The following is a 72,089-nucleotide window of genomic DNA, read 5'->3' as shown; positions in this document are numbered from 1 at the left end:
GTTGTTCTATTCCAGTACCTTGTTAGTAATAATAATAATAATAATAATAATAATAATAATGGTAATAATAATAATAATAACAATGCATACAACTTTATTGAGGGATATTTTTCATTTAAATATGCACATAAATTTGAAACAACAGACAGTTTCCATTACAGGCATTCAACTTAGAAAGCACTACAGTTTTTCCATACTTCTATTCTTATTGTTGACAGTTTAGACGTAAGTATTGACATTTTCTAACAACAGACAGTTGTCATTACAGATATTCATCTTAGAGCACACTACAGTACAGAACACACTACAGTTTTTTTATTACATTCCAACATAGAAAGCACTACAACTTTAGAATCCTCTCTTCTTACTGATTGTAGTTTAGGCACAAGTATTCACATAAATTTGAAACAACAGAATTTTCAATACAATCATCTTATAAAATACTACAGTTCTTTTCTTACTGCTTGCACTGTGGACACAAGTAGGTTACATGTTTCTTGCAAATATGTTTACTACATTTTCCACACACCATGTTTGTTTTATTGTCATTACTTGATGGACAGAACTTACAGCGTGCACGTTTTGTAGATTTTCTTGTTGTTACCGATTCTGACACACCACCCACATCATTCGGGTTTTGGATGCTTGTGACCATTCTCAAAGAATCTTCTGTTCTTGGGAAATGCGTTCTTGATGCAATATGTTCTTTTATCAGTGACTTTCCAAGTTCCTCCAAGAATATTCTCCTTCTAGTCAATTTGCTTGCATTCCAATTAGGGTCAACCGAAATCCACAAAACGTATGCATTATAAGCAGAAACATCAAGAATATTGTAGAAAACTATCATTGGCCACCTATTACTTTTTCGTTTGCATGTATATGTACCTAATAACTGATCAAGCGTGTCTACAGCACCTTTGGTTGAATTATAGTCCAAAATCATTTTTGGCTTCTTATCAGCCCTGTCACTGATTTCCGCATCATGGTGGAGAGTGCTCATAAGTACAACATTCTTGTGTCTCTTAGGAATATAATTAACCACAGTAGTGTCATTTGTGAAGTAAAATGAAGAGCTGTGTACCTCCTTGTTGGTCATTTTGTGTGGAAGCTCCGGCTTATTTTTCCGTATAGTTCCCAACATAGTCAATTTCCTTTTCAGAAGCAGCTGCCCCAAATTGTACGACGTAAAAAAGTTGTCACACGTGATATTCTGACCACGTAACTCAGAAGTGAGATCAGATACCACCCTCATTCCCTGATTTCTTTCTGGTGCCGCTCCACTCACCTTTCCTGTATAAATTTGGGCTTTCAGTACGTATGAAGTTTTGCTGTCACACATGGTCCATATTTTGATCCCATATTTTGCCGGTTTACTTGGGATATACTGCTTGAATGGACAGCGACCTCTAAATGCTACTAACTGCTCGTCAACAGTAACATTTTCTCCTGGATTATACAGTTTAGGAAGGACCTCTACCCACTTCTCCCAAATACTACGAATTGCGGCAAGTTTGTCAGTACGTCGTCTTTCCTCTCTAGTAGATTTCTTGTCAAATCGCAGGACACGTGATATCTTACAGAATGTTTCATGAGACATGGTTGCTCGAAATATGTTTCGCCCAGTATCTTTATCCCACAAACTTTTTGTAGACTCCCCATGAGATCGATATACACCCGCTAGGAGTAAGAGTCCTAAGTATGCATGGAAAACAGAACCATCAATATCTGTCCACTGTTCACCATAAACTCGCTGCCCTTCAATATTTGTCATCTCTATTATTTCATTTTGAAGCGCTGTGTGAAATACTGCTTCAAATGAACATTTTACATCAGATATTCTGCTGACTGCATACCTGGTAACTCCTGGGGTACTCTTGATGATGTTCGAAGCTGGTAGGCGACCATGTTGTGCTGGTGGATGCAACTGCCATTCTATATTCCCATTTTTAGAAAGAAAAGTCTCTACACTATTTTGTATGGGCTGTGGACTGTCGTAACTGTCATCGGAACACTCGCTTTCAGATGCATTGCTGATGTGATCTTCAAACTCAGAAAGTGATCCTTCATCTGGTGAGGCATTTACTATTTCTTCCAACTCACGATCATTCAATGGTCTCATCGCCATGGTGTCACAAGTCAAACTGGGCAGAAACAAAGCATTCCAATTATTGAGAACTGCCAATTATTATTTCCTGGGGAAAGCAACAAACAAGCCCATTGTTGTGAACGCATGGAGCTTTAGGTGATTGTTGAGAGTAAGTTGGAATGATGCAGTCACTATTCCCACACAACACAACAAAAATAATTTTCGCCATTTCCAGATTTTAGAAATAAATACGAGTTACACTAAACATATTTGTGTCGGGTCATTATGACCCGAACATTACATATGCAACTATTACAGTTGAAGCCCAAACTTCTTAAACTTTTTTAAAACCTTTTAAAACACATGCTGCTCATCCATTTTCAGACAAAGTCACAAAGTTTCATAAATATATATTGGTATTTACATAATGTAAAATAACGTTCATATTCGTTTCGGGTCATATAGACCCGAACAGAACAGCAGGGTTAAATTATGATTCTTGCAGCGCCATCTATTGCTACATTTAGTAACTATTTTTCCTCTGCTACACGATTTCCCCCTTTCTAATATTCCGTTGCATTTTGTCGTCACATCGGTTTGAAAGTTTAACTTTAATTATAATCACCCTGTACATACGTGATTTGAAGAGCACCATGATGAGTTTAGCGTGTTCCCGTTTCCACTAAACTCCTCAGTTTCAAACTCACTTCTAGCATCTGAGGCACCACCACGAGCAGACTGTATGAGCCTCACATCCTCAACCGAGGAAGCTGCGCAGCTTACCATGGCACTTTAGTCGGCACGGTTTCACATTCGTGCCACTACTTTCCAGAGCCTCATCGTCACTCTTCCTGCACGTCCGTGATGCAAAGGCTGGTTATTCAGGCTTTCGACAGGTGGTCACAATAACGTGACTGGATCGTGTATTAACCATGTTATATGATAAAACACATGTTGGCTACTGAGGGAGCTACCGAAGCACAATACTTATTAACGTGTCGCATGCCAGTAGAACACTTCATCCCAGAACTGGGAAGCGCTAAGAACGTCTTAGTTGCTTCATTGGTTCACGGGCGAAGTGTCGGATAGTTTTGTGTAAGCTGCTCAATATTTCAATGAGTCAGCTGCCGTCATCTTCAGGCGCTTAGTTACGTGACGTTGCAGTGGCTAGCTAATATTCACAGTGAATCATTTAAAACTTGTACCACATATATTGCGGAATTGGAAAGTGTTTTTGATTTGCGGTTTTCCCAGAACGGATTGGTAGTCAGGGGCTCGCATTATTATCCAAAAAACAGGCTGCAATGGAATGTAGAAAGTGAACATTTTGTGGAGACATACACTTCTTTAATATGGAACAACGTCTACTGACATTAACAAATTAAACTTAGTGTAGATTATAATGTCAGTGGTGCTTGTTGTCGATTCTAGTGCGAGTCTTTTATGAGATATTGTGTTTTGGAGAGTTCTCACACTCATACTTGCTCAATATCTGTGGTAGCACTCACTGCAGAAGAACACAATTGCATTCACTAGTAATGTGGATTCTGACTACTAACCCGACAGTTGACCATCACAGGTTGTGTTCAAAATGAACATCGGTAACGGCAACACAAGCTTCCAGTCTGGTATGGAACGACTACTGCGCATTTCGGCGGATATGTGCGAGCAGCCATACCATGGGCTGTAGTTGGTACGTTCTTGTGGACAGTTTCTTTCAGCTTTCCCCATGGGAATAAGCCTACTGGCGTTATATCCGGGAAAAGGGCCGACGTGAAGATATGCTGTAGCTCTTCCTGCACTACGGGCTCGAGGGCCATCATGTGGTACCGCAGGGTTCAGTGTTCCGTCTATGAAAAGTGAGCCTATGACACCTGATGGTTCATTATCCTACACCACACGTTTACACTCCATAGACGCTCACGTTCCACCTGACGAAGGCAACGGAGTTTGCCAACAGACCAGTAATGCATGTTTCGGCGGTTTGCCTGGCCATGATACAAAATGGGGCTTCATCGCGAAACAAGGTACATCGTTTACCTAGAGTATACTGCCTGTTTTAATGCTCATAATCGTTTACATGCAGCTCTTGATGGAGAGAGCTGCAATAGGGATCTAACCTGTCCCGATGCAGAATTCGTAGGACACTGGCCCGAATCACGCCACTTGCTTGAGCGATTGTGCAGGAGCTAATGTACGGAGCAGCTGCAACAGCAGCAAGAATATTTATTTTCTCCGTCTTCTGCCGTATCTTGTATCCTTCTGTTACGTTGTCTAGGTGTTACACTACCACTTTCACGTAACTAGTTTAAGAGTTTGATAAATAAATGCGGAGATGGTTAACCTCTGGTGGTATGTCTTGCCCCACAAGAACAAGCTGCAGTCTTCCTACACTCGTCATACACCATGAGCATGTTGGCTTTCTCTGCATCGCTAAATCCTATCGTTCACTCACTGCGTACTGATTCGACTGTCACACAGTAACTGACTAGCAAGTCGCAATGTACTGAAGAAACACAGAAGCACACTGTAAGCAAACATAACAACATCTTACCAAGTAGCTTCGCAGGTTGAATGACACAAAACAAGAATCAATTTGGAAACTCTTCAAAATACGATATCTCGTAAACGGCTACCGTGCTACAAACACGACAGACTTTCTAATTTACTCCGAGTTTAGTTTGTTGATATCAACACGCATCTTTCCATTGAAAAAAGTGTAAATTTACACAAAAAATTTACTTTCCAAGTATTTGACAGTTTGTTTATTTCCAAACAATACGAGCCTCTGACTACCAATCGACTCTGTGAAAGCCGCACACCATTAGAACTTCCTGCTAACTCAATATCTGCGGTGCTAGTGTTATGTGATTCGCCCTGTGCAGACGACATAGTGCATAACTTTTAAGGTTTCATGAGCTTTTTCGCAGATGATGCTGATGTGTAAACCGAAGTCGCAGCGCTATAAAAACTTCATTTAGCAAAAAAAAAAAAAAAAAAAAAAAAAAAAAAAAAAAAAAAAGTTGCGAAATGCCGACAATTGTTGGCCTTAGCAGCAACACAGCTTGTGTATTGTTAGTGGCTTTTGTTGTCAAACCATAATGATAATTTAGCAGTGACAATCTTTATTAACTACACTACTGTTGGAAACCAGCACGAAACTATAAAGCAAAACTGTGCTAAAATAATTATTTTAGACGAACACAGTAATAAGATAGAAATATGAGTGGTTCAAAATCGCAACAGTTATTACCAAAACAATAATAATAAAATGTTCAGTGTCAGAAACGACATTACCAATACTCTACTGACAGTGGAATTAAATCACTCTGCACGATATGACAACCCACACAATTTGTAAGGACTTCTAACTGATTAATTCTCAGAACACTCAATAAGAGAACAATCAACAAAGTAAAACCTAAACCCTAACCTAAAAGGAATGTATTTACTAAGATGGTATCTGTTCTTTCGGACATGTCCGAAAGAACAGATACCATCTTAGTAAGTATATAGTTAAGGCTCACCGGCCACTTGACCATCTTCTTCTTCTGTGCGAATGCACAAACAGAGCCAGAACTCTTACGGGAATTGTCCGCAGCTCGTGGTCGTGCGGTAGCGTTCTCGCTTCCCGCTCACGGGTTCCCGGGTTCGATTCCCGGCGGGGTCAGGGATTTTCTCTGCCTCGTGATGATTGGGTGTTGTGTGATGTCCTTAGGTTAGTTAGGTTTAAGTAGTTCTAAGTTCTAGGGGACTGATGACCATAGATTTTAAGTCCCATAGTGCTCAGAGCCATTTATTACGGGAATCGGCAACGCGCCGCGAGTAATGAGTATATTGGGCAGGGGCACTACGAATGTAGTGCGGGACGATACGTTGAGAATGTGGGTTTCACGGGAGGCGTGCCAGAGATAAATCCCTGCAGTCGTGCTATCCTCTGTGTCCTCGGTGGCTGAGATGGATAGAGCGTCTGCCATGTAAGCAGGAGATCCCGGGTTCGAGTCCCGATCGGAGCACAAATTTTCATCTGTCCCCGTTGACGTATGTCAACGCCTGTAAGCAGCTAAGGGTGTCCAATTCATTGTAATTTAATTCTAAAAGGAATAAATGATATCGCAAGTAAATTACGGAGAATAAATATAATATAATCAAACAGGTAAATTGCAATAATGGATTGAGCCAAATTATTAACTGGAAACTTCCCTTGCGAACATACATGTCATTTGACATGTAAGTAGGCTGTTTATGTTTTCTTATTGGCAACGTTACGTAGCGCTCTGTATGAAAATCACTGGCTGTGCTGTGTGCAGTCTGTGGCTAGTTTGCATTGTTCTCTGCCATTGTAGTATTGGGCAGCTGGATGTGAACAGCGCGTATCGTTGCGCAGTTGGAGGTGAGCCGTCAGCAGTGGTGGATGTGGGGAGACAAATGGCGGAGTTTTGATATTTGTAAGAATGGATGTTATGAACTCTTACATATATTATGACTTTTGATGACTATTAAGGTAAATACATTGTTTGTTCTCTATCAAAATCTTTCATTTGCTAACTATGCCTATCAGTAGTTAGTGCCTTCAGTAGTTTGAATCTTTTATTTAGCTGACAGTAGTGGCGCTCGCTGTATTGCAGTAGTTCGAGTACCGAAGATTTTTGGTGAGGTAAGTGATCTGTGAAAGGTATAGGTTAATGTTAGTCAGGGCCATTCTTTTGTAGGGATTTTTGAAAGTCAGATTGCGTTGCGCTAAAAATATTGTGTGTCAGTTTAAGCACAGTCCTGTATAATTGTTCAAAGGGGACGTTTCATATGTCGACCCTTAGCCTAGGATACCTCACTGGAATCTTCTGATATTTTTCTTGTAGTTTGTGTAATTAGTGTAGCTATTGTTTATTGCTAGCGCGTAATTATAGAAAGAATTTCCTTTGTAGTTGCAGTCTTTCATTGTTGTACAGTAAAACAGGTGTGGCACGCATGTAGATTTGCACCAAGTATTTCGCAGCTGCAATTAACTAAATATTATTTTCAGTGCTATGTTAATGTGTTCTCTTATTTTTGCTCTTCAAATTGTGCTTTTCTGTGTTGTCGTGTGAAATATTGTGACAATAATGGCGTGTGAAAAACGTAATACTAGGCTCCAAAGTAAACTGAGAAATGACAGTGAAGACGAAAGCAGTGTGTTAGTGCCACCATGTAATGAATTCACTAATATTCAAAGTAGTAATTTGGTAACTGTGCATAGGGAAATGGAGCGGGCGTCAAATAATTGTGTAGACAGTGAAACAGGTAGTGAACAGGGAAGCATTATCGATCGATCGGTCGGCAACAGCTCGCCTCAGGAATCGGGAATGACAGAACACAATATTGCAAATACTGTAGACTCAGGCTTTGGGTTCTCACCGTTTTCTCAAATGAGTCAAGACACATTTTCCGCTTGTCAAAATGTGAATGTTGCCGGTGCAAATTCACTGCCGAAGAGCACTGAGGAACATGTTTCAGATACCAGTGCATTGTTATTACAATTAATGCAACAAATGGGACAAAAGCTTCAAAAGTTAGACACAATGGAACAACACCAGAGACAAACACAACAACAATTAGACACAATGGAACAAAATCTTCAAAAGTTAGACACAATGGAACAAGCACCAGAGACAAACACAGCAACAGTTAGACGCAATGGAACAAAATCTTCACACCACGCTTGAACAAACACGTGAAGATTTAACTACTGAGTTACATAAAATCGAATCGAAATGTCAAAAAGTCTGTAACGACGTAAAAACACAAATTTGTGAGCATTTTCAACCTCTTTTTTCGCGGCATGAAAATGCATTACAGAATCACGAAGCAGCCATAAAAGAACTGCAAATTATTGTTCATGAAAATCATGAGACCTTGAAAGCTAAAATTGACTCAGTTGCATCTACCGATTTGGTTACGCAACTTGCAAAAACTCAGGAAAACTTAAAGGACACAGTAGAAAGACACATGGAGGAAATTAGTTCATTATCAGAGAAAGTAGTTGAACTTTCGGATCAGCTAAATAATTTATCTACGAAGGTAGATGATAATCTGAATGACACAAAACCGGTAGTCTTTAATGACACAGAAGAGTGCGAACAAGTTAGGAAATTCAAACAAAATCAGAATCAAATTAATACGCAACACCAAAGAGAAATCCGGGAAGTACAACGTCAGCTGACACAGTTAATACAAGAACTACGTATTTCAGAGGACACTCGCGCTTCAACACGGGAAGAGGGACTTAGAAATACGGAACAGCCACAAAATAATAACACAGGACACTTCGGAAATTATGAAAGAAATTGGCAAGGCACACCGAATTTTGAGATGGAACCGCCGAAACGACGTAACAATGACCAATATGCTACTCGCCGACACGATGATTTTGACTATAAGCTGTACATTACTACACGTAAATTCAAAACGTTTAAGAATTCTGCCAACGACATTCATCCACAAGCGTGGCTCCATCAATTCTCTCATTGTTTTCCTCCCAACTGGTCATTGGAGCACAGGTTAGAATTTATGTGTATCTGCTTGGAGAATGAACCAGCTGTAAGAATGCGATCGGTCATTCACGATTGTCACAGTGAAGGAGATTTTTATCATGCCTTCCTCTCAGAATATTGGTCTCAAGCTACACAAGACCGAGTAAAACATAGCATCATAATGATGAAACATTTCGAACAATCTGAATTTTCCTGTCTTGTGAAATATTTTGAAGACATGTTGCACAAGAATCAGTACCTGTCAAACCCATACAGCCCCTCAGAACTCATCCGCATTTGCTTAATCAAACTGCCTGAACATTTACGATATATTATTTTAGCAGGACGTTGCAAAGACAACATTGAAACTTTTCAGGGACTGTTACAAGAACTGGAAATTGACACTGACAATCGCGGAACGCGAAAACAGGAGCACAACAATTACAGATCACATCCGTCACAATTCCGCGATGACAGAAATAATACACGACAAGGCTATTCTTTCAACGTAAATCGTGACCAAAACAGACACCACCCATATGACAACCACTGGCAGAGTAATAATAGTTACAGAGAAAGATCGCATTTCCGTAGTAATGAATATGACAGAGACAACCAGAGAAACAGACAATATAGGAACCAAAATAAATATTATCAAGGGAGACAGAATAACTTTAGACGCAACGGTCCAGCGCGCAGTTACGATTCAGGGAGAAATTCTCCACCACGTGACCGACAAGAAAGAAACTATGGAATCTACCGACATGACGACACACGATATGATAGTAACGACAGACCTGAATTGCATCAGAACTGGCGGGATTCAAACAGAGCAGGGCACTCTCGACAAGGTGAATTTGTAGAAGTTAGGTCTCCTAATCCCAATAACGACGCACGCCAACAAAGACAATGACCCGCACTGCAGGCAGCCACGTGCGCCGGCTGGCTCAGAGAAAAATAACATAGACGCTAACATTGAGAAAAATTCCAGTATTCTTTACCAACGTATACTGTATGATAATTGCGTTCAAGTTGAAACTCTGTGTACTAGGAAGAGTAAAAGGTTTACACCACATTTCACATGTAAAACCGTTTATTGAGAGATAATTTGTTTTTTAATTTAGTCTTTGCTATAAAATTTTTCACTTCACGTTACTAGTACTCTTTGTAAGACTTAGAATGTGTTAACATGCAACAATGATTGAAGTTAAATATCCAATCAAGAACCAAGAGAACTTATTTAAACAGAAATTACGAATGCATTGTTATTGTGAACAGGCGACACAGTGTTATTGTGTGTGTACATTCTTGCTTGTTAGTTGCACGATTACATAACGACTATAAGGCTTACATACTTAGAACATTTACCAGTACTGCTAATGAGATTTTAATGCAACATTTTGGTTTATTTGAAAATACATTCTGGATTTAAAGTACTTTCTGAGAAATATCAGATGACACAGTGGTTAGTTTATGTGACAGCTACACGATTTTATTACGACGCTACTAATGAGTGACAATTTACAATGTTGCTTTTACGGTGTTTCTGTTTTATATCTGCACAGTTTTTCTGAATTATTCTGGAAAGTAAAACATGTTTTAGTAGTAACTTTTGTGGTATAGCTACAATGAGACAGCCTTTTCTGTAGGACAACAATACGTTACAGCACAGTACTTTCCTCATCACGGCTATAAGCGTAATAACTAAGATATCTATACGCAAAGTGTTTCACTTTTGTGTATCATGAGGTAAGTACATTGACTTCTGCAGAACTTAGCTTTCGGAGGACGATACCTACGACACTTCCACAGAGATTATCTTACAACAAGACACACAGTTTAGCGCTACAGTACACGTATTCGAGTGATTAATTTTGTACTTAAAACATTTATTTTTAAAGATGTTTGAAGTACAATGATACAAAGGTTTTCCGTGATACATTTCATTCCATTGCTGTAATCTGTACCACCTAAGGGTATAATTACATTAATCCTCAGGGGGGTACACGCCTACTTTGTGTACTATGTGTTCTGCAAGCACAAGGAGCCCTAGCTAATATGGTATTTGCTTATACAACTTTACATATCGGTACCATATTTCTCTAAGACAGAATTACACAGCTATCTGATCATTTAACTGAGAGAGACAAACATTTATTTTTCTACATCAGTGACAGATGTTTACGCAATTACACAGCTGGATAACGTCACACTTATGAAATTGTATTTTGTCTGTAATGTGTGAACCCTTCATATGTTTCGGAACCATTGTGATACTATGAGAGATTTGAATGATGTATTTGGTATGGGATCATGATTTTTAAAGTACATTTGAGGTAGATGAAACTTTTGACATGAGCAGAGAATTTTTTTTAGGTTTTGTAATTATTGGCGGAAGCTACGACGATTTTGAGATTTGGATGAGGGTTTATGATGTTATGATGACGATGTGTATTACGATGTTGCGGTATGTTTATGATCAATAAGCTGATGCTATATGAGGAATTTGATTATGCTACATATTTATTATGATGAAATATTGAAGAAGTGTCTGCGAATATGTATACGTGTAATAAAGCAAGGAATAATGAGTAGTGGTTAGGGACTCTGATTTGTGGAAAAGGATGTTGGAAACCAAGAATCGTACTTTAAGAGTTATGAAATGTGTGTAAATGCGCAAATGTATCACAGTGCCGACGAAAACTTTTTGAACACTGTTATATTCATAGGATTTTGTTTATACACATTTGTAACGCAAATTCTCAGCCTGTGAATTTTTTTTTTATATGAGACTGCCACTGTAGCGGAAACTGCTGTCATAAATATTTCAGTAAGAAAGTTAAGTGAGCACCTGCACGTAATGCGTCGTGGGCACCCAACTGCACGACAGTTGCCTGGAAAAAAGCCATTAGTGTGTGCCTTTCAGAGGCACAGGTGGAAAAAAAAGGGCCATTATCCTCGCTATTGACATTTCTTTGCAGAAAGCATTGCAAATACGACACGCTCTTTACTTGGAAACATGATTACTCGTACTTTGTGCTACTTACTGAAATGCTTATGAATTGATGGGAAATATTCGTACATCTGCACACCTGATTATGACAAGTGTCTTTCTACAAGAATTTCTACTAACTTATGAAATGTCACATGACTATTGAATGATATTTTTATGCTTTGCTTTTCATAACTGCTTATTTCATTTGATATCTGTTTTCCAGCTGTGTTGCAGCATTGGTTTTATAAAATAAACTTAAATGCATCTGCTAATGTGAACACTTTCTGTCAACAGATCTATTAAATAATTATTTTCTGATCCACATTCTTCGAAAAAGGAGCTCTTGGAATGGAAAGAACAATAAGAAGGGACTAATAACAGTAACTGCATATATAATTTTCTTTTCAAGTACTTGGTAATTTTTTGTAGAATTAGTTTTGTGGTGCACCACTTTAATTACATAGACATTGAGATGTGAATATACATTTCCCTTGTCTGCATTGTTGTCTTTAATGTAATATTTTTTCTGCTTGAGCTTTGTCATGTTTAGATATAAGTTATTACATTTGCTGCTGCTGTTTGCCAGGCATAATGTTACTGAATTTGACTTGTATTACGCTGTTAAGCCAGTTTTTACTACGGATTTATTTTTCTTGTTTGCTGCACAGTGCCTTATATTAGTTGTAATATTGCAATTGCTTGGCCAATTTCCATTTTTTTGTCATTGCTGTTTGTGTTAACTGTCTTGTGCTGCTGCATTGCCTCGTCCCTTAGTTTAGCATCTGAGCTCAGTAGATTTAAGTTAGCTTAAGATGGGGTAGGCCATATAAGAGAACCAGTTGTGATGAATTGGAAGAAATATATTGAGAAGCTATAAGAAAATGGTTTTGCCAAAAAAGTATTTTGAAAGAGGATATGAACCAAAAAAGTAGGGTTTAGGGACAACTGCTTTAGGTAGGATTTTCTTGGAAATAAATGATGAAGTAAGATAATGGAAAATAAATAATGAGGTAAGAAATATGTGAACATATATATACAGAAAGCATGCTTGAATAGGATTTTTTTGGTGGAAACAAATGTGGAAATAAGACGAAAGATATATAGAATGAAGTTTTGGGTTGGACTGCAGTACCAAATGTTACACTGAAAACAAACCCTGTCCTTTCCATTTGTGTTATCCCACTATGTGTTTGTGTACCCTTGTGTATTTGTTTTCTTCGTGTCTCTGTGTAGTTTCATAGAATTTTTTCTTCTTCTAATACTAAGCTACATTCACTATGATGAGGAATACTGTTATCCTCAAATATAATTGGCATTAATAATATGTTATTTACCTTGCAAATATGCTTAGACATTATTTATTCTGTTTTGTTTTAATGCTTATGTGTAAAGTTGATGTTTCAAAAGTTATTCTGATCTTTTATGTATTTACTTATCTCATAATTCCTGTAACACTGATGTATATGTTTATTTCTATTATTTTGTAAAGCCTGTATTACTACAAATGTTATCTGTATTATTATGTTTTCAATGATGTATTTTGCACCTTTGTTATTGTATTCTTATGTTATAAAATTGTAATTGACAGCAGTTCATCAAATTAAGTAACTTGTAAGTTCCATTTCACTGCACAAGTTTCTGTTGGTCATACTATATGGACAATATGTGAGACATAGCGACTGTTAGTGTTTGCACGTGTGTTAATAATTCAGCAAGGGACTGGATAACAGCATTGCTGGTTCTAAGGACAATTCCAAAAACTTTGTGAGTGCACAAGTGGTGGTTTATGGACTTGCTATATTGTCCGCAAGACTCTTCGATGGTGATTGTGCACCTGCACAGTTGCAACAGATGGCTGCTGGCCGTCTCTACAAGGACTACAGTGGGTCTGCACGTTTGATGGCCCACCAGTAACGTAATCTTTACCAGGACTACAGTGGGTCTACTCTGTTATGACCTACCTACCAGTATTCTTCAAAACTTCGACTGACTCTGCGGTGGGTTTGCTCTGTTGTAGCCCATTACCTGTCTGCATGTCAAGAGTCAGCACTGTCCTTCCGTTGGAGGGACAACACTACTTCTTCATCAGTGCATGGAAATCCACTACTTCCGTGTGCATTTTCTTTAACTGTTCAGACTTTGAGAAAAACACTGCAATTTTACTGTCATGAATGAGCAGGACTGTCTTTATGGACTGTGAGAAAATTGTAGCATTTGACCAACATTGTATCAATAAGATTGTGCATCTGATATCTTTGTTATTGTAATTATGAAAAATGTTATCAAATCATTATTGGCCACTGCCCAAAACAATTTGTAAAATTTTTTGTGGGGAGCATGGGGGCTATGTAAGTAGGCTGTTTTTTTTTTTTTTCTTATTGGCAACGTTACGTAGCGCTCTGTATGAAAATCACTGGCTGTGCTGTGTGCAGTCTGTGGCTAGTTTGCATTGTTGTCTGCCATTGTAGTGTTGGGCAGCTGGATGTGAACAGCGCGTATCGTTGCGCAGTTGGAGGTGAGCCGCCAGCAGTGGTGGATGTGGGGAGACAAATGGCGGAGTTTTGATATTTGTAAGAATGGATGTTATGAACTCTTGCATATATTATGACTTTTGATGACTATTAAGGTAAATACATTGTTTGTTCTCTATCAAAATCTTTCATTTGCTAACTATGCCTATCAGTAGTTAGTGCCTTCAGTAGTTTGAATCTTTTATTTAGCTGGCAGTAGTGGCGCTCGCTGTATTGCAGTAGTTCGAGTAACGAAGATTTTTGGTGAGGTAAGTGATCTGTGAAAGGTATAGGTTAATGTTAGTCAGGGCCATTCTTTTGTAGGGATTTTTGAAAGTCAGATTGCGTTGCGCTAAAAATATCGTGTGTCAGTTTAAGCACAGTCCTGTATAATTGTTCAAAGGGGACGTTTCAGACATATGAATAAAATCAGATCGTAAGAGTATGACAAGCCGTTATCATAGCTAAACACGAGTCCTGCAAGGTATTGTGATACGAAACCGAAAACTTGAGACTTTAATATCGATGCTTTGTCTGTACAAGCATCAATCTGACCTAAGCCTCCTCCCCTTGCATTCACACACACATACACACAACCACACACGCAAGCGCAATGATTCGCGCGTCCATAAACGACGAATGTGACCGATGAAAGTTGGTAAGGTCGCTGTGGAAACGCTATTGCGTCTGCTGTCGCCTGTAGTAGATAGTGAGAGGTCAGCGCCACAGTTTCAAAATACAAGTAGCACACAGCTGTGCTAAGCAACCGAACCCATAAGTATCAAGACTGATAACTACGCGCTGCAATGCCTGAACGCGTTTTTGAGTAATCCTGTGTAGAGGCCAAACGGCCACGTCTGTGCTCGAGACACTGTCTCCCTGTAACCAGCAAAACAACGTCTTGCCTACTCTGCCGTTTTGGCGTCGTTCTTTCCATACCGACAGCCGCCAGACGCCACTTACCTCTGCAGGCGTTCATTTCCAGAGTAGGCTGCGCTGCTGCCGCTCAGCAGACTCCGGGCTCGAAGATAACAGTGACTCCTCCATTCTCCTTCGCTACCACAAGCATCCATCCTCTACGCGTCTCCCCATAAGCACACTCATTCTCGGTGGCTCCGCTGCGCCCCATCAACTCAGCAACCAACCACTCTGGAGCAGACACACTGGACAACTCCGGTGCCACACACGATGTGTTCGCAGTCCTTTGCTGCCCACGACTTCACCGTTGACACGGAGCTACCGTCCGTCCACTGTCACGTACAGGACTCCGTAATGCTGCCGCAGTCGCAGCCTCGTCGTCTCGCGGTGGCTCTGCGTTCAGCTGCTTTCACACCCTGGGCGCTGTGTCGCGTCGGGAAGAGACCACGAGTGTCGTCGCCATCTGCCGAGTGGGCTGGGAGAAGGACGCACAGGCACAAGTAGGATCGTCGCTTAATTCAAGAAATGCCATTCGACCATCAGTATAAAAAAATATTTCGCATAAATGTTCGGAAACACCCATTACTGAATTATTACTCGGTTGCAGAATAGTCACTGGCAGCAATTATATTCATAAAATATCCCCGAACAACGGTACGGATCAGTTTAAAGAAAACGATGACATAAAACTGTAGGCAGTTAATGGAGATGCTAGTATGTAATTCGCAGGCAGAATTCTCAGGAAATGTAGTCCACCCACAAAGGAGGTAGCTTGAAAAACGCTCATTCTAGCAATACTGAATACTGCTCATCAGTCTGGAATCTGTGCCGGACAGGACTGGTAGAGGAATCAGATAACATGCGACTAAGGCCAGTGCGTTTCATTACAGATTCACGCAGTAAGTGCAAAAGTGATACGAAGGCGCTCGGCCAACTCCAGACGCTGCAAGAGATGAATTCTGTATCAAGGCATTACTGCGGGATAAGAGCAGCCTACATTATGGTTCCATGTGTTTACAGGGAGGCCCAAAAGTCTTTTTCACTGAATAATGTTTGAAATGATACAGGGTCTTACCGAAGCCAAAATAAGTGCACAAATTAACCAACAAATAGCGCTTTATACGAAGCAGAAGCAGTAATTTGCATCAGAATTGATTTTCATCAAGCATACTGGCAGTCATTCGTCAACAGTACCGGCAGACGAGTGACTATGTTGTGAGCAGCACGGTAGAGCATATCTGTAGATATGGTGAGAAATTGCAGTCGGAGGTTGTCTTTTATCATCCCTAATGAGCTCTGACGATGACGGTAGACTTATGACTACAGGTAATCCCACAATCAATCATAGCGCGGATTCAGGTCTGGAGAAGTGGGAACCAAAACAGGACGATATGGTGATATAGCATTCGATCCTCACCAGACGATGTGCGCAAGGCATCTATCACACATGGAGCAACATAACGAGGATGAACCATGTGCAGTTCGCGTGGATGCCGTTCATAGCTTGGCAATAGCGATAGTGGCGTCTCGCTTTCTTAGTGTGTTCACTAACGCCACTACGTTTGCTCGCCTTATCTGTCCGGGAGTGGCAGCAGCAGCGCTTATCGATAGCGCGTACTGTGGTACCATCTTTGGAGCAGCCTCTAGTATTTTCGGGTCGTCCGGTTGAGTTGGGACGGAGCAGCAGTGAGGTCCGGGCAGCCAGGACTCTCCCGACCGCTGCTATTTGGAATTGTTTTCCTGTCTTCTAATTCAGGCTTTCAGCTGTTTGTTATTTGAAGTTGTGTGTGGCCTTCAGGCGAGCAATAATTTCACTTCTTTCACAGTAAGGCCTTCAGCCATGTTACAATAAGTTTCTTTTGAAAGCAAACTGGTTTTAAAAGCAAAGTATTTGTTGAAATGTGTGCCATTTGGAATTGTTTTCCTGACTTCTAATTCAGCCCTTCAGCCTTTTGTGTTTGAGGTTATTGTTGGTGGCCCCTGAGCCCCAAAATTGTGGAATTTTTTTCCTGTGATAAGCTCTTCAGCCGTCAAGAGGTCAATTGTGTTTCTTTTAAGAGACTGTTTTAAAATTTTCATTTCTTTAAATAAAGTTTACGTATTTGTTGCGCAACCGAGAGTAACTGATAACGGCCCCGTCCACAATCGTAACCTTATCCTGCCCCATCATGAGAAACCAGCTCTCAGAGGAGTGCAATTCTGCATATAATTCATAGCTTCTAGCAGGAGTTTATCAGTTACGCTAGGGACTATCGGACTGTCATGGACTGTGCGGCTGATCTCGGCGGAGGTTCGAGTCCTCCCTGGGGCAAGGGTGTGTGTGTTTGTCCTTAGGATAATTTAGATTAAGTATTGTGTAAGCTTAGGGACTGATGACCTTAGCAGTTAGGTCCCATAAGATTTCATACACATTTGAACATTTTTTGACTATCGGACTCCGTCTCTCACTACAGATGATTTTTCACGCGATTATAATGCGGTGTTACTGATGTCTGTCAAGTGTAATCTATTCGCCAACTGTTTGCATTCGTTTTTGGTTTCGTGAGGAGGAAGAGAAGATTAGTGTTTAACGTGCCGTCGACAACGAGGTCATTAGCGATGGGGCACAAGCTCGAATTGCTAAAGGATGGAGAAGGAAAGCGGCTATACCCTTTTGAAGGAACCATTCTGGAATTTGCTAAAAGCGATTTAGTGAAATCACGGGAAACCTAAGTCAGGATGGCCGAACGCAGGTTTGAACCATAGTCCACCCAAATGCGAGTTCAGTGTGTTAACCAATGCGCTACCTCACTACAGTGTTTTTGGTTTCCACGGAACCTCATGTCATTCTAGGCAAGTGTGTCAATTTTTACCTCTCTACCTCCATTAATCGTTGAATTAGTGAGTTTTCAAATGATAATTGACTTTTGAGCCAACCTATGTATCTGCTGAGAAAGCCATGAACGAAAAATCAGAAAGATTGGCGCACACACGAACGCCAATCAATAGTGGTACTTCCCGCGAAGCATTTGCCACTGGAACAGTAAATGGGAGAAGTCACAATGATACACATAGTAGGCCTACTTCCCGTCACACGTGCCAGATGACTTGTGGAGTATGTAAGAAAATACCGATGCAGGTATGTAGAGCTCATCTTCAGTATGTGGGTGGTTAATTTTCCCATTTTCAAAAAGTAATTTCAAAGGGAGAGTCATGCTCGAAGCATCAGAGGGCAGACGGCGTGATTATCACGAGCCCCGTTGTCGTCGAGTTGTTGGCAAGGACGGTCGCCGGGGACAATCAGCTGCAGCAAGTGGAACCAGCCGCATTTTCTGGAGGCCAGCCCCGCCACGATGGCGGAAGCAGTGCAAAAGTCTGGGGCTCATCGCCAGGGGCTGGACTAGTGCAGCGGCTGAGATATCCATTACGGTAGAGTGGACGTCAGGGTGCTGGCATCAGCTGCTATGTGAAGAGTAGAGAGAGATTTTGGCAGAGACGAGAGCAAGGGCCTGCAGAAACTGTTGTGCTGCGGTACTGTCGGCTAGACCACTACACTCTGCGTGGGGTGTGGCCGCTGTATGAACACATTAGCCTGCAGCAACGGCTAATGTCTTTTTCCAGCCGGAAGAACAGCGATCCCAGTGGAGGAAGAAAAATGGGTTTCTGCGTGTGAAAAGGACGACTACCTGAGTGCTTTCTCAGCTAACGATTTTACGCAGTTGATTTTATGGTGGATACAGTGCACTCTGTAGCATATGAGCGCTGCGTAGGGTGTGCCTTACGACTATGTGCAAGTCCAAAAAACACCGGGATACCCGCCTTACATGTAACTGCTGGTTTAGTAGGTTTACTTGCGTGGGCACACAGCATAGGTTCCAAACTTAACCCGATTAAAATGCAAGCAGTTTTAGTCACTCACGAAATCCTTACTACCACACAGTTTTGAGAATCTCTGGGAACCTTAATCGTAAATGGCACAAAGATAATCGTTTCCTCTTGTGTCAAGAAGTTGAGGTTAATTCCGAACCATCACTCAGACTGGACTGAAAACATAACTGCAATCCTCTGGCTGAGCTAGAGAAGCTCATAAAGTCGCTAATAGTACCCCTACGTGCCGATATGATCCCAAGATCTTACATATGAAACCTCATGTAGACTACAACTGGTGATGAATACTTATCTGTGATACGTTTGTAAAGTACGTTAGTTCCACCATAGCGCACCTGCCTACAAACAATTATCATGGATGCATGTCAATAAATTTAGAGACTATCATATTCTATGTCTGCTGTATCGTCTTCTCAGTCATTGCACTCCCTGTTATTTATTTTCAACTGTTACTCTACTATATAAACAGCGCAGAAGGAACACTCATTCTCAACAAAATGTGATCATCTGTTTGTCATTACATAACACAGAAATGTTCTCTAAATCATTTTCTGTACCAGGAACCCCATTTTTGGACCATCTTGCTAAAAAAAAGTCAGCGTAATTAAATTCCTTCCAAACTTATAAAGCAATTAACTGCCCACTTTCTATCCCAATAGCCATCTCTCCCATTTATAGTCTGCAGCTCACTGTTGTAGATCATCCCCTCCCTCAGAAGTTTTCCCTCTCTCATGTTGGCAGTGTACTTTACTTATATTCTGTTCTTTGCCAATAGTCACAGCAAAGTCATACCACTGTCGATATTTGTGCATCTATAATACTAAACATGCCCTTGAGGCGCTCACCATTGACTTGCTGAGTGCGGGCTTGTCGAACCATGAGATCCTCAGCTGCGGACTGGTAAGCGCCGCCAGTCCTCTGTCACTGTAAGCTCTGGGCATGCTTCAGCGACCACTGATCGGCGTTTGTCGCAGGGAATGGGGATCTTGGTCTGACTACCCAGATCGTGAGGATGTAAAAACCTCCATAAAAAGATCTTTAATCTCAGGGTGTGCTGTGCAGTGATGAGATGCATGGCTGTTGAGGTGGTACAGTCTTTGGCGGACAATCTCTGGAGACCCTGGCACGCCTCAGTTGTATACGGTTTACTCAGGTATGTGGGGCTCTGTGTGGGTTGACCCTTATCTCCCTAGATGCCCATGGGACACAAATGAGCCATCCCAAATTTTTCCTCGTCTCTGTGGGAAGGGTCTTACAAGAGGGTTTGTATAGCCAGTCCTCCTAATTCTGCGATTATAAACAGTTCTTCAAAATATTGTAACAGGACGCATGGTAGTGATGAGAAAGCGTTTGTGATTGTGAAACGAAAATGGGGCAGCTTTGAGATGGTCTCCTCTTTTTACATTTATATATGTTTTAAGGGCCTCTAAGGTACTCCAGAGGCATTTTACGTACTCTGAAATCTGCCACTGAATGAGTAGCGGAATACTGTTGGTTGAAACAGTTGGTTCTCAGCCAGTCACCACCCTCCTAAATGCTGTCCCTTGGAGAATATGCCATAGAAACGGAGCTCCATAACAGCTTGAGCTATAGCATAGGTGTTGTGCCCTGTAGAGGTCTTGTCGACATTCCCAAGGAGGAACTGAAGGAAGAATGGTCTGAGGACGAGGCCATTGATGTGCAAAAATGTGTGTTGTAAAGGGTGGATGGGGTCTCATAAACTGTGATTCCTTCAGCTTTATCTTCAACAGCATGAAATTCACAGAGCATGTCAAGGCAGGTTTTCTTCTTCTAAGTGTGTGGCCTTATGACCCTAACCGAAGAAGGTACTTGAAATGCCAGCGCTTTGGGCACATCACGTTAGGATGTAAGGCTGAAATCAACTGTGGCAAATGTGACTAAGTCACACATAATGACGTTGGCTGCTCCTCCCCTCCAAAGTGTGTAAATTGCTCTGGGGATCGCCTCATGTGGAGTATGGATTGCAAAATCTTCCTTGAAGAATGAGAGATAAAGGAGATTAGACATCCATATGCATCCAATACAGAGAGCCTAGCAAGGTCTATAAGGCCATGCAGTCCTCCACATTCCCTACACCTTTTGCTTCAGCGCTTAAAAAGGCTATTTCGTCAGCCAACGCTTCTACACAAATTGAGGTTGCTAGTGTCAGCACTAGTACCTGCATTTGTCAGTGCATATACCAATTTCCAGTTGTTTCAGAGCCCATAGTCCTCCTATGAACATCAAGGAAAGCGACAGTTCCCACTAGTGCTGACATTCCAGTACCTCCAAAGGCAGAGCCCAGTAAAACATCCTACACAGGTTCATTGTTGCTGTGGTAATTCCTCCAAATCCGTCCCAGTCTAAAAAAAGCAAACCGGAAGCTTCCAGCACAGGCGAAATCTGTCGGTAAATCATGAATACCGTCGATGTCATTCGACTTGAGGGCTCTGCTGCTTCTGCTTCAGAGCAAATGTACTGCAAAGTCTGCCTGGGGCAGCGATGTTGCCCCAAGGCTGAAAGTCCTCCCACCCCAACAGAGAAACAGGGTGAAAGTACAGCCCCTCTGATATATGTCTCCCATACTACAGTGGAACATGAATGGGTTGAGGATTCATATGGAGGATATGAAAATCCCGCCACAGGCATGACCCATGTTCTTGTGTTTACAGGGAACCTGTTTCAAAGCTACTTCTGACCCTGTAATATTGGGCTGTGTCTCCACCAAAAGAATGACCCGTCTGGAGACAAACCGGTGGGAGTCATTGCTGTGTTTGTCAATAACGCACACAACTCCTCTGCTCTACAGACCTGCAAGCAGCATCCATTTCTACCATGTGGACCTGAAGATCACTATCTCCTTCCTGTATTTACCTCTGCAGGATGCCATAGACTCTGAGGCTCTTGCAGGCCTTATTGAGCAATTCCCCCAACTGTTTCTCCAGCTGTGTGTTTCCAATGCCCATAGTGTACTACGGAACTCAGAGGTCGAGCCTTGGAGATCCTTGTAAAGTCTCAGAAGCTCTATGTCCTCAACATGAGCCGGCCGAAGTGGCCGTGCGGTTAAAGGCGCTGCAGTCTGGAACCGCAAGACCGCTACGGTCGCAGGTTCGAATGCTGCCTCGGGCATGGATGTTTGTGATGTCCTTAGGTTAGTTAGGTTTAACTAGTTCTAAGTTCTAGGGGACTAATGACCTCAGCAGTTGAGTCCCATAGTGCTCAGAGCCATTTTTTTTTGTCCTCAACATGAACAATTCCTGTCACTTCTCAGCTGCTACTGGTTCATCCTCAGCCATCGACCTCTCTTTCTGATCTCTGGACTCATCACAGTGGGTGGCAACTGACGACTTTCATTCCACTGACCACTTCCCACTATGAATCCACCTACTGGAGGAGGACTAGTTGAACAGAAGCCATTAAAATGGATGTTCAGCGAGGCAAACTGGATGCATTCCTGCCAGCTGGATGTGCTCGAACGCTGAAAAAGCTTCCACGAACGGATGGGCCACATCATGCGAGTAATCCATCATGTCACTGACCTAACCATCCCAAAGTCCTCCGGTCAACTTAGGAGACGACCAGTACCTTAATAGGCACATAACTTCCGTTCAGGAATCCTGGAAAGGCATGTAGCTGTTCGACATTTTAAATGCTTACCAACAGCAGATAATCTCGTTGCGAGTCACAAGGTCAAGGCTCAACACAGCATTAAGAAGAGCAATAAAAGATGATAGCAAAAATTCGGAGACACCACAAAACGTTCCAGTTTTTCTCCAACACTACGGGAAGCCATCTGAAGGATTTCCAGCGAACACAGTCGTTTACCCATAGCAGCAGTAATGAAAAAGGGGTGACTCCAAACAACACCTGGAGATATCGTTCAGACACTGGCTGAGAATTTTGCAAGCAATACTGCCAATGCAATTCGGGATTCAGCATTTCGTCGCTACTGTACGACTGTCAAGAGGAGCAAGCTGGACGTCAGATCAAGTAAGGGGTTAGTCATACAACTCCCCTTTCTCCATGGTGGAGCTGAAATCGGCCACGTCTGAGACTCGTAACAATGCACCCAGTCACGACCAAATGTGGTACTGCTTGCTTCAACAATTGCCAGCGGTATCCAAGAAAATCCTTCTTGAATGTTTTAATCTTATCTGGCAAACAGGCAACATCCCCAACTTGTAGAGGGAGGCAGTTTTAGTGCTTCTCTCCAACCAGGGAAGAACCACACGTGTTCCAGTAGTTACTGGAGAGGATCAAGATAATTTTAGATCTGTTGCAGTCCAGAAGAGATTGCAAGTGCTGTGTAGCAAATACCCTGGAAGGAATGGTTAACCTTCGTCTGAGCTGGTTGTTAGGTACCTGGCAACTCCTTATCCGCTCTCAGTGCTACTTTTGGTGACACCCATCCACTGTTGTCAACCTGACCCTGCTAGAGGCGGTTTTTCTGCAGGCTCTCCTATGTAAACATCACTGAATTGGCATATTCTTCCATATTAGTAAGTCTTATAATTAGTATTTGGAGACACAGTATTCTTGCACAGCTGCATCAATGGGGCTTTTGTGGCCACCTCTCCTTCTTGCTATGGTCTTTCCGGTCTCAGTGGCTTTTTAGGACCTGCGTTGGTGACGTGGTATCTCATCGTTTTGAGTAGGAGAATGGTGTCCCTCAGGGCAGTTTCTTAAGTGTTACCCACTTTGCCATAGCCATAAACAGTGTCATGCCTACAGCAAGGAGTTCCGTACAGTGCTCGTTAATTATGGAATGTTTTACTGTTTCTGTTCCTCCTCCAATGTTGTAGCAGCGAGCCGGCAGTTTGGACTTAAATTGCGGAGATTGGAGGAGTGGGCTGCAAAGACAAGTTGCCGTTTTCTGAGGATAAGTGTGAGTGTGTTCATTCTGATCATTCTCGTCATATTTTTGATTTACCTTACTTGTATATGAAGTCTACATTTTTTAGACTTTGTGAGCTTTCTGGGTATTATTTTTGACTTCAAATTGTCGTAGTTGCCTCATCTGAGAGACCTGAGAGCCAGAATCATCAAGGAGCTAAAGTACCTTATCCACAAGTCTTGGGGAGCACACAGGACACGTTTGCTCCAGTTTCATAGGGTCTTCGTGTGCTCCTGACTGGACTATGGTTGAATGGTACATCGATCAATGAGGCTTTCTTATTTGAAGATCATTGACGTTTCCCACATTGAGGGAATTAGGCTGGCCACAATTGCTTATAGGGCCAGTCTAATAACCAGTTTGCTATGGGACCAATCACCCACCATCCGACTGCAGCTCCTCCTGGTGCGTCATACTTGCATTTCCTCACAGTTCTGACCCCACTTGCATACCCTACTGTAGCTCGTCCGCCTCTGGAACGCCTTTTCTCCATCCCTCCATGGGCCACAAAGCCATTTGCGATCCGTGTGTGGTGTGTGCTGCAGTCACTGAGTGTAGAGCACATACCACCGCAGCTTCAGGGTTTTAACCGTCTGCCACACTGGTTACTGGGGAGGCACAGGATAATTTTAGATTTGGTGCAGCCCAGGAGAGGTTGTGCACCTGGTCCTTTTTTAAAGAGATATTTTCTGACATTTTATATGAGCACCACAACTATATAAATGTATTTACCGGTGGGTCTAAACAGGGGACCTCAGTTGGTTGCTTTGTCGTGTTCTCAGATGGTGTCCTCAAATTCCAGCTGCCTCAAGAATTTACTGACTTCGATGCAGAATTATGTGTGGACTTGTGGGCACTGGTGCAGATGAGACGCTCTAAATTTCTTGTCTTTTCCCATTCTCTGCGTGCCCTTCACTCTATCCAACGCTTTTACCCTTCTGCTGGGTACTAGGCCGTATGGGTGATATGGGCGGATCTAGCAGCCAAGGAGGCATGTAGTTATTCTCAGTTATTTCAATGTGCCATCCCCCTGTACGCTATCACTTCATGTCTGAGGTACAAAGTAATGCGTCGATGAGGAGAGGGGTGGCTGGAAGTCACAGAAAATAAGCTCCTTCTAGTAAAGCCCTAAACGCGGCGTTGGCGTACATCCTTCCAGCGACGTCAAATGGCTCTGAGCACAATGGGACCCAACATCTGAGGTCATCAGTCCCCTAGAACTTAGAACTACTTAAACCTAACTAACCTAAGGACAGCACACACCTCCATGCCCGAGGCAGGATTCGAACCTGCGACCGTAGCGGTCGCATGGTTCCAGACTGAAGCGCCTAGAACCGCTCGGCCACACCGGCCGGCTTTCCAGCGATGTCGACGGATCGAGGTCCTCCTTACTCGCCTTTGCATAGGCTATAACCCTGTGAGGCATGGCTGCTTGCTCTAGTAAGAGGATCCTCCTGTGTATGGTGCTTTTGGCGTATACATTACTGTGCGCCAAATTCTACTGTAGTTTGTTTTATTTTCAGACCATGGGGTGGATTTGCCCATCTGATCTGCCCCCTATTTTAAATGACATGGAGCCGAATGTGGTTCGAGTTTCAATGTTTTGTGAATTGTCCAACACTTTTCCCAGGAATTTAGGGAGATGGTTTCAATGTGTTAACACGATGACTGGCTCTCGCGAATTTCTTGTGAGTCACATTTCCCAGCGCTTTCCTTTTCACACTTCCGCGTATTGTCTTCTGTGTTTTAATTCCCTGTACGACTACTTTCCAGTTTCTAATTTGTTAAATCGCATGTGACATTGAGTTGCTGAGTGGTTATTTCGAGTGCATGAGTGTGCAACATTTAGTGATAAGCTGCACATTAATTCGTTTTAATGAGTTTAATGGTACTGATGACCTCGCCGTTGAGCGCCCATCAGATTGAAACACACACACACACATATACACAATGAATGATTTCATAATATCTATGTTACGTGTTGTTCCTGGTCAGATATAACAGAGGGCCGGAAGGCCTAAGCTGATGACGCTAAATAAGCAATAAATAGATACACATTTCCTAGTGACAATATTTTTACGATAGTCCAGGGATGCGTGTGACAATTTGTGCGTTAAGTATGTGATGATAGGAAGATTAATTGTATTAATCCCAGAGTGTGTTACTTGAAGTACGCTGCGATCATGACTGTTGAGAAATCATCTTCGTGTGTGAACAGTCAATTTTTAGAATTGCTGAATAAGATATTACTAAGATATACGTGAGCGAGCAGTTTGGTTGAGTATGGTACGCAGCTTGTTGTGTGTTGTTGTAGCTCTCTGGCAACGTTAACCATGTGTAGTTGTGTGCTATGATACCAGTTAAATCTAATAATTGTTTTCCCTTGTCTGTTTTACTCCTGAAGTTGTACTAGACGTTTTTATTGGCTATTGCCCAAGGCCAAACGTTGTAAATTTTTTATGCCTGGATGTGTGTTGAGCAGTTTTGGGATTTTAATCCTGTGATTCAATGGAACACATTTTGTGGTACTGATTCTGTGAAGGCCTGATTAAGGAAATTTTCGTTCTATAGTAACATTTTGTTTTATTGAAAGTATATTTCTGTTCTGTTATTAGATATATTTTGGTTTCAGATTTAACAATTGAGGCCCACGTCAGCGCAACCCCAAGCCTGAGGTCCACCGCAACTAAATTCTACGCTACTAGGTTACTATGAACAGGAACTAGGATCTTCCTTTCTGCCACCTCGACTCATAAATGTTGCCCTTTCGTGTAAACTATCAATATGAGTACGCTGTAGACGCTCCTCCAAGGTGATAACAGTAGTGTTCATATGGCCGAATGCAAGCCCCCCCTACATTGTCATACGCTCAAGCTCACTATACTACAAGAGGACTGATGAATCACCAGACCTTAATCCTACACACTATGTTGGGAGGAGCTTCTAAATTTCTTGGAATATTATAGCTCTGCTGGACTTAATAAGGAATGGATACCTTCATGTACACTACTGGCCATTAAAATTGCTACACCACGAAGATGACGTGCTACAGACGCGAAACTTAACCGAAATGAAGAAGATGCTTTGATATGCAAATGATTAGCTTTTCAGAGCATTCACACAAGGCTGACGCCGATGGCGACACCTACAACGTGCTGACACGAGGAGGAAAGTTTCCAACCGGTTTACCGTGTCGCGACATTGCTGCTCGCGTTGGTCGAGATCCAATGACTGTAAGCAGAATATGGAATCGGTGGGTTCAGAAGGGTAATACGGAACGCCGTGCTGGATCCCAACGGCCTCGTATTACTAGCAGTCGAGATGACAGGCATCTTATTCGCATGGCTGTAACGGATCATGCAGCCACGTCTCGATCCCTGAGTCATCAGATTGGGACGTCTGCAAGACAACAACCATCTGCACGAACAGTTCGTCCACGTTTGCAGCAGCATGGACTATCAGCTCGGAGAGCATGGCTGCGGTTACCCTTGACGCTGCAATACGGACAGGAGAACCTGCGATGATGTACTCAACGACGAACCTGGGTGCACGAATGGCAAAACGTCATTTTCTCGGGTGAATCCAGGTTGTGTTTACAGCATCATGATGGTCGCATTCGTGTTTGGCGACATCGCGGTGTGCGCACTTTGGAAGCATGTATTCGTCATCACCATACTGGTGTATCGCCCGGCGTGTTGGTATGGGGTGCCATTGATTACACGTCTCTGTCACCTCTTGTTCACATCGACGGCACATTGAACAGTCGACGGTACATTTCAGATGTGTTACGACCCGTGGCTCCACCCTTCATTCGATCCCTGCGAAAGCATACATTTCAGCAGGATAATGCACGTCCTGTACGGGCCATTCTGGATACAGAAAACGTTCGACTGCTGCCCTGGCCAGCACATTCTCCAGATCTCTCACCAATTGAAAACGTCTGGTCAATGGTGGCCGAGAAACTGGCTCGTCACAATACGCCAGTCACTACTCTTGATGAACTGTGGCATCGTGTTGAAGCTGCATGGGCAGCTGTACCTGACACGCCATCCAATCTCTGTTTGACTCAATGCCCAGGCATATCTAGGCCGTTATTACGGCCAGAGGTGGTTGTTCTGAGTACTGATTTCTCAGGATCTATGCACGCAAACTGCGTGAAAATGGAATCACATGTCAGTTCTAGTATAATATATTTGTCCAATGAATACCCGTTTATCATCTGCATTTCTTCTTGGTGTAGCAATTTTAATGGCCAGTATTGTTTGTAAGACATACCAGAAGAAATTTGAGGACCATCCTCTCCACGAAACTCAAGTAATTAACATGGCTATAGGCTATGCTACAAGGCAATCGCGCGAAGTCCTCCGGCTGTGATTAACTTTTGTGTTTCCGTGAGATTTCTAAGTAAAGAACAGAACTCTGATAGCCTTCATGTTGTTCAGGTGCCACATATTAGCTCGTTCTGCATATCGCTACTGTGTCGGTAGGAGCGACGAGAACAACGGATTTGCCGAGCGTTCAGAGGAGTTGGATGCGGCGGAAGCGGGATCGTTGCGGGTGTGAGCAGCGGCAATGGCGGCGCCAGGGCCAGCAGCGGGGAAACAGGAGGCGCGGCGGCGACCTGAGGCAATTCCGGGTGGTAATCAGCCGCGGCGCCCACGGCTTATTGCGCCGCGGTGTGGCGTGGCTCTCGCTCCGGCTGGCGCCGGTTACACCGGCTGCCAGTTACAGCGCGCTCGGCGGTTACCCAGTGTTGGGTAACGGCGGGATGAACAGTAGAGGCCACCAACAGAGTTACGAAAGCAGATGGTCACCCACTGTCGACTACTGTCGTGTAGGTGTCATGTGTGCGTATCCGGTAGTGGTGAACCGTATCCTGTTTTGATGTTACGTGATCGACGCCAGTAAGGGACCGGATACACTAATACTATTTTACTATTATTATGTTTAGTGTGGGATGCCATTGGTATCGGAGAAGCTTATTAAATCCTCACTGGTTTTACTGTTCCGAGCCGGCCGGAGTGGTCGTGCGGTTCTAGACGCTACAGTCTGGAACCGCGAGACCGTTACGGTCGCAGGTTCGAATCCTGCCTCGTGCATGGATGTGTGTGATGTCCTTAGGTTAGTTAGGTTTAAGTAGTTCTAAGTTCTAGGGGACTGATGACCTCAGAAGTTGAGTCCCATAGTGCTCATAGCCATTTGACCCATTTTTTCTTTACTGTTCCGACCAGCACTTTAAGTTCTCATTGGTTTGGATTTTGCTGTACAGGTTCAAATTTAGATGCTGAAAGCTGTTATCAGTGTACATAGGAAAGAGAAAATATATTTGATGAGGTGTGTATATTTATTTATTGTCCGCCCCCGGTAGCTGAATGGTCGCCGGCACGGTAGCTCAGCGTGTTCGGACAGAGAGCCGGTTGGCCTCTGTAATAAAAAAAACTGAGTGGAAGGATTAACCACCGAACTTGAACAGGATGTATTGAGACGTCCGCAACGACCAAACACAACGATCAATAACGAACAAAATGAAAAAAAAAGTGGTCATCATGACAGACTGTCAATCCTAAGAGCCCGAGTTCGATTCCCGATTGGGTCGGAGATTTTCTCCGCTCAGGGACTGGATGTTGTGTTGTCCTAATCATCATTATTTCATCCCCTTCGCCGCGCAGGTCGCCGAAGTGGCGTCAAATCGAAATACTTGCACCAGGCGAGCGGTCTACCCGACCGGAGGCCCTCGTCACACGACGTATTTTTATTTATTTATTTAGCGTATGGCTAGAGATGCAACATCAATCATGATTGAAATCTACACTTGTATATCTAGATTACGAATGTAGTCTATAGTTTGTGGAATCGCGAGAGCGAAGTCACTACCACTGTCATTATACTTTCTTGACCTACATTCGATGATGATGTGCTAGATCGTCTGTTGTGTAGCACCACAGTCACACTCAGGCGTTGAAGTTATGTTCCAATTGAAATGGGAGGCTGCACACTTTCCATAGATGGTTCGGATTATGTTTAATTGGACTACTGTCTGCCAGGGAGGTTGAAACCAGGTGGCGGCTTCTCCTTCACAGGAGGCATTGTTGGGCACCATTTGTCATTAAACCTCTTCTGCCACTTAATGGTTGTTTGGTAGATACTGTTCCTCAAATTCATGCCATATCTTGTTGGTGGTTTTCTCGAAGACGATTAGCATTAGCGTTGCTGACGTCAAACTGTATCAGCAGTTCTGGATTGTCCATTATTTTGTTGAATTCTCTTAAGAGTAAGTCTCTACGTCTGACATCTGGCGGGGAGATATGACTTACAAGGGAACCTCCCCATCGTGCCCCCCTCAGATTTAGTTATAAGTTGGCACAGTGGATAGGTCTTGAAAAACTGAACACAGATCAATCGAGAAAACAGGAAGAAGTTGTGTGGAACTATGAAAAAAATCAGCAAAATATACAAACTGAGTAGTCCATGCGCAATATAGGCAACATCAAGGATGATGTGAGCTCAGGAGCACCGGGTTCCCGTGGTTAGCGTGAGCAGCTGCGGAATGAGAGGTCCTTCGTTCTTGTCTTCCCTCGAGTGAAAAGTTTACTTTCTTTATTGTCGCAAAGCTATGATCGGTCCGTTCGTTCATTGGCGCCTCTGTTCACTGTAATAAGTTTAGTGTCTGTGTTTTGCAGCCGCACCGCAAAACCGTGCGATTAGTAGACGAAAGGACGTGCCTCTCCAATGGGAACCGAAAACATTTGATCGCAAAGTCATAGGTCAACCGATTCCTCCACAGGAAAACACGTCTGATATATTATATACGACACTGGTGACGGTATGTGCGTCACATGACAGGAATATGTTGTCGATCCATCTTGCTCATGGACTAAGTTTGTATATTTTGCTTACTTTTTTCATAGTTCCACACAACTTCTTCCTGTTTTCTCGATTGATCTGTGTTCAGTTCTTCAAGGCCTATCCACTGTGCCAGCTTATAACTAAATCTGAGGGGGTTGCGATGGGGAGGTTCCCTTGTTAGTACTGGTAGCCAGTGTGTGGGAGTAGATTTGATTGTGCCAGTGATAAGACCCATTGTGCTATTCAGTTGGGTATCTGTGATATTTCTATAGGCGTTTATTTATCCGACTTTACCTGCCAATATCTCTACGTTCCTGTCCTAGATTTAAAACTGTAACACTTCATGTTGCTTTGAAGTGGCATTACCATAAGAACTTTGCTACGTTGCAGGAGAATAGCGAGGGCGTCGAGCAACTGCTAAGAGGGCCGTTTCTAATTTTTTTTCTCTAATAGTTAAACACACGGGGTGTTGGTAACATAAAATTAGTTCGGAAGGTGATATTTGTATGAAGAACTCATTTATTCAGATTTGAAGTTACAGTTCGGAATATGGTTTTGTAGCGCCTCGATATACATAAAATACACCATTCTTGAGTGGCGACCAGAAAAGGAGAGGCGACTACCGCCTCTGAATCAGATAAAATGGCAGCAGCGATAAAACTCCTTACACTAATGGGTATGTATAGTGTCCGATCACTTTCATGTGTGATGCTCTTAGGTTAGTTAGGTTTATGTAGTTCTAAGTTCTAGGGGACTGATGACCATAGATGTTAAGTCCCATAGTGCTCAGAGCCATTTGAACCTTTTGAGCCACTTTCACGTGACAACTCCACAAAAGCCTAGTTCATTAGCTTTTGAAGAGTGAGACGAGATGGAAGAGAGTCAGTGATCTTCCGGATGGTACGGATAGGAATGTGGAGCCATGACTACTTCAGTGCAGCGGCTAGCTGTGATAGGTTTCTCGGTTGAGGATCGACGCTGCGAACAGGTGACCCCACAGATTCTCGTTAGGTTCGAAACCGGAAAGATTGGCGTGCAGGAGTCAACGGATAACTTATCCTGGTGCTCTCCGGACCACGCACGTACACAGCGAGCTGTGTGACATGTGGCAGTGTCCTATTGTTATACACCACCGTGCCCAGGAAAAGGAAACTGCATGTAGGGTTACAGATGGTCTCCAAGGATGAATGGATACTTGTACTGATCAATTGTGCCTTCCAAAATGACGAGATCTTCCATGGAATCCCTCGAAAACTTTCCGCAGACTATAACGCTCCTTCCTCCGGCCTGTAATCTTTAATTTCAGCCCTTTCACGCCTCACACGCCAATAGCCGTCTGTCCGACGGAGCATAAAACGTGATTCATCTGGAAAGGCCACCTGTCACCACTCATTGGACATCCAGTTTCGGAATGTTGTGTAAATTCCAGACTCTGCCTCTGATGAACAATAGATGGCAAACGTGTGTAAACTAGGGCCTGCTACAGAGGCCCATACACAGCAACGTTCGCTGAAAGGTCAATGTGGAGACACTGATGGTGATGGATCTTCTGTGCCGTCAGGTGCTCGACACCTGTGCAGCTCTTCGGCTGTACATATCTTCGCATCTGTCATTGACTCATTTCATTTACGGCTCATGTTGCACAACAGTTGCCTCTGCGCCGGTTTTGAACAGCCCTCTTTTGCCATGAACGATGTACAAAAACCACGGCGGTACTGTGAACAGCTTACAAACCAACCGTTTTGAAACTGCTTCCAACCTTGTTCCGAAAGTCAATGATCATAACCTTTTGTACGTTAGATAAATCGCTTCGATTCAGAATTACGACAACGACTGCATGGTTTTTCGCGGCCCGACCACCCGCTTTATACATATCAGCAAACATGCCCGTCTGTGAGTGATTGTTGCACGTTACCGTCGAACACAGTCGGTGGTCACATTAATGTGACGGGACCATGTATATCACAATCGTACGAATCCGTTGGCCATTCTGCTGAGAGTTTTTCGTTCTTCATTTATTTTGTTCTGTTTTGTTGGTTTATTTTGTAACAAGAAGGGCATTTCCTCCTACGAGCGGTAAATACACTGAAGCGTCAAAGAAACTAATGTAGCCACCTGTATTCAAATACAGAGATATTTAAACAGGCAGAATACAGTGGTGCCCTTAAGATGTGCATTTCTGCGACCATTTTACAACGCCTTTTTGCTTCGAACGGCCATTCTTGTCATATCCCAAAATACTGATCATAGCTACAGGGAAACTATGTATAAAATTAAAGTGCACTAGGAAGACTCAGAGTGATGATTAATAATGAAACGGAACAACTGTGGCACCATTTCACACTACAATACCTCATGATAATGCAGTGCTTTTACAACAAAATCATTTCAGGATATATATTGCATTACATTAGTGTCTTGGCATTCTCCACATATCACTCATCATGACGGTATGCTCACTTGGTTTTCCAGGCAGAGTAAGAGGAGGACATGAAAACGTACATGGGCCTTAGTTGCGTGTTTATGGGCCTCGAAGAAGTGTTAGATGCATACCAAAATTTTTTTAGCCCAGAAATTACCAGATTGTGTCAGAGCAAAACTATGTTTCCTATATTTAGTTATAAGCTTTAGACTCAGTGTACAGAGAATGAGGCAGTGCTCAGAAGAGTGTTCCTGGAGGCACTCTGTAGCAATTATGGATGTTAGGGATGTCGCACTGTTCTGCTGCAAATTCCCAAGTCCGTCGAAATATACAGGAATCCCATATCACCCCAACTGCACACGCCCCACATCATTACAGACCCTTAAATAGCTTGAACAGTCCCCTGGTGACGTGCAATGTCCACGGATTCATGAGATTGTATCCATACCCTACACGTCCATCCGCTCGATACAATTTGAAACGAGACTCATCGGACCTGGCAACATTTTTCCAGTCATCAACAGTCCAATGTCGGTGCTGACAGGCCCAAACGAGGCGTAAAGCTTTGTCTTGTGCAGTCATCAAGGATACATGAGTGGACCTTCGGATCCGAAAGCTTATTGTGTGTCGTTTGCCCAGCATTGAAATCTGCTGCAATTTGCGGAAGGGGTGCACTTCTGTCCCGTTGAACGTTTATCTTCAGTCGTCGATAGTCCCTTTCTTGTAGGATCTTCTTGCCGCAGCGATGTCGGAGATTTACTGTTTTACCCAATTCCTGATATATGTCGTCCGGGAAAATCCCCGCTTCCATCGCTATATTGGGGATGCTATGTCCCATCGTTCGTACAGCGACTGTAACACAACGTGCAAACTCATTTAAACCTTGATAACCCGTCCCTGTAGCAGCAGTAACTGATATAATAACTGCGACAGACACTCGCACGCTTCCCGTGAGACCCACATTCCCAACTTAATGTCCACAGACTACACTCGTAATGACCCTGCCCATTACACTCATTACTCGCGGCAGATAGTCTTATCGAGACCCGTAAGAGTTCGGGCAATGCGTGTGCATCCGGCAAAGAAGAAGAAGGTCAATGGCCGGTTAGCTTTAACTATATGAAGATGGTATTTGTTCTTTCGAAAGAATAGATACCATCTTCATATCCGTGTGCATCCAGCACAGAAGAAGAAGGTCAATGGCTGGTTAGCCTTAACTATATGAAAATGGTATCTGTTCTTTCGAAAGAACAGATCCCATCTTCATATAGTTAAGGCTAACCGGCCATTGACCTTCTTCTTTGCTGGATGCACACGCATTGCCCGAAATCTTACGGGACTCGATAAGACTATCTGCCGCGAGTAATGAGTGTAATGGGCAGAGGCATTACGAATATGGTGTGTGGACATTAAGTTAGAAATGTGGGTCTCACTGGGAGCGTGCAAGGGATAAATCCCTCTGTGCCCTCGGTAGCTCAGATGGATAGAGCGTCTTCCATGTAAACAGGAGATCCCAGGTTAGAGTCCCGGTCGGGGCACACATTTTCAACTGTAACCGTTGATGTATATAAACGCCTGTCGATAGCTTGGGGCCTTGATTTAACTATCATTTCATTCTAAGAGAGCCGCATGGTCACCGATGGTATCTGTTCTTTCGGACATCATTGGTCTGTTCGCTAAAGATGCCCACTATGCCAAGTCCGCTATAGCCACTGAACCGCTACTACTGCTCACTGAAAACAGAATTAGGGTTCTGAACCACGCGGATCTGCAGCACTGCATACGGAGATGACGAAACTGTAGTTTTGCCTTCCAAAGAAGACATGTCCGAAAGAACAGATAATATCTTCATACTTCCATACAAATGAGTCTTGGGAAGACTTTAGGAAGCCACATATAGTACCGACCACCACATGTGAAATAGGGGTCGCTATATGCTTGACGCATCAGCTATAAATGATTGAGAATTTGTGTTTTCAGACATTTTGATGAGTTTCTGTGTGAGAACATAGCTTTCAATAGAAAGGATGAAGAGAGTTTTATAAGCAGACTGTGAAACAATTGTTCTTCGTGGGATAATGCTGTCTCTCGAATTTTAATATATTTTATAGTGAGAGGACATTCAAAATATTTTAAAAAAGGGTGGATGGCGATAAAAATTCTCACTGAAAACATAATTAGTCACGGCACTACGTCAATAACTTTACGGAAAGCATCAGGTGGCAGTTTGTTACCAGTGCGTCGGAAATTTAACATTGTCTTAGACAAAGAAAAGCTGCCCAGGCGAACGACAATGTGAAACAAGCTGCCTGGTGGAATGGAAGCTAAATCGTATAAATAAACAAAATGAACAAAAATACTGTGGAGCTTTAACTCTAATTGGTTATTCGACGTAAACTGTGCACTTTCTTTTTTTTTATCTAAATCTATATTTCCTCTAATACATTCTAAATATGGCGGTCCTCTTTTTCCTGGAGTACTTTAAAATTTTCTGACCTGCATGTGAGGCTGTGTCCCTAGCATAAGATTGCTGTTAGTGCAAATCAGAGAGTATTTACGTTAAGGTTTTCCTGAAGTATTGTTCGAAGTTAGCTACCTCTTAGTCCTACATATTTCACAGTGCAACCATTGCAGTAACGCAGTATACATGAGCTTCATTATATTTATTGACCACTACCTTTTCCTCGTATCTGAATTTTCTACCCACATCCGAAAAAGTAAAATAAACGAATGAAATTGCAACTCTACAGCGGAGTGTGCGCTTTTATGAAACTTCCGGGCAGTTTAAAACTGTACGTCGGACCGAGACTCTAACTCGGGACCTTTGCCTTTCGCGGGCAAATGCTCTACCAACTGAGCTACCCAGCTACGACTCACGCCCCGTCCTCACAGCACTAATTCCTCCAGTACCTCGTCTCCTACCTCCCAAACTTCACAGATGCTCTCCTGGTAGAGCACTTGCCCGCGAAAGGCAAAGGTCCCGAGTTCGAGTCTCGGTCTGGCACACAGTTTTAATCTGCCAGGAAGTTTCAAACTGTAATAATGTTTTTAAGTCTCATAAATCATCACATTTTTTCGGATAGTGTACCCACAAATCTTTTCCTGCAAAAAAACAGAGCGTTCCTTTTTCTGATCGGTTGATCTTGACATAATAAAACCTGCCTCTGACCCACGGTGGGAAAGAAGATTCCTCTTTTTTAATACACTTCTGTTAGTTTCGTTAGGAAATTCCGGATGGTAACCATTTTGACACACTGTTTACTTTGTAATAAGCTGCACTTCATACTTACGCTTTAACATGGCTCGAAATGCCACGGATTTATATTTCATTGGGTGAGAAGATTGCCTACATATAACATGATCTCTTGTAATTGTCTTTTGGTAAATATCAATATTTTCAGTTTTTACGTTTACTTTGAGGTTCAAAAACGGTTAAGTGTTATTCTTAGTGCACTACCTTGTAAACTGTATCTCTTCGTTCAAGCTGGTTAAATCTCGAAGAACCAATTCGCTTTTATTATTATTACCATCATCTAATACGACATCAACCACCGAGCTGACCGTGCAAATACAATGGTGGTGAATATTCAGTGGGCATTCCTGCCGGTTTGTTCGCCGTGACGTCATGTTTAAGGTAACGGTCACGATAGCTAGCCTGCCGCCAACGTGCGGTGCCCTGGGGCTAACCAGTTATCACCGATACGCGACGCTTCCCATCAGACAAATGAGAAAAGAAATACAGTGGCAGGGCACACTCTATCTTCGCACTCTCTTACCCAACAAGAGACCAACGAGCGTAGCAGAAATAAGACACCTTGCGACGATTGCTCCTGTATACCAGCACATCCGGAAAAATTTTCTTTAATTTCGATATGTGTGTGCAAGTAAATCGAACATGTCGGAGCTTCTGAACAACTCAATTTACAATATAATGACAACGGCCTCATCTTGAAACTCCATTGAAGAAAAAGAACCACACATGAACTGGACAGTATTCTGGGGAAATATTCGTCAGACTTTCCACCCCTCACGGATCCGCTCAATATGGTATCTGATAGTCAATGACATAATCCCAACGAACGACAAACCGTACAGAGTCTACCTCAGTTCAACAGCCGCCTGCCTAAAATGCGGAAACATTGACTCGCTCGCGCAGAGATTTGCTTGTGAGCCAGCGAAAGACATCTGGAATTTTCCTAGCCACTGACAAGCCATCGTGGACAGCGCGAAAGCATAGTATCTGAACGTTCCATACGTAATGCGGCCTGAACGCACGCGATAACCAATTACGAAACAAAATGAAGGTCAAGCATAGTGCGACCTACATTACGCGGAAACGAGACACCATATTATTCAAATATTTTCCTCGTGTTGTAGACCAATGTTTTCAAAGTGCATGGTATAATAATGTTAGGAAATCATGAGCTGCAGAACATGTTTAATGAATCCCCATCACACCATCCCGAAGTAATCGTCACAGTGGGAAATAAAATTTTATAGTAATTACATAGTTTTGTGTGAGGAAACAGAAATAGGCAAACGAGGAAAAACAGAATTAGTTATTCCTTTCTAAGGCACCCGTGAGATTCCATGTTCTGATGATTTTATGTTCTGGTGTTACACACTAAAGATTAAACATTTTATCTAGTCAGAGCAACAGCTCTACTTCTAACTTATGACATTCATGGATACTTATCTTCAGCAAATTCCAAAAAAGTAAGATTCACTTATCCGCTTGGAAGATGACTCGTTTACAATTTCCTGATTACCAGCTGTATAATATTATTACAAAAAATTTTCACTATCTGATGAAAAGTACTCTGACACTCCTATGTATTGTGGAAGTGAGAACTAGACGTCACGAGATGTAAAAGGAGACGGATGCTAATGTGTTGCCAACAGAGAAGCAGTAACAACAGAAAGCTAGATCAGGAGAGCTGAGCGGACTAGTCACTTTACGTCACCTGAACAACATATGCATCATGGACGCTGTAACCCTTCTGAAGCTGCCCAAATCGACTGTTAGTGGAAAAGCGAAGGAAAAATCATAGCTAAACCAAGACGAAGCAGGTCTCACGTACTGACGGGCCGGATCCGTCGAGGATTGTGGAGGGTGCTTGTAAAAATTCCCGTGAAATCAAGCGAAGGAATCACTCACAGGAGAATGCCCAAATATTACCTGCATTTCAACTGGCAGCGAGGACAACGGTCAAGCAGTTCCTCGTAAGTCACGTTTCTGCAGTCAGTGCTACGCAGAGCCTGAGACGGTGAAAGGAGCTACTTCTGTCAACAGTGGGAAACCGTGATTTGGAGTGATGTGATCGCACTATACTCTGTGACAATCCCATGGAATTGTTTTGGGGTGGAGAATACCTGGAGTGCGTAACCAATCATCAAGTGTAATGCAAACAGTGCAAGGCGATGGTGTTAATGTACGAGGAATTTTTTTCGGGGTTATATGTGGTCCACACGTTGCGGTTAAGAAAACTCTAAATTCAAAAGAGTATATTGAAATTTTACAGGATTACGCACTTCGTACAGCACCGAAAAAGTTCAGAGAGGATGACTGTATCAGTATGATGTGACGTCGTGGCCATTTTTTACATTATATACAAAAAAATTACATATATATTTTATATATTTTTATTTTTAATTTATGAGCATGAATTTTTCTTTTGTTAGTCCATGATTCTTTCTCTCAGGGATATTGTCTTTCTTATCACTTTTACTTACGTGCATAAGTAAATATAAAACGGGTTCTTGAAGGGCCGCTGTTATTCATGTACCAACTTTGAACGTCATGACTAAAATATAGTTGCCGTTAACTGAATTGAATCTAATTTTGTTAATTTCTATTTATTGATTGCAAAGCAAGGCTCGAGGGAATTTCGATTGTTGCCTTGGAGCGGCCAAGATAAAACTTACTGAACTCATGGAATCTGTATAATTTAAAAATTAACTCTAACGTAAATAAATTATCTGTTGCAATTTAAAAAGGTTCTTAGAACGAAATTTCTCGCATTTATAGTTACTGTTAACACGGAAAAATAAATTACTACTTCGGCGCGTAATGGCCGACCACAGGCTGCATAGGAAGATGAGCTTCCCGCATCGCAAATTACTGAAAAAAAGGTTATTAAAAATAATTAGCCACTGCGAGCTTTTGAGGTGACAACTGCTACAAGGATTTTCATTTTTTGATAAGAATAATAAGTTTATTATTGAATAATACACAATAACTCACATAAAATGTGTGTAGGCGCTCAATGGTTGCCATCCGTATAGCAAAACAAAACAGTGTGTGTACCATAAAATTTTCCTTCCTCCTCGGCCGTACACTCGCGTCTCTTTCGATCCTTTTTTATTTTCATAGACATTAAATAAAGATGCTACTCTTAAATTATCGCTGCATATCAGTTGTTTCAAGAACATTAACTATATCTATTACACTAATTATATTCATAAAATACTTTAACTGCGGTTTACAACCGATAAAAATGTCAGTATTTATGTGACGTACCGTCACAATGACAATGCACAATATCATCAAGCAGCAATTGTGTGACCATTTTTGCGGACAGTAACATTTCTGAAATGGAATAGCCTGCCTAGACTGCTGACCGGAACTCAGAGAACACCCCTGAGACGACTCAGAACGTCTTCTTGCATCCAGACGAAAACAAGGTGTCCAGATACTTTTAATTGCATTCTGTATTTTCTTGTCCATTATCCAGAAAGCAGGTTTCATTTTCTTTTCAAGTGTGATGGAATTCATTTTGTTTTATCGTAAGTACTGTGTATATACTTTTATTTCATAATTTCCTACTAAGCAATTATTTAAAGACTCAGCAGATATCTGTATCTATTTAAGTATGTGGAAAAGCACACAAATATGCTATCTGAGCAGCTTAATCCTTCCGCTGGTGGCATATCTTCGTGAGAGCGAGGAAGGGTTCCTTAGAAGGAAGGATGACATTAATGAAACAAAAATAATTACTAAATAAATAAAATTCACTAGAGGTATGAATTAAAAAACACTTTCAGTCGCAATTTTTCGTGTTTTATTCAGTACACGATGAATGTCGGACCCAGTGGGTCTATCTTCAGATGTAATTCGTTTTAATACATGCTTTATTTGTTCTCTTGAATCAGATGAAATGCATATTCCTGTCACGAAAAGGTTTGATTTTAGGTTACGAATTTCGTAAGTCACACGCGGAAAATATGTGCGAAGTAGTGGAAAAGATGAATAGTGTAAACTTGTCAAATAATCCAAGAAATTCCTTTTTAACTACTGAAGATGGACCCACAGAGTCCGAAATGCATCGTGTGCTGAATAAAACACGAAAAATTGTGACTGAAGGCGTTTTTCAATTCATAGCTCGAGTGTATTGAGTACAATACCGTCGAAGCTGCAAAATATGGATAAAATTAAATTAAATTAAATTCTCTCGATTGTCCAGTCGCGTCAAGTCCATGTGCTTTCGGTCTTGGACTCATAGGTGGAGACTGTCTTTAGGTTGCTCCAACCGTCCGCATTAAATAAAATTCTCTCGATTGTCCAGTCGCGTCAAGTCCATGTGCTTTCGGTCTTGGACTCATAGGTGGAGACTGTCTTTAGGTTGCTCCAACCGTCCGCATTAAATAAAATTCTCTCGATTGTCCAGTCGCGTCAAGTCCATGTGCTTTCGGTCTTGGACTCATAGGTGGAGACTGTCTTTAGGTTGCTCCAACCGTCCGCATGTAGTCGTGCTGCCTTCTGTGACGGTACTGGTGTTCGATCCAACGTCATATAAGGCAATGTTTTCTTTGCGCGCCAGCCGCGCCCGCTTCAGCCTTCCAATGACGGGTCTCAAGCCGCGCTTAGCTGCAGGTCGGGTGTTATCATAAATTTTTGTCTAGGTAGCTTCCCAAAAAACTATTAGCTCATGTAATAACATATGTCTCGCTCAGCACAATATGATTTTCTTGTTCTAGAGCAGGCTCCGCTGTCGCCGAATTCTCAGGGTACCGAAGGCGAAAGCCAAGAACACCTCGAGGACTCTGTGCTGCAGTAAGCTGTCGCCAGTATACCGATCGGCAAAGAGGATGCAAGAAGAGCGATAACAGGTGCTCATTCAAGCGCCCCTGTCACGAGACAGGACAAAGACTCGCAAGCTTCGTACCGTCGACGCCCTCTTGATCGCCAGTATTCAGATCGCCGCCGCCAATCGTAGGGCCCGGTCAGTCACAGTCAGCCCAGTCGCAGACAATGTCGCAGCCTCAGTGAGCTGAGTTACTAGGTCAGTTACTGTTATAACTGGCGTTTGTCAGTAGATTGCGACCAGCTTGGTGGTAATAGCGGCACTTACACTTCACCTGCAGTGAGGCTAACGTGGACTATTACAGAAAATCTTGTACAACAAACACTTGCCTAAAGATAAGTGGCTTCTTGGTGTTATGAATAAGGAACCCTGTTAATGTATGACTGCAGTTGTTTTACAGAAAGAGGATTCCAACCGCCAGACAACATCTTCCCGTTGCTCCCCACGGTACGAGGCCCTACACTGGCAACGGCGACACAAAAGACTCTAAGAAGCTTGCGCTTTTATCGTTTTGTGGCTCAGTATTAGGAACGATTGGCCGGATCCCTAAGGAGGCATAAATTCGATTTGGTCTTCAGGGCTCCAGAAAAACATTTGGCAACTCATGATTTCTATGAAAGACAATGTAGACCTCACATCACCAGGAGTGTGGGAAATACTGTGTGGTTGTGGAGAGTTATAACATCGGGGAGACTGAGCGTACAATTGCACAGCGCTGTGTGGAACAGGAGAGATGCTTTCGTTTTCGTAGCAGAGTATGCTCTAGAAAACGGACATCCTTTTGTATTCGACGAGACTTTTGTTATTACAGGACTAAAAGGTTCTGGGAAGCGACCGAGATAAAAGTTTGTGACAACACACCGAGAAAGGATGGCGGCCTGTGGCCAAGCACAGATTGGGACCCGACCATCGAAGACTGAAGCGGGCGCGGCGGATGCGCAGCGAAGGCATTGCCTTATATGGCGCCGAAGCGAGAACCAGTGACGTCACAGAAGCCAGCGTGGCTATAAGTACGGTAGGAGGAACCATAAGATAGTCCTCGCTTGACAACGGCCGAGGGGTAATGGGCTGAGAGCTCGTGGATTTTAAACCCCCTGACGCGGTAAGAAGCTCGTGAGAGTTTTATCAGTACATGTCGCTGAGAAACCATGCATTGGTATATTAAATAAATAGAAAAAAGTTCGTAACACGGATTCTCCAGTTTGCCTTTTATCATAGCATTCAATTATGAATCACGCAGATATCCCCAGAAAAAATACGGTGTTCGAATTCCATGCTAAACTGTAATGTCAATTTCCCCAGTTTGATTACCGAGGTGGGTCGGAGACATGAAAGTCGATAAAGTGACGTCCAATTGGAAGACGTGTAGGAGGTCACTAAGTCATGCGAAACTGTTATTACCAGAGACTATAAATATCTTCTGCTTCTATTTACACCCATTATAAAGTCCTCTGCCGCGTTTTTCTGTCTGTATGTGAAGGCTAAGCTCAGAAGCAACTGTAGAGATTTTGATGCGGATGTCGCCAATAGAGAGACCGAATTACGAAGAATGTTTGTATATGCAATGTATTACCGCCATGCCAGACAAGTCGTTTTGCCTTCTACGCTCCATGCAACTTATGCAAAGGCGGGGTGAGTGGACGGTTACGTGTAATTTATATTGCGCATGTTTCATCTGTTAAACAACTTAACTGTCTCGTTTGGGTGACAGGAATGTGAGGAAAATGAAAAAAGGTTCACTTCTACCGTCCACGATTCGTCAGGAAGAATGTAATTTTGAATGTGTCTTCTCGACTAACTATTCTGTATTATAAAAACGTATTTCGATAATGCTGCCCCATTATTAGTTACACCGGTATAGCAGGCTTCTTTTACACTTGAATACACAATGAACCACAAACGAGGAAAAAATATAGTTTCAAAATTTCAACTGAAAACATGAAGTTTCCCATGACTTATGTCGATAAATAGCAATCCAACTCAATTTCATAAAATCGAGAAATATGAAGAGAACTATCGCTGCACCTGCGTAGGCCAGCGGGGGAGAGAGGAAAGGTAGAGCCACTTTCTCACCTTGTTAACATTGTTCATTTTTGAATAACTGATGTCTCTCTCCGTTCACACGTCCATCTTCATGTGATACGAGACTGAACACTGCCCTCCTCCGAGTTTTGGGGGTACAAGAGGTCCTAGATATTCCTGCCTGTTGTAAGAGCAACTAAAAGGAGTCTCCTACTTTTAGACCTTCAGTACTATGGTCCCCTTTAAGGGTTTGAACTCTACTTTTTCAAAATTTTTGTGAGCTGAGACTGTCTGCACCCAATATTTTCATGACTCAGAAACTCCATCTGGGCGGGGACACCGTACAGGGTGCGTAATATACACCCTTTGTCCACTGGCAACTTCTGCACCCATGATACTGCTGGATCTTTTCGCAACCGATATCCAGTGCGGCACCAGTGTGTCGTGGAGAGCTCGTCATCCACGTCAGACAACACAGCGATCGGACTGTGGGTTCCTGAGCTGAAAACTCCACACGTATGCTGAGAAGTACACTCATGCTCATAAATTAAGGATAATACTGATACATGGTGAAACAACGCTCTGGCGGGCAGTTTGAGGGTTTAAATCACCTCGGGATATGACCACGCGGTGCATCTGACCTGCAGCCGTCGCACGGTGGCACTGCCAGCAGTCCACATACGCAGAGGTGCGTTGGTGCATGTCAGAGTACGGTGCAGCGAGTAAGTGTGCAGACGTTTTTAGACGTGCTAACGGTGACTGTGTGTTGAAAATGGCTCAAAGAACACATATTGATGACGCTTTGAGGGGTAGAATACTAGGGCGACTGGAGGCTGGTGAAACACAGAAAGTCGTAGCATGGGCCTTTCGTGTGCCACAAAGTGTGATCTCAAGATTATAGCAACGATTCCAGCAGACAGGAAACGTGTCCAGGCGCCACAGTACGGGACGTCCACAGTGTACAACACCACAAGAAGACCGATATCTCATCACCATCAGTGCCTGCAGACAGCCACGGAGTACTACAGGTAGCCTTCCTCGGGACCTTACTGCAGCCACTGCAACAGTTTTCTCCTGACACACAGTCTACAGACGACTGAACAGACATAGTTAATTCGCTCGGAGACCTGCAAGGTGCATTCCACTGATCCCTGGTCACAGGAGAGCCCGTAAGGCCTGGTGTCAAGAACACAGCACATGGTCATTGGAACAGTGGTCCCACGTTACGTTCACAGATGAGTCCAGGTATAGCCTGAACAGATTCTCGCCGGGTTTTCATCCGGTGTGAACCAGGAACCAGATACCAACCCATTAATGTCCTTGAAAGGGACCTGCATGGAAGTCGTGGTTAGATGGTGTGGGGTGGGATTATGATTGGTGCACGTACACTCCTGAATGTCTTTGACAGAGGAACTGTAACAGGTCAGGCGTATCAGGATGTCTTTTTTAACCAGTATGGCCACCTTTTCAGGGATGCAGTGGGTCCCACCTTCCTCCTGATGGATGATAACACACAGCCCCACCGAGCTGCCATCGTGGAGGAGTCCCTTGAAACAGAAGGTATCAGGCGAATGGAGAGGACTGCCTGTTCTCCAGACCTAAACCCCATCGAGCGCATCTGGGAAGCTCTCGGTCGACGTATCGCTGCACGTCTTCAAACCCATAGAACACTTCAGGAGCTCCGACATGCACTGGTGCTGGAATGGGAGGCTATACCCCAGCAGCTGCTCGACCACCTGATCCAGAGTATGCCAAAACATTGTGCGTCCTGTGTACGTGTACATGGTGATCATATTCCATATCGATGTCGGGGTGCATGCGAGGAAACAGTGGAGTTTTGTAGCACATGTGTTTCGGGACGGTTTTCTCAACTTATGACCAATACCGTGGTCTTACAGATCTGTGTCGCGTGTGTTCCCTATGTGCCTATACTATAAACGCCAGTTTTGCGTAGTGACACGTTGTGTGGCACCACATTCTGCAATTCTCCTTAATTTATGAGCATAAGTGTAGATACCCGTGTTCCTGGTTCATCAGGACTCCCAACAAGGCCTACCACGCCAGATGGCTTTCGCTGTCACTTCGTGGCGCCCATGGGGAGAGCCCTTGGCCGAAGCAGGTGTCATCAGGCTGGACGACCCTCAATGAAGTGGACCATGTCGCCTTTTGCTGGTTGCCGAATGGTCCCAGCAGTCTCTAAGATAGGAAGACAGGAAGATTCATTCCACGAAGTGTGACTCCACATTGTTCACCTCCATGGCTACACGATGGGAGGAACGTTGAGCTACAGAAAGCAGACAGACATATCCACCTCAATATTTATTTTGCAGCAGAACATATAGCGAATACTTTGTAGCTATAAAGCCTCTATTTTTTTGTTCAAAAAATGGAAGATAATTTTGGGGAACTGGTGGCACAATGGGTCATTCCTGATTAAGGGAGCATCTCCAACCAAGTCATAGGTATTGCCCGCCTACGGCAAACTGGCTGATATTTCCATTTCGGTCAGTCCCCATAAAAGAATAAACTTGGTGCACGAGATTTTTATCATCAAGACATCCTACTGAAGTCCAACGACGACCAACTCGCAAATTTAGAGGGTTGAGGTTTCACTTTCTCCAGTTTGACTATAGAAGAACAAAAGGCAATAGGGTTGCTGCCAGAACCTTCACCTTCGCCATTAAGGGTGGTTCGTTAACTGAAAAGATCACTGTGATGGTATGCCGATGTGACGCAAAACCATATGTACCTCCCCCCCTATACAGCGTCTTAAGTTCTTGAAATTAAGGCACATGTGTTTTTGGTGCAGTACCAGCGTCACACAGAGACTGCACACGCACACTGCATTGAAATACTTCATGTGCCACTCCTCCTATCTGTGTCACCTGTGGAGATCATTCCTCCTGCTCGGCTGACTGTAAGATTCTTCAAAAGACAAGGAAAATTAGGAAGTGCAAGACCCTGGAAAGACTGATTTACCAAAATGCTAAAAAGAAATATGTGGGGTTGAAACCCATTCAACTGACATTCCCATGTGCTGGAGCTAGATCGACGACGCCCTTGCTAGCGACAGTAGTCTACTTGTCTCTGCTTTGTATGGTGAGGCGTCAGGACTACCTGACTACATTACTCTCTTTGGTGGTTGGGGGCAATTCTTCTTCCGTTACTCAGAAAGCCCTACTTTGAAAGCAATACCCCACAAACCCTGGGGACATCAGCCCCCCTCCCCCACACCCCATTAATAAAAGCAAGAGCCACCTCCAGCTCCTTTCATATGGAAGCGGTTCCACACAACTCTACCTTCCACAGTATCCTCCTGTGCAAATGGGGACACCCATCAGTGGCTGAAGGAGCCACAAGCTGCTGGTCGAAGTGATTAACAATCTCCATCTGCACCTGCTCTAGAGAAACACTCCCATCATGCCCATAGAGAGAAGCGAGAGGACCAACAGATGAAGAAAATTATTATCAAGAAACATGAAAGTCTTTCATCCTCCACACCACCACTCCCTACCAGTTCTGTGTTTGAGGACGAAGTGGATAATTTAGTGTCTCCTGAGGCTCTAGATCTCACCAACGCCTCAGCAGTGATGGTCACAGATACGAGCAGTCAACTGGTGGCAGCAGATGACCCTGCGGCATAAACTGTCTCCATGATCCCTTCATGGCATCCCAGAGTACAAAAGTCGTCCTCCTCCAGAGGAATTACGGTGCTATTTTCCTTCACCCACCTGAGCTATAACAATTCTGAAATATTGCACCTCGTTTTCAAAAAAAAAATGGCTCTGAGCACTGTGGGACTTAACATCTATGGTCATCAGTCCCCTAGAACTTAGAACTACTTAAACCTAACTAACCTAAAGACATCGCACACATCCATGCCCGAGGCAGGATTCGAACCTGAGACCGTAGCAGTCACGCGGCTCCGGACTGAGCGCCTAGAACCGCTAGACCACCGCGGCCGGCGCACCTCGTTTTCCCGCTGCCCTTCAGGAAACGTGGTTTCCAAAAAGAGAATCCCTGCCCTTCGTGATTATTGGGATATTACATAAACTGTAAAGAATGTAACAGAATCTCAGGTGGAATATATATATATATATATATATATATATATATATATATATATATATATATATATATATATATATATCCTTTCCTCTGTCTGTAGCGAAACTGTGCCCCTTCAGATACCCTTAGAAGCTGTGGCTGTCAGTGTGAGAATGAGACAGTAAGTTACCATATGCAACATCTACCTTCCACCTTCCTCCAGATGGTGAAGTACCCCAAAATTTGTTGGCTACCCTAATTTCTCAACTCATCCCACCTTTCCTATTGTTAGGTACTATCTAGACTTATAACCCTTTGTGGGATGGAACCAAGATTACTGGCCGTCGTAAAGATGTCGAGAATCGACCAACTCCACCTCTGCCACGTAAATACACGTGCCCCCACACATTTCAGTGTGGCACATGGCACATACTCGGCCATTTACCTCTCAGTTTGCGGTCCTGGCTGCTTACCATCCATTCATGACATGTGTTGTAGTGACCATTTTTCGCTCTTCCTGTCCCTCCCCCAGCGTCTCCCACTTGCACACTTGCCCAGAAGGGTCTCACTATGGCTAACAAGGACGGTCTCACCTCTGCTACCATCGTTGGATCTCCACTGCCCGGCAACATCAATGCGGTGATCCAGAGTGTTACTACAACCATTGTTTCTGCAGCTGAATCAACAATCCCTAGTTCCTTAGGTTGCCCCCACAGAAGACTGTGCCTTGGTTGTCGCCTGGATATTGCTGCGGACGTTGGAGGTGGTAGGTGCTCAATACAACATCATTAGAGGCACCCATCAATGGAGCACCTCGTTGCCTTCAAATGGCTCCCTGATGGGGTCCGTCACCTAAGTAAAAGACGAAAGCAAGTGTGCTGAAAATGGTATGTCTCCACCATTGGCACTCGAACATCTCCTCGTCAGGTTTACATATATCAGACACCTGCAGGTATACTTGGGATTTCCACATATGGAGATGTATACACCAACCCAGAAGCAATCGCAGACAGTTTTGCTAAGCATTATGCTTGAACCTCTATGTCTGAGAATTACCATTGCAATTTTCGTTCCTGAAAACGTCTGGTGGAATGACGACACCCATCTCTTACTACATGCCACAGTGAGCCACACAATGCTCCATTCAGTGACAGGTACTTTCTCAGTGCTATTGAACATTTCCTCACACAACCCCACGGCCATATCATATCCATCACATAATGATTAAACATCTATCAGTGGATTAGCAGCCTCACCTTACCGTCTTCTACCGCATCTGAAGCGACACCGAATCCCCGTCGCAGTGGCGAGAAAGCATCGTCGTTCTAGTTTTAAAACCTGGTAAAAACCCGCTCAATATGGGTGGCTGGCGTCCTGCCAGCCTCACCAACATTTGGTGCAAGCTGCTGGAACGTATGTTAAGCCGGCGATGGTGTTGACTACGTGAGCCTCGTTGCCTTATGGCTCCATCCCACGGTGATTTACGCAAAGGTCGCTCCACCACTAACTACTTAATATTCTTGTAGTCAGCCATCTGAATGGCCTTTTCCCGCCATCATCACTTATTTGCCACATTTTTTGACCTGACGAATACCTGTAACACCACTTGGCCACTCCAGATCCTCGATACATTACACGAGTGTGGCCTCCGGGCCCCACTCCTTGTTTTTATAGAGAACATTTTGTAGCTACGTACCTTCAGTGTTCGAGTCGATGCTTCACACTGTTCCTCCCATATCCAAAGAATAGGGTCTTGCAGGGCTATGTAGTGGGCGTACCACTCTTTTTAGTGGTCGTTAATGGTCTCGCAGCAATTGTGGGGTCCTCAGGGTCATCCCTATTATATGCTGACGGCTTTTGCATTTTCTTTTGCTTATCTACAAGCCTTGTGAAACACACAGTCATTTGCCCTCACCCATGGCTTTCAGTTTTCAGCTGCCAAGACTTGCATCATACAATTCTGTCATCCCACACCCGCAAATTTTTCTTGATGACCGTTTCCTCAATGCAGTGGACTCTTGTCCCTTTTCAAGACTGGTTTTCGACACCCACTTATGTTGCTTTCCCTATTTTCGTCAGCTTAAACATTCTTCAATACCTGAGCCACACTGACAGGGGTGAAGATGGCCTCACACTGCTGCAGCTGTGCATAGCCGTTGTATTGTCACATCTTGACTATGGGAGCCTGCCATATGGTTAAGCTTCGCCCTGAGGATTGCAGATGCTGGGCTCTATACGCAATTGGGAAGCTCAATTTTCGACAGGAGCTTTATAAACGAACCCTGTGAACAGCTTCCTCGTGGACGCTGGGGTTCCCCCATTACCGATCAGGCTACAACAACTGCTTGCAGTTGTGCAATGCACATTCACGGCTTGACCAAACTTCATAATTACTGCTCCCTTTCCATAACAAGGCGATCCACGTCCCTCAATGGCGGACGAAATCGGGGATTACAATATATTTCCGTTACCACTCCCTTTTCACTGAGCTCGAGTCTTTCCCTCTACCACCTTTCATTTAGGCCCACTCAAGTACACCTCCGTAACGTCTACCTCGACCACAGATTCATCAAGTCCTCTTTCTCTCCATTCTTGGGGTTCAGAGGTAATTTCCAAGACGGCTTGATTGCATATAGTCACGATGGGTTCGCTTGTACTTATGCAGGACATACTGAACAGCGCTTCTTGGCAGATGGCTGCAGTGTTTTCGCTCCAGTGGTGGTAACCATCTCTCGCGATGTTGAGCCTAACCATTCCTGCACTGCGGAGTCCTTGCTCATTTGTTGCAACTCCTTGAGCGCTTTACAAGCTCTCGACCAGTGCTATCCTCGTCATCCTTTGGTGGTGGCCATCCATGAATCCGCTTATGTTCTGAAACAACGTGGACAGTAAGTAGTCTCCGTATGGACTCAGGGACACGCCGGAATACTGGGAAATGAACTTGACGAGAGGCTAGCTAAATAGAGTATACACCGCAAGGTTTTTCGACTCTGGAATACAGAATGGTGCTTCCTGACTTTGACAAGTAAATTATGTACGGTAAACGAGACGAAGAATGTGTGGAGGTCCTCCATGAGAGCCGGCCGGTGTGGCCGTGCGGTTCTAGGCGCTTCAGTCTGGAACCGCGTGACCGCTACGGTCGCAGGTTCGAATCCTGCCTGGGGCATGGATGTGTGTGATGTCCTTAGGTTAGTTAGGTTTAAGTAGTTCTAAGTTCTAGGTGACTGATGACCTCAGATGTTAAGTCCCATAGTGCTCAGAGCCATTTGAACTTCCATGAGAGCGTCTCTCTAGGTCTCTACTGTTCTTTGCCGGCTCCGCATCGGCCACACTTGGTTGACTCGCGGTAACTTTACACGTCGCGAGGACCTTCCTCAGTGTCGCTGTGGATCACGCCTGACATAGATCCACATCTTGTTGGACTGTCCAAATTCAGCCAACCTGAGGCAGTATTTTAATCACCCTGACACGTCCTCTTCGAACATAGGTGACAATCCCTCAATGGCTAACATAGTTTTAGGTTTCATCCATCAATGTTTCTTTTATCATTCTGTTTCAGAGTGGATGCATTAGCTTCATCTTTCAGGCCCTCTATCTACCTGCATTTGAGCTCTTCCTCGTTCCCTCTGTCCTACCTGTTCGTCTTGGGGTTCGTCTTTTCACGATCTGTATTTCTCAGGCCTTGTGGTTTTAGGTTGATGATTATAGTGTGTTGGAGTGTGCCTTGTTCATACTGTTTTATTACTGCGATCAGCCAGCCAAGGCTATATTGGCTTAACTCCTTTTGCTGTTATTTTACTGTTGGTTATTTTTTTTTTCAATTTTGGCTTCATGTTTTCGTTTTCTACTTCGCTGTGGTTACACACATAGTTTTACGCAGTTTGTTCCTTTCCTGGATTTCAGGCGATTGTTTCATTTTGATATATGGTTTTAATCCGAAACCTGTGTGAATAAAGAAAAAGGGACTCATAACCTTGCAGTTTAGTCCCCAAACTAAGCAACCAACCAACTGAACACTGTTAACGGTTTCCAAGACGTTAAAAATGTGCTCGTACTTCACGATGATATCAGCGTTTTTCCCTATCCTCTCAACTCTTAACAGAGATTGGGGCCTTCGTGGCCACGTTTATATGGCGGGGAACAACACTCCTTAAACTTGAGTATCTTTAACGTCACCTTTAATGGATAACTTCCTTATTATGTAAACTGTAATTTAAAGAGGAAAAATAATAACTGTTCATGTCTTATTGGACACAGCAGAATGTAGACCTTGGAGTATTTTTCGTCATCTGTAATTCACCCAATGTGTGTTATAATTTAACCACTATAATTGCGTGCAGTAATGATTATTTGAAACAGATATGCTTCTTTTACTGCATACATGCAGACTATTAATATATTTAGTTCACTGTATCTTCCGTGGAGAAGTACACTTCTAAAAGTTAAATTCGTTGAATGTAATTATTTAAGCTCCTTATCTGTATTAGGTATTACGGTTTGTCGCTTTTCCGTCGAATTGATATTAAATATTGTATATAACCTTCAAACAAAACTGGGATTAGAGTCAATAGTTTTATAGAAAATTCCAGTGACATCTGAGAACTGTAACAACAAATATTGTGCAAGGCCCTTTAGGATTCCGTGCTTCAATCAATAAACGAAAACCTTATAGGATCGCTTTGTGTTACATTCGTCTGTCCGTCTGCCTGTCCTACAATTAAGAACCATTTTTCTCAGAAGGGGTAGACGTCTCAAGTTCAAATGTACGCCACATATCGAGGACTATGGCCGTTGTATGTGTAAAAATTTTAAGCTTGTGAGCCACATCAGTCGAAAGATAGGGCCATTTATGTCTCATATTTCCATAATCACAAAATCTTTCATCGGGTTGTAAAATCATGAACTTTGGCAAGAAGCAAGGTTTCAAAAAACAAGTAAAGCACAAAATCCGAAAAATGTTACTTTTTAATTGTATCACACGAAAAATATGGTCCTACCCCCACGTAAGACCCCTTTTTCTCTGAAACATGTTGGCGTACGACGTTCAAATTGTTTTTACGTACTAAAGACAATAGTCACTTGACAGGGTAGATCACTGAAGCTTCTAACTTAACGCAAACCAAAGATAAGGTCATTTATGTCATATAATTTCATAACTCACTCACAAAACCTATAGTGTACTTCCCGTTAACCTGGAATCATGAAATTCGACAAAAAGCAAGGTTTCACAGTACAAGTAAAGTAAGACATCTGAAACTTTTTATATTGTAATTATATCACAATTTTTTTGGCATTTCAACATACATTGCATTCATCAACCGTCCGAAGTAGACCAGTAGACGAACATTACTGCAGACAAACGTAAAGTGTAAGATGTAGTCTTCTTTTGATAAGTAAATATTTCATTAATCATTCTCTCTCTCTCTACATATTTTAAACTGAAATCTTCTCTTCGCTTCTTTCTATACGTCCGGGCTTGTCTGAGGAACTACTGTAGAGTTTTTGATATGGTCCTGGAATACCTGGGGCAATGTCTTACCAGTATCGATAACAGACAGACATCGTTGAGGTTCTCTATTCCCAGGGTGAATGAACTGTATACGCTGAAGCGCCAAAGAAAATGGTATAGGCATGAGTATTCAAATACAGAGATATGTAAATATGGTCTGATGACAAGTATAAATTAACTGCGTTCCTTCCATATACCGGGAACGTGTCTTCTAAAACAGGCAAATTGCTTAGGAAGAATAATATTTATGTCGTCCTCCGTCCACCAGCAAAGAGCAGGGCCTTAGTTGGATCCGTTAAAACGGTGTACAATTGAGGAAGGCGGGTGTTTATAACATTCCCTGTGAGTGTGGCTCTGCATATATAGGTCAGACGACACGAACGGTCCAGTAACGTTGTGTAGAACACGAAAGACACACCAGTCTGCGGCAACCTTTAAAACCAGCAGTGGCAGAACATTGAATTCCTATGGGACATTCAGTGGAATACAATAATACCAAAATTTTAGCACCAGTGTCCAGCTTCTGGGACTCTGTAATTAAAGAATCCGTGGAAACACGTCTTGCTGATAATTTAATGAATTGTGACAATGGCTTTCAGCCTGATAAAAGTCGGAATCCTATTATTAAAATGATACGGTGACAACGGAATCGACATGCTCAGTCGATACTCAGGGATTAGTTTGTTCATACTACACCACTAAGGGCTGCACAAACAGCTTGGCTGCCTCGTGCATGTCATCACCTAACGTATGCGACGTAAACAGTCAGTACGATTAGCATTCGCGGAATTCGCTATAAATACCATGACTGCATCAGGTCTCTTCAGGACTTCGTCTACTTACCGGAGGATGACCGGACGTCTCTGGGCTGAAATATTGTGGCGGAATGTTGATGGGACCCGGCTGCAAACCAGAAAATTACCGGAAACAGAATAGTGTTTGGCTTAATCTACGTCTTAGAGTATGTACTAATGAAACGCATTCGTGTTGTGCTAAAATTACAAATTAACACTTTGATCACACTCCCAGACAGGGCAAAGGAGAGTCGTTCCTAGCAAGCACTCGACAATTTCCTTTAAACTTGTTACACCACAGTCATTTGCCTTCCATACATACAGGAGTCGCTTGCAGTCGAAACGCCTTCTTCATTGTCATGTCGCGTTCGCTACATGCCATCTGCGGAAGAAGGATTTCCATTATCAGAAGAGAGCAGATGCAAAGAAGCTAAAGGGAAAAAATGTCAATGTAAATGTGGAGCCCAAACAGGGCTTGATGCAAGGTACTCTGCGTGTTGCTCGTTTCGGTGGGAAGGAAAACAATGCGAGCCCGGTACGGCGTTCAGCTTTTTATATTCTCTGTGCGATAAACGGGGCGGCTGTTTTCAAACGAGCGCACTGCGTTCGGTCGTTCTGTAGGGCTCCGGCACAGTGAGAGGGGGATGGAACAGGAGGGCGGCTTCGGCTTTCATTTCAACGGTCCGCAACTGAAGTGCTAGGGTAGCTGCAGCCATAGTGGAAACGAAAAAAGAAGGAAGAAAAAAGTACTGGGTTAGGCTGTGAGGCGAGGACACAGCTTGTCCTGCAGTCCGCCTTAGGTACGCGGCTATCGGATAACCATTTCAAACATTGCAGCCAGCTACCGTTAGTGTGTGTTGTTCGCTATACACGTGCGCCAAACCCGTAACATTCGCAGGAATGTCACGTCCCTTTTGCAGCAGGGTTCGGTCTTTCTCATTGGGCCGTAGGCTGATTTGAGTGCTATCTACTGGCACGCATCAAACAAAAGAGCGGACGGCAGATTATATGTTTCTGTGAACGCTCAGGTGAACTTTTTCTCTTTGCTGGCGTACCCTCCAGTGATAGTCGGCCTACTGCTTGTTTTGACACCACAAAACAAATATTAGTTTGGCATGAGCTATTTGTGGTTACGCGAGACAGGTCGCACTAATGAGTTGCAAGTCTGTATGCACCAGCAGGTAACCTCTTTTCAGCGTATCAACTGACGTTCATAAAATATGTCAATTTTACATTCAGTAAAGGTTAATTTCACTAATTTGAATATTAACATAAATTGCAAATTTCTGACCGTGGTCTTATCAACACTATAAACATTATTCAAAACATTCAAGCTACCTTCTATAACGCATTTTTATTAGCTACATTCACACTGCAAGGGGAAACTGCTACTTAGATCGGCAAGCATATAAGTACCACATCTTTTAATGCGTTTTTATTAGGTTGATTTCTTGACTGCACTACAAATATTGCAATTGATTTTAAACTAACTTCTCGATAACCCAGAGACTTGAAATTTTGAACATAGCTCATAACTGGATGACAATGCAATATTTATTCACTTACATCTCTGATGTATGGCAGAGCACGCTTTGTATACTACTATCATTTTCCGATTAGCTACAGCATTGAAACATTGAACATAACTCAGATTAATGCTTTAATTCTTCTTTTAAAATCATTTCAATCACATCCACCGCAGTATCAAATTTTCGATGAAAGTTGAAAGAAATGAAAACTTCCTTTTCCTGATGCTTTGGTTCACATAAATGACAAAGTTACTTCGGACATAGTGTAACTCGTAAATCTGTGCATGCTGGCCGGCCGGTGTGGCCGAGCGGTTCTAGGCGCTTCAGTCTGGAACTGCGCGACCGCTACGGTCGCAGGTTCGAATCCTGCCTCGGGCATGGATGTGTGTGATGTCCTTAGGTTAGTTAGGTTTAAGTAGTTATAAGTTCTAGGGGACTGATGACCTCAGATGTTTAGTCCCATAGTGCTCAGAGCCATTTTGTGCATGCTGATCCTTGTTTTCATGCGACTAGCTGTCATTCTCCTCACAGATGAAATGGGTCTTGCGGATTTCGGTAAAGATAGCTTACGCTATCTCCCATTCAGAATATTTTAAACAGGATTTGGACCATCTTAAAGATATTTTTAAGTGTGATTGTTGTAATGACAAACAAATGTGCCGTGCTCTTCAGTTTGGACCTCCAGGGAAACCATCAAGACTAAGAAGGTCTGGTGTTTTGTTTACCCACTTGCTGAAGCTATCAACGTGCTGAGCAGCTTCGTGTTGTCAAAGCGGCGACTGTTGGTTTATTCTTTGGTCAACAGTCTTCGGACTGGTTTGATGCGGCTCGACATGAATTCCTCATTCCTCTCCTGTGCTTACCTCTTCATCTCAGAGTAGCACCTGCAACCTACTTCCTAAGTTATTTGCTGGATGTATTCTAGTTTTCGCCCTCTACAGCTCCCTCCTGTACCATAGAAGTCATTCCCTCATGTCTTGACAGGTGTGCTATCATCCAGTCTCTTCTCCTTATTAGTGGTTCCACATATTCCTTCCTTTCTGCGCAGCACCACCTCATACCTTACCTTATCAGTCCACTTAATTTTCAACATTCGTCTGTAGCACCACATCTCAAATGCTCCGATTCTCTTCTGCTCCGGTTTTCCCACAGGCCATGTTTTGCTACCATACAGTGCTGTACACCAGACGTACATTCTCAGAAATTTCTTCCTCAAATTAACTCCCATATTTGATACTAGTAGACTTCTGTTGTCCAGGAATGCCTTTTTTGCCAGTTCTGGTCTGCTTTTGACGTCCTCCTTGCTCCGTCCGTCATGGGCTGCTTTACTGCGTCGGTAGCAGAATTCCTTAACTTCATCTACTTCGAGCCCATCAATCCTGATGTTAAGTTTCTCTATTTTATCATTTCCACTACATATCATCACTTCCGTCTTTCTTTGAATTACTCTGAGCCCATACTGTGTACTCATTAGACTGTTCATTCCGTTCAGCAGACCATTTAATTCTTCTTCACTTTCACTCAGGATAGCAATGTCATCAGCGAATCGTATCATTGATATCCTTTCAACTTGAATTTTTATTCCACTCCTGAACCTTTTTTTTATTTCCATCATTGCTTCCTCGATTTACAGATTGAACAGTAGGGGCGAAATGCTACAGACCTGTCTTATACCCTTTTTAATACCAGCATTTCTTTCTAGGTCGTCCACTCTTAATATCCCTCTTGGATGATGTACATACTGTATATGAACCGTCTCTCCCTATAGCTTACTCCTATTTTTCTCAAAACTTCGAACGTATTGCACCATTTTACACTGTCGACCGCTTTTTCCGGGTCGACAAATCCTACGAACGTGTCCTGATTTTTCTTAAGTCTTGCTTCCTTTATTAACCGCAACTTCAGAATTGCCTCTCTCGTGCCTTTACTTTTCCTAAAGCCAAACTGATCGTCATCTACCGCATCCCCTATTTTCTTCTTCTAGTAAGCAACTTGGATGCATGAGCTGTGAAGCTGACTCTGCGATAATCCTCGCACTTGTCAGCTCTTTCCGTCTACGGAATTGTGTGGATGATAATTTTCCGAAAGTCAGATGGTATGTCGCCATACTCATACATTCTACACACACACGTGGATAGTCGTTTTGTTGCCACTTCCCCCAATGATTTTAGAAATTATGATGGAATGTTATCTATCCCTTCTGCCTTATTTGATCTTAAGTCCTCCAAAGCTGTTTTAAATTCTGATTCTAATATTGGCTCCCATATCTCTTCTAAATCGACTCCTGTTTCTTCTTCTATCGCATCAAACATATCATCCCCCTCATAGAGGCTTTCAATGTATTCTGTCCATCTATCCGTTCTCTCCTCTGCATTTAACAGTCGAATTCCCGTTGTACTCTTAATGCTGTCGCCCTTGCTTTTAATGTCACCGAAGGTTGTTGTTGTTGTTTTGACTTTCCTGTATGCTTTGTCTGTCCTTCCTACAGTCATTTCTTTTTCGATGTCTTCACATTTTTCCTGCAGCCATTTCGTTTTAGGTTCCCTGCGCTTCCTATTTGTTTCTTTCATCAGCAACGTTGCCCACGTCACTGTATGGAGAGTGCTACGGGAGAACCAGTTGTTTCCGTACCATGTACAGCGTGTGCAGGCACTATCAGCAGCTGATTGGCCTCCACGGGTACACTTCTGCGAATGGTTCATCCAACAATGTGTCAATCCTCATTTCAGTGCAAATGTTCTCTTTACGGACGAGGCTTCATTCCAACGTGATCAAATTGTAAAATTTCACAATCAACATGTATGGGCTGCCGAGAATCCGCACGCAATTGTGCAATCAGTTCATCAACACAGATTTTCTGTGAACGTTTGGGCAGGCATTGTTGGTGATGTCTTGATTGGCCCCCATGTTCTTCCACCTATGCTCAATGGTGCACGTTATCATGATTTCATACGGGATACTCTACCTGTGATGCTAGAACATGCGCCTTTACAAGTACGACACAACATGTGGTTCATGCACGATGGAGCTCCTGCACATTTCAGTCGAAATGTTCGTACGCTTCTCAACAACAGATTCGTGACCGATGGATTGGTAGAGGCGGACCAATTCCATGGCCTCCACGCTCTCCTGACCTCAACCCTCTTGACTTTCATTTATGGGGGCATTTGAAAGCTCTTGTCTACGCAACCCCGGTACCAAATGTAGAGACTCTTCGTGCTCATATTGTGGACGGCTGTGATACAATACGCCATTCTTCAGGGCTGCATCAGCGCATCAGGCATTCCATGCGACGGAGGGTGGATGCATGTATCCTCGCTAACGGAGGACATTTTGAACATTTCCATTTGAAGTCACGCTGATACGTTCTGTTGCTGTGTGCTTCCATTCCATGATTAATGTGATCTGAAGAGAAGTGATAAAATGAGCTCTAACATGGAAAGTAAGCGTTTCCGGACACATGTCCACATAACATATTTTCTTTCTTTGTGTGTGAGGAATGTTTGCTGAAAGTTTGGCGGTACCTTTATGTAACACCCTGTACAAATGCTGCTGTTTAAATGAATAGTGCATGTCATTAACATAACTGCTCAACTTTCAATAAACTTTAAATACAAGTCTACCAAAAGGAAAGGTTGTGCGAACCTTGAACGCCAGTTGCTGGTGCTTGTTGGTACTTTTAGGCGGCGCCATTTCCATGTACTGTCAGTCGTAAAATATATGTAGCAACGTTTTTAAAGTTAATTCTCATGCAACATATAAAGATTATTCCGTGATAATCTAATTTTTGAATTAAAATTATTTAAGAACTATTTTTCCGGTGAATAAAAGTTTCATACTCATCAAGTATGTTCAAGAATAATCCCTTTGTGTCGTGTATAATATTTCAAACCACTTGGAAATGTCACCTTGTATATGTTCCTTATTTATAAAGTGGTATCCAAAAATCGATTTAATTCGTGAAACTGAAGTATGTTCCTTAAAATGCCCTTTAACATTAAGTGCAGTGTACATTTATTGGCAGTTACCACAGGTCAGCTTGCATACACCTGAGCGAGAAACGTGTTCATAGGCATTTCCAACAAGCGTCTTAATTAATTTTAAAGGGTGTTTGCTAGTAATAAGGGAATTGCGAGGTTGGTATATTTCCATATACTAAGTCCGTTCAAAAAAAAATCCGGAACTTACGTAATTTCACGCCAATGGTATGTTGGAGCGAAATGAAATTGGCATACCTGCACAATCTTAAGTTTGATATGTAAGTGCCAGAAGTTTCATTGTTGTATGCCTGTTAGTTGTTGTTCAGTGTTGTATTGAATAGAATGTTGTGTCGCACAGTTTGCGAATTTAGAGGTGGTAGAGCTAGAGGAGTAACTCCTCCCTATTAAATTTTCATGAAACTCCACAAAACATTTACAGTGACATGCTGAATGAAGGAGAAAGCCTACGGTGATGCGTGCTTAAGCGGTACTCAGTGTTTTGCGTGTTTCACGACGTTTTAAAATGGCCGGACGGAAGTTAAATATGACCGTCGTTCAGGACGCTCTTCAACGTCTACCGAAGACACCATTGGCAAAAACGTCAACGAAATTCGGCGTCCCAATCGGAGACTCACCATTCGAGAGGTTGCAGAAGAATGTAATGTTTCAGTTGGTTCATATTACGAAATTCAGACACAGCAGGTTGGAATACTTCGTGTAATCCCCAAGTTCGGCCTACGGCTCATGAGTCAAGACCAGAAAGACCCTCGCCTCGCAATCTGCGTTGAGATTTTGGATCGTGCAAGTTAGGACGAGATGCGCCTTAAGAGAATTGTGACCAGTGATTACACATGAGTCTACGGTTATGATGTTGAGACCAAGGCTCAATCTTCACAGTTGGTCGGGAAAGGTTCTCGATGACTAAAATAAGCTCGTCAGGTCAGGTCAAACCTCAAAGTCATGCTGACAGTTTTCTTTGAATCTGAAGGATTAGTTTATCATGAATTTGTGCCAAGGGGACAAAGGGTTAATCGATGAATATCGGGACGTGTTGCGACACTCGCGAGAAAATGTGAGAAGCAAACTGACTGAAATGTGGCAATTTCACGATAACGCACCAGCACATTCATCTGTGTTGCTGCGTGACTATTGCACAAAAAACGAAATCACAATGCTGCCTCATTCTCCATACTATCTAGACCTGGACCCTGCAGACTTTTTTATTTACAAAGTAGAAAACTGCGTTGAAAGGTCAAAGATTCGCAACGATACACGAGACAAAGGAAAATACGCAGATGGCGCTTCATGCGATCCAGCAAGAGGCGAACGAAGACTGCTTCCGTAAGTGGAAATGGCGTTGGGATATTGTATTTCGAAATTTAGTGGACAAAGTTCCGGAATATTTTGAGCACACCTTATACGCCATTTTAGAGTATGTTTATTTTTATGGTAATTTACGGTTTTTTTTATTTTACTTTCTATGAGAGACGCAATCATTTATGCAAAATGTGGCTACCCGCTGATATAAAAAACGTTTTTTTTCTCTCTGTGCGTCACAGGATGCTAAAATTATTAATTAAACTTGACCAGCAACATAAAGAAGGTGTAATTTTGAAGCAAGTTGTTTATGCGAATAACTATTACCCCAAAATCATAGATTCCCTACACAAGAAAAATCAAAAACTCACAAACTACCATCAAAACAAATATTGAAAAATGGTGTATATGGCAAAAGTTTCCAGAAGATCTACCACACCTTTCAAGAATGCCAAACTCTCAACTGTCTTCTTACCCGAAAGCATCAATTTAAATAGATTAAGAAACAGTATAGAAAACGCCAATAAACATTTATCTCTCTCAGGTGTATCTAAACTGACCTGTAGTAATTGCCAAAAAATGGACGTTGGACAGACTGGACGTAATTTTAAAACGCATTTTAGGGAATAGACCTCAGGTGTCTTACGAAATAAATTGAAGTTTGGACAGCACCTGATGAATGAGGAACATACAGAAGATGACCTCGCTACCTTTCTTGAAAGATTACACAAAATCCCAAAGGAATTACTCTTAAACACTCTTGAGGGGCCTGAATATTTTTTCTGCGAAAAAATAATTCTTATGTTGTTTCAAATGATTGATTCGATTTACTCGGAACTACCTTCTGTGAACTTTTTAAAGGAATAATGTGATAAAGGATTTCTGCTTCTTTTTTTCTCATTTAATAGATTTTTTTAAATGTTCGACTGAACATTTTAGATTTTGCGTATATAGTTTTTACCAATTAACTACTTCACTTATTTATATTTTATTTCCTACTTCCTTCACGAATGATGGTACTGTACGTTGTAAGAAGAGAAACGATGTTTTATATATTTTGCGACTGAAATAGCCACATAGCTCTTATTACAAATTTTAATTACTTATATAAAATTATTTTGCTCTCTTGCTACGTTGTTTTAGTCACACTTGATTATTGAAAATGTCATCTAAATCTACCAGTCTTTTATAAATCACAGTATTCTCTGAACATAACGTTGAAAATTTCAATTAAAACACCAATTCAAAGTAACGGCCACCGGGACAACGTCTCCATGGAGACAGCGTAGTTTACTTTCATCTTTGGATGCAAATAGGAACTAACAGCATCGTCTAGGAAACAGTGTCCTGCAGCATTGTCTTTGACAACGTCTGCCCTGGAACAGCGTAGTTTGTATACATCTTTTTGTGCGCCAACAGCCACTACATAGAGTCGCCTAGGCATCGGCGTGCTACAGCATGCTCTTTGACAAGCAACGGGCAACACATCGCCATTTTCATGGAAACGGCGTTCCCCTGAAGTAGCAACAAGCACCACAAGTTGGCTTTCAACACCCGCACAAACTTCTGTATTGGTGCACTTGCATTCAAAGTTTATTCAGAGTTCAGAAATTTCGTTAATGTCATGCATAATTTATTTAAGCAGCAGCTCTTATATAATGATGTAATATAATTTTCGTGTTAGTGTTATACTCCATTTAAATGTCATAAATATTTTTACGTAAAGTAAGATCCCATTGGCTGCAGCTGACGTAATACAGCAAACTGGCGAACTGCCAAGCACTATTTAACGCGTGGCAGTAAAGCTACTAGCAGCACTTATCGTATTGACAACATGAAGCTACGGATGACGTCTGCAGCTCCAGCAAATGGGTAAGACATCGCGCTTTTTTAGTTTAATCTTTGTACATTTTATGCTAGACTGACTTAATTACCATGCCCTTATATAATCTTTACAGTGAAATCAGTTTGAAGTTGGGGCGAATACGCCAATTTTAAATAAAAGATTTTTGCAGTCAAGTCTGTTTTTGCATAAGTGATCATCAGAGGATACTTGTGAATCTGTTGCATTTTACTTTTTGCTGGGGGTATGTCCTCGAAAAGTTCAAAAAAATGTGGCATAAAAATAGTGTTTACGCTACTGTCTAAGAACACAGTCTTCTTGGACGAGTAAAAGATGCCTTGGGGCTGAGGAAAGCCGGAGTGTAAGGGGAGAAATCTATAGAAGAACACGGAGCAGAAGTCAGAGCCCAGTACTGCAACGAGCCCGCAGCCAGACAGCAGATGCTGAACTGCGCGATCGGCTATCGTGTCATCGGACCACGAGCGCAGAAATCAGTCCACAAGCCACGGACACAGGCCGCATCCGGCCGTCGCTCCTGCTTCATTAGCAACCCTCAGCAGAAGCTACAACCCAGTTACACGGACTCAGGTGTCAGTGGCCAGGGCCAGCCCTCGAGAAGCCACTCCGGCTCATCTGACTTCCGCTTCGTCCACCATTACGCCCTGTTCCAGATGGTTTGCCGTGGCCCGCAAACGCAGCCGTTCATCCAATTCATCACCGGCAACCAGCATTTAAGTGTTGTCCCAGCAAAATACGTCGTGTTCGGGCACGATATGGCCACACCTGCCCCATCTGTATGTCAGCCGGGAAGCCTCGCTGTGAATTCTGCCGCAAAGGAGGAAACTCAGCCCGTGTGACAAGTCCGGGCAGGCAACACCTCGTCGCTGCTTCTCACCGTGGGTCCAGAATTCGACTCCGTGCACCGCCACCGCCGTGCTACTGGAACGACGCGACCTTCCGCATTGGAGATTACCTGGTGACTACCGGTGACCGCAGCGCGGCCGCTTCCTGCCGTCTCAGCTCGCCTCGTATACCGGAGATGTCCGCACAGCGCTATGTCTCTCGAGCAGCGCATGCACACAACCCGCCATACGTCGACGGCTGCAGCTGCGACGCCGGACTGTTACGAGGGAATTCCGGACCGCGCCAGAGAATCGAGCACAATCGGGAGAGTGTTTGGACTGTACGCATTAGTGAAGAACTTAAAAAAGAGTTATTGTGTTTTTACCAGGACTCGCCTCTGCTCTGTCCACATCCCCCAACCTCGAGAAAGAAACCAGACAGTCTATCTCTCAAGCCTTTAAAAAGCCTTGTCTTTGGTTGTTGGCTAATACTGGTCAAACTATCAGTGTTATTCAGGACCAATGTGCAGAACACCATCTCCGCACTCGTTTACTCTAGCTCGAGAAATTCGCATGGCAGAACACTGTCTTAGTGAGGGACATAAGATGGTGTGTAATGAGACGCAAATGATCGCTCCTTCTTCCCACTACTGTGAATGCCTTCTAAAAGAGTCTATTGAAATTGGATTAACTAATAATATTATTAGTAATTAAGATATGGATTCCAAATTTATCTGATATTAAACAACAACTATCTTCATTTCGACCAGCAGATTCTTACACTACTGGCCATTAAAATTGCTACACCAAGAAGAAATGCAGATGGTAAACGGGTATTCATTGGACAGATATAGTAGAACTGACATGTGATTACATTTTCACGCAATTCGGGTGCATAGGTCCTGAGAAATCAGTATGCAGAACAACCACCTCTGGCCGTAATAACGGCCTTCTTACGCCTGGGCATTGAGTCAATCAGAGCTTGGATGGCGTGTACAGGTACAGCTGCCCATGCAGCTTCAACCCGATACCACAGTTCATCAAGAGTAGTGACTGTCGGATTGTGACGAGCCAGTTGTTCGGCCACCATTGACCAGACGTTTTCAATTGGTGAGAGATCTGGAGAATGTGCTGGCCAGGGCAGCAGTCGAACGTTCCCTGTATCCAGAAAGGCCCGTACAGGACCTGCAACATGTGGTCGCCTATTATCCTGCTGAAATGTAGGGTTTCGCAGGGATCGAATGAATGGTAGAGCCACGGGTCGTAACACATCTGAAATGAAACGTCCACTGTTCAAAATGTCGTCAATGCGAACAAGAGGTGACCGAGACGTGTAACCAATGGCACACCATACCATCACGCCGGGTTGTACGCCAGTATGGCGATGACGAATACACGCTTCCAATGTGCGTTCACCGCGATGTCACCAAACACGGATGCGACCATCATGATGCTGTAAACAGACCTGGAATCATCCGAAAAAATGACGTCTTGCCATTCGTGCACCTAGGTTCGTCGTCGGGTACACCATCGCAGCCGTCCCTGCCTGTGATGCAGCGTCAAGGGTAACCGCAGCCACGGTCTCCGGCAAAAAGTCCACGCTGCTGCAAACGTCGTCGAACTGTTAGTGGAGATGGTTGTTGTCTTGCAAACGTCCCCACCTGTTGACTCAGGGGTCGAGACGTGGCTGCACGATCCGTTACATCCATGCGGATAAGATGCCTGTCATCTCGACTGCTAGTGATACGAGGCCGTTGGGATCCAGGACGGCGTTCCGTATTACCCTCCTGAACCCACCGATTTCATATTCTGCTAACAGTCATTGTATTTCGACCTACGCGAGTAGCAATGTCGCTATAAGATAAACCGTAATCGCGATAGGCTACAATCCGACCTTTATCAAAGTCGGAAACGAGGCATGACAACAACGTTTCACCAGGCAACGCCGGTCAACTGCTGCTTGTGTACAAGAAATCGGTTGGAAACTTTCCTCATGTCGGCACGTTGTAGGTGTCGGCACCGGCGCCAATCTTGCGTGAATGCTCTGAAAAGCTACTCATTTATATATTATAGCGTCTTCTTCCTGTCGGTTAAATTTCGCGTCTGTAGCACGTCATCTTCGTGGTGTAGGAATTTTAATGGCCAGTAGTGTATAATTACATTTCTGTTCTGCTAGCCATATACCGCTTTCCTATTGCTTTCGCCAGTGCGCTACCAGTTCACGTCCTCTTGTGGGCAACTGCGCTCCTGTTCGTACACGCGTAGTGGGCCGGCCGCGGTGTTTAAAAGAGCCGCCGACTTTGTTGGAAACTCAGTTTCTGGCGAGATTGTGCATCAGCTTATTCACTAGAAGATGGTAACCCGTTGGTCCATTTTAGTATTGCGTGAAGATTACTACATTATCCGGCTGTATCTCGAAAAGTGTCTTTCTTTAGAAATCAATGACAATGCAAATATTAACTCGTCTTCTTGTGTAGCCTGTGGCGGAGGGTACTTTATTCACCACTATCATTTCATAATGATTCACGACCTTGGAACTTCAAACATAGCTAAAAACTCGACGAGAATGCAATATTAACCAAGTCTCGTGTCTCGTGATTGGATACTTTGGGTAGCAATGCTGTTTCACCATTTTCCCGCTCTACTTGTGGAATTTTCAAGGTAATAACGATTGCTGCTAACTCCCCGTGTGAGCCCGACTCTCTCTAATTTTTACCATCGAGGCCTCTATCTGCAATAATCATAACAGGAAGTAATGCACTGGTTCACTCAAGTGAAGAGAAATTGAAAAGAATCCTGAAATTTACCATATGTCCCTGTCATAATTTTATCGTAATATAGAGATCGTTTGAAATTACACAAAAAACTAAAAAGCATAAAATAATTACTTAAACATAAAGGTTTTAACATAAAAAGCTTTTAAAGTGGACTGAAAGTAGATATAATTTCTCCTAGCCACATACAGATTCCTAACCCCGTATAGATACTTATGAAAATTTCTGCTTTTGGAATTTTAATAGCTGTGAAAATGTTTTTAGAAGTTAAAACCGAAAAACTAGGTACTGCATGCAGTAGTTAATAGTGAGGTGAAATATTCACGAATCAGTTACGTACTGCATGCACCCCACGTTTTTACTAGTATATTCGACAAGTATTTCCATAGCTATAAAAATTTATGAATCACAGTTTGTAACAACAACAACGCTGTCCTATTGTACATATAATAATTTTTTCTTCTGATTTTTGGTAAATTAATGTAATCGATATTCTGATTTCATTTCTTTTTCTTGTCTTGCCATTGTGTTAAAGGAACTGTAAACAATTTTCGATGTGAATATTAATGTTTATGTCAAATTGCAAGCAATATTATAACAAAATGGAAATGTAAGAAATGTTGAAAGTGTTGTAAGATGTTAAAGTTGTAATTGTGCGCCTGGTCCATACGTAGGCAATGTATTAGGATATGTGGAATGCAAAACCTTTGGTGAATACCCTGTCTGTAGGGGAGCGGTAAAAGGTGGATGGCAGGCGAGCGCGGGAAAATGCACACGGGCGCGGCACGGCATAACGGGCTCAGCAGTAGTAGTCGGAGTTGGGCATCGGTCTGAGTAACACGTTCTGGACCGAGGAGGCTCTCCTGGAAGACGTAGTTTCATTGAGCCTCGGATGTGCCGTTTCCGACGACTATACAGCATGGCAAAATTACATAGGCACTAAATGGAAAAATATTGCGACGCTATGAAGAAGTAAAGTGCCGATACATCAAGAGCCATAGCTGTGGTTGTATGTGTGCTCTGTGCCTCGCCATCTCGCCGCCCGCCAACCGCCGCATCGATACGAACAGGTTGAATCTTTTAGTACTGTATTCGTGTGGACCAGTGTTACTTTTGTTCCTTACTGTTCAATAACAACTTAACTTTTACCAGAACTGTCCTATCATTTATTTATCCTCATCACTAACCTAGACAGGGTCCTTTCCAAATGTTGTGCAATACGAGTGTCCCGAGATGAAGATTTAAAGTTTATGTTAATAATAATTACCTGCAGACCTAGCGGTGTTAGTATGATGTTTAAAGGACTTTATTGTTAATGAATATATAAGTAAAGAACAAATGTCTGATAAAGTTGGAAGATAATGTTGAAATTGGTATAGTAATGAAGTTTAATTTATTTGAGACAAAAATAATGGTAATTAAATGAGCAGGAAATAAGCTAAAAAGAGCTATAACTCATATATTGGAAATCTTGAGTGTTTAACGATTTCGATAATAAAAAAAAATTTCAGTACAGTGATCATAACAGTTTCAGGGTCCCCCCCCCCCTTTTCTTTTCTATTCAGTTAGATTCTGAAGTGTACTGAACTGATTTGACCAGCAAATTTAAAGTCAATATAAAATCAAAATTTATTAGTGTTTTACTTTTTCCAAAATTGACATTGTATGTGTGTTTCGAAAGTACTATTTCTAGGGTAACCTAAGCCCGATTTTAATCAGATCCATAGACAGTACGAAGTTTTTAGTAAACATTATAGTGTATTGTTGTGTATTTATGGCTTGTCCATATTAGTACAGAAAGTGAAATTACTAGTTCAGTAGATTTTTGGTTCTAAAAATTACCATATTATGCAGTGTTATTACCTGTTGTTTTGTATAAAACTACATCAACTTGTACAGGGGAGAAACTCAGTTAATGCCTAATTAGGCTGGCGACCATATTATTAACAATTTGGTAGCATCTGCTGTGTTGTTTCTTGTCCGTCCTAACGTGTAGTTGCACTTCAGACTTGCTTGACGTATCATTGTTGTTACTGAGTGGGTGAAAGTCTGAGTTTGCCTCCATTCAGGTACACGCGGTCAACATATATACCAAAATCCTTTCTTATAAGGTGAAGCCCGTCAACTTAGCATAGTACAGGCTTTAAAGAGTATCGTGCGCAGTAGCGTAGTGTTACAAGTTTTCAGGACTATCTGTATGGTGTCAGGAAGCAGTATGTGTCCAGTAAAAATCATTTTATAGTTTTTAATCCGTTTAAATAACGTGTTATATTAAGTTTTTTATCAGAATAAGTATTTTTAGTTTCTCCACAACAGGCAATTCTTTACAAATGGTTCAAATGGCTCAAGCACTATACTTAACATCTGTCATCAGTCCCCTAGAAATACTTAAACCTAACTAACCTAAGGACATCACACACATCCATACCCGAGGCAGGATTCGAACCTGCGACCGTAGCAGTCGCGCGGTTCCGGACTGAGCGCCTAGAACCGCTAGACGCAGGATTCGAACCTGCGACCGTAGCGGTCCAGACTGAAGCGCCTAGAACCTCTCGGCCACACCGGCCGGCGCAATTCTTAACCCGCTGATGTAGGTGTGCACTAACGAGTCAAACCTATAATTTCGTAGAGCCGCCTGCTGTGTTAATGCAGCCCCAGGTTGTTTAAGTCGTTTCTCCTGGAAGACTCGGTTTGGTTTTCCGGTGTTTGCTCATACTTACCTGTGCCCTGTTGGATTGCAAAAGCGTTTTCGCCACAGTTACTCTATACAAGCACTAGAGGAAAACGGCTAAAGACATCCTGTAGATTTTGTGAAAAAAAAAATTTGGCACTAGTAAAGACATTACAGCAGAACACTAATATGCTGGTAGAGTTCAACAGTGGTTACCATTACTACTGACTAAACTTCTTCTGAATAGGTCTCGGAAGATCCTACTGGTACTGGCCTCCCACCGTGTCATCCTTAGTCTATAGGCGTCACTGGATACGGTTCTGAAAGGAAGGTGTGGTCAGCACACCGTTCTCCCAGCCGGTTTTCATGACTGGAGCCGCTACTTCTCGATCAAGTAGTTCCTCTATTTGCCTCATACCGTCTGAGTGCATCCTGCCTGCTAACACCGCTTGCTAAGCGGCCACTTACCCATCCAAGTGTTAGCCAAGTCCGACTTCGGAGATCTGACGGGAACAACTGTTATCACTGCGGCAAGGTCGCTGGCTGTTGTTACCATTAGCCAATCTGTTTAGACGTAATACATACAGAAGTGTAATTGTACAAAAGTAAAATGCAAAGAGGAATATGTCTAAATCAACATATGTTGTGTATTTGTTTTAGTGCCTTCACATTGAATTAGGTTATTTCAACACTAACTAGCTTATTAGTTTACCACTCCCACATTATGCTTTCTGAAATTAACGTTTGAAATTTTTATAGCCTTGTGCCGGAGACGCTACGACATACCTCTTATGACCATACATATTAAGTGAAAAATAATTACGTCTACTCAGGCGTCAGTGTAATTATTTTATGATACAAAGAGTGTAATATATAATGTTAAATACCCAATCCGACATAGTCGTACAGCCGTTATATGTCGGACGACGCCACAGGTTACGGGCAGGAACCAATTATACTGTCGTAGCTGTAATCGATGTGAAATAAAGATAATTATAGCTGTTCTGGAAAAATTATCCTCTAATATTACTCTGATTTCAGAATCAGGTGTGCTACACTGACCTTCTTCCATGTATAGTTTCGGAACGCTTCGGCAGCAACGGAAATGCGTTTTAGAAATGTATGAAATGATTTCCCTAATAGCTGAAATTGCGTTCTAAATAGTGACTCGATTTCGGAGTTACATTACAATGATTACTTCGTAGTGTCTTAATTTTAGTCAGTATTGTAACTCATTTGGTATAACAGATTTATGGATAAAGCACTTGGCCTTCTACATTGCGCAACAGAATTAAAGGAGCACTTTTTCGAAGCCCCCTAATAGTGTTTCATTCCAACCCAGAAGTTAGAAATTTGGCTGAAAGGTGCCTACATCCTTCTTCTGCAATGGTGCTTCCTGCGCCTTCATGCTCGGGTTCAGTGAACGTCAAAAAGCATGGTGTCGACACATGTGCAAAAAAGACCTGAGGTCGGAGGTTCATTTGACGTGTAGGGTGGGTTATTGATATCAGATTGGCACCAGATTTCTCCACATTTGTGCCCAACGCCTTCGTGGGCGTGTCGCCCGATTGTAAGGTCGTTAAGCCTCTGTTACCCACATTTTACCCTTCCTGTCACTGCTCTACGGTGGAGGTCAGAACCGCGACGCCCATCGTTGAAACGGTAAGGTTTTCTTCTGAGTGGCCGAGTAAACATTTCAGACACTGCCACACAGCATCGGTACGTAAAGCCCTCATCTGGTGTTACGAAGGATGTCAATGAAACCAAGCCTCTCATGAGGGGGGGGGAGGGGGTTGATTATTACACATCGACACATCGCGGAGTCGAAGAAGACAGCTGATAGAGCCATGTGCGACACGTCGACTTTCTTGATAACATTTGATACTGCTGGGACCCACAGATGTTTCAACCTTGCTCTGACGATATGCTGGATGCAATTTGAAAGTAATTGCACCCTTTTGGAGTGGAGTGTTACCAAGATTTTAGCTCTCTCATATAGTTTGGAACCACCAGGTACCACACAAATTCATTCAACGAAATCTGCAGCTAAGGGCGCTCCTGCTTTTTTAGCCCTCGTGTTTTACGCCCTCGAGTGGCTTCATCACAGGGATGGGTAGGTGGCGGAAGGGGTTGGGGGGCGGCAAGCGACATCGACCCACATGCATGATGCGTGAATAAACCACGATGACATGGCACAGGAGTAATAGTCAGAGACGTACAAGAGCCCTTCCACCCCTTAAACGTTCCATTCCGTGTGAGATGGAAGCATAGTGGCAGATTCGTAATAGGAAAGTAGTAATTAGATTTTTAACAATGTGACTATATAAGTTAAGAAATGACGAGATTGTAACATCTGCTTTCGTGTCAGGACTATTATATGATCTCCAGTCTCGATCTACAACTATCATACCGATCGGATAGTTATAATGCAGGATGTTGACTGCGAGGAATCACGCACCACAGGTATTTCTTGTGACCGTGTGCCTGATAGTGGAACACGTCCCTTTACTAGATTATGACTTCAGAGGGATGGTAGCTCTGTAATGGAACAATAAATATTGCTGGGACAGGTTACTCTTACACAAGAACGACAAGAAGTGCATTCGCTATCTTCTCGTACAGTAACTCACAGCTATGGAGTTAGTCACATCCTTCATAACAGCTACTTATACTGTACGAAAAATGTAAGAAATTAGTGTTAACATTGATCACCTATACTATAGCACTTCGACTCTTATAGTGTTCCTAGATTTCCTAACGCCGAACATGTCTACTTCTTCGCGCTGCCAGCATTAGACTCTAATGGCTGCATTATAGTCGTTCCCCTCGTAAAACTGAAAACAGCAAAAATTAATTCCACAATTGATACCAGAGCCAGATTATGCCCACGCATCCTGCTGCTCCAGGTTCCGGTAGTCGGTAGATATAAGATTTGACCGTATCTTGGTGTGGCTGATAGTAGTACGCTTAGAAGATGTTTAAAAGTACCGCTGCAAAAGAAAAACTGCTTTATGGGAAATACTGGGGGAAGGCAAAGACTACAGAACGGGAAACAGATTATAGGGCATGTTTCGTGTAGTAGTTAGGTACAGAAGAGACGATTAGCGAGAGGTTGGAGAAATGAAGGCTTAAAAAATAGAAAATAAAATACTATGGAACTGAAAGTGAAGAAAATGATAAAAAGAACAGTCCAGTACAGATACAAACAGTAAACTCAAATATACTTAGGTGGTTTGTGAACTGTACCAGGAGCAAGGCAGTCAATCAAAAAAATGGTTCAAATGGCTCTGAGCACTATGGGACTTAACATCTGTGGTCATCAGTCCCGTAGAACTTAGAACTACTTAAACCTAACGAACCTAAGGACAGCACACACATCCATGCCCGAGGCAGGATTCGAACCTGCGACCGTAGCGGCCACGCGTTTCCAGACTGAAGCGCCTCTAACTGCACGGCCACAGGCAGTCAATCCCTTCACTGTGTAATATCAGTGATAACATTACCGATGACAACGCCACTAAGGAGAAGTTATTAACGAGAACTGTTAGTAATTCCTTCACGAAAACCGAGCGAGGTGGCGCAGTGATTAGGAAAGTGGACTCCCATTCGAGGGGACGACGGTTCAAACTT

Source organism: Schistocerca nitens, chromosome 1 (genome assembly GCF_023898315.1).
Source record: "Schistocerca nitens isolate TAMUIC-IGC-003100 chromosome 1, iqSchNite1.1, whole genome shotgun sequence".
NCBI lineage: Eukaryota > Metazoa > Arthropoda > Insecta > Orthoptera > Acrididae > Schistocerca > Schistocerca nitens.
This window is presented reverse-complemented; position numbering follows the sequence as displayed.